Here is a 72,089-nt window from a genome sequence, read left to right as displayed (position 1 = left end):
CTGCGCCCTGCAACATAACTTTCCATGGAGGCAGATTCTCCTCAATTCTTTTTGTATACTTTACAAATTGCAAACAGCATTTAACCCTTAGAACCTCCTTCAGCTCACATGCATGTTAGTGGAGAAGCCAGGATTTGAACTCAGTCTGATTCCAGAGCTCATGCGTTATCCGCCTGACTGTGGTGGTGCCTCTTCATGTAGGCATTGTGGGTGACCATTTTTATAGTCCTTAAGGGACTCAGCACCATGGCACACCTCTGATGAGCACATGCAATGCATAGTAGGAGGTCTGAATTGGTTCAACTCAAGGTACCCACAGGCCACATTGGGCTCTGGTACCTTCAGAATCTTCTGGGAGCGCCAAAGAGCAGAAATTGTCAGAATCACCCCTCAGGCATCTCTCTGCTAAGTGAGCCATGCAGCAAACTCAGCAGCTGTGAGCTGTGGGTGCAGGACAGGAGATTTATCACAGGATTCACGTTGGGTGAAAAGTCTTACAACTCAAGGACACAGTATCTCTTGTAGTAATCCTATAGATTCACTTTAAGGATCATGATCAGAAGTGATAACTTACCAATATTAATTTTTCCACTCTACCAGACTGGTACATATTTTCTTTAGGTTTAGGACTTTTAAATTTTCTTTCAGAATGTTTTGTAGTAGTGGTTGACAAATTATAGCCCATGAGCCATATTCTATCCACAGCCTGTTTTTGTGGATGTAAAATGTGGATGTGGATGTGTAATGCCAGTGAGCTGAGAATAGTATTAACAGTTATTAATTTAAAAAAAAAAAAAAAAACAGAAGAAGATACAACAAGATGTAACCTGTAAAGCCTGTAATATTTACTATCTGGCCCTTTATAGAAAAATTTGCCAGCAACTCTTTTGTAGTTTCAGTGTATAGGTATTATACAACATTGGTTAATTTATTCCTAAATATTTTATAAGGTATCATAAATTTTATCTTTTAAATTTTAATTTTCAGTCATTCATTGGCGGAAAATACAATTGATTTTTGTGTATTTACCTTGTATGCGGAAACCTTACTAAATTTATTCTTTACTTCTAGTAGATTCTTTGCAGAGTCCTTAGGATTTTGTATTTACAGAATCATGTTGTCAGTGAATAAAGATAGTTCTATTTCCTCCTCTTTACTTTGTATGCCTTTATTTTTCTTACCGTCTTTATTTGCTACAACCTAAAATATTGAGAAAAGAGACATCATTTTCTTGGTCTTAGAGGAAAGTGTTCAGTATGCTATTAAATGAAGTTTGTTATATTAATAGAGGCATTTTATCACTGAAAGGAAACTTCCTCCAATTCCTATTTTGTCAAAAGATTTTCTGAAGAGGCCCTTACATTTTGTCAATTACCTTGCCCACAGTTTTAAGATAATCACATGACTTTCCTTCTTTATTTTCTTAATGTGATGAATTGCTTTGATTGGTTTTTGAGTGTTAAACCAACCTTGCACACCTGGGACAAATCCCACTGGTACCCCTAGATCAACCTTTGCTCTCTGGTTGGATTCGATTTCCTAAAATTTTGTTAAAGATTTTTAATATCTATGTTCATGAGGGATATTAAACTGTGAATTTCTTTACTGTTGGGCTTTGGTATTAGTGTCATGTTTGCCGTGTAGAATGAGTCAGAAAATGTTTACTCCTACACTCTGAGAGTTTATATAACACTGGTAAAGTATCATCCTTACATGTTTGATAAAATTCATCTGAATCTGCAATTTTCATCAACAAAAGAAGTTTATAGTCACTTATTATCCTTTTAATTATCTGTCAAAACCGTAGTGAAGCTCCCTTCTTTATTCCTCATACTGGCCATTTGATTTTTTCCCTTTTTATTTCTTGATCCAACTTGCTGGAGTTTTACCAATTTTATTAATATTTTTAAAATCCACTTTGTTAATTTTCTCTAAGGTATACTTTCTATTTCTACTCCTTTATTATTTATTTCTACTTTGTATTTAATTTGTTCTCCTTTTCTCTAATCTTAGAATTGAAAATTAAATCCTTGTTTTTAAAGCTCACTTCCTTTTTCATATGAGCAGTTAAATCAGTAACATTCCCTTAAGTACTGCCTGGGCTGCCTCCCACAAGTTTTAATTTGGTGTGCTTCAATTAAAAATGTTTTCCTGACATTGTCTGGAGTTCTTTCTCTCTTGTCATTGACCAAATAAATTGAGGCTCACAAAATTGAACTCTAAGCTTTAGTCTCAGTTCAGTTCAGTTGCTCAGTCGTGTCCGACTCTCTGCAACCCCATGGACTGCAGCACGCCAGGCTTCCCTGTCCATTACCAACTCCCAGAGCTTGCTCAAACTCTTGTCCATCAAGTCGGTGATGCCATCCAAATATCTCATCCTCATCCTTCCCCTCCTGCCTTCAATCTTTCCCAGCATCAGGGTCTTTTCACATGAGTCAGTTCTTCACGTCAGGTGGCCAAAGTATCGGAATTTCAGCTTCAGCATCAGTCCTTCCAATGAATATTCAGGACATTTCCTTTAGAATTGACTGGCTAGATCTCCTAGCAGTCCAAGGGACTCTCAAGAGTCCTCTCCAACACCACAGTTCAAAAGCATCAATTCTTCTGCGCTCAACTTTCTTTATAGTCCAGCTCTCATATCCATACATTACTACTGGAAAAACCATAGCTTTGACTAGGTGGACCTTTGTTGGCAAAGTAGTGTCTCTGCTTTTTAATATGCTGTCTAGGTTGGTTATAGCTTTCCTTCCAAGGAGCAAGCATCTTTTAATTTCATGGCTGCAGTTACCATCTCCAGTTATCTTGGAGTCCCAAAATATGAAGTCTGTCACTGTTTCCATTGCTTCCCCATCTACTTGCCATGAAGTGATGGGACTGGATGCCATGATCTTAGTTTTTTGACTGTTGAGTTTTAAGCCAGTTTTTTCACTCTCCTCTTTCACCTTTGTCAAAAGGTGCTTTAGTTGTTCTTCACTTTCTGCATAAGGGTGGTGTCATCTGCATATATGAAGTTATTGATATTTTCCCCAGCAATCTTGATTCCAGCTTGTGCTTCATCCAGTCCAGCATTTCTCTTGATGTACTAAAGCTCAACATTCAGAAAACTAAGATAATGGCATCCAGTCCCACCACTTCATGGCAAATAGATAGGGAAACAGTGGAAACAGGGGCTGACTTTACTTTAGGGGGCTCCAAAATCACTGCAGATGGTGATTGCAGCCATGAAATTAAAAGACTCTTACTCCTTGGAAGGAAAGTTATGACTAACCTAGACAGCATATTAAAAAACAGAGACATTACTTTGTCAACAAAGGTACATCTAGTCAAGGCTATGATTTTTCCAGTAGTCATGTATGAATGTGAGAGTTGGACTATAAAGAAAGTTGAGTGCAGAAGAATTGATGCTTTTGAACTGTGGTGTTGGAGAAGACTCTTGAGAGTCCCTTGGACTGCAAAGAGATCCAACCAGTCCATCCTAAGGGAGATCAGTCCTGGGTGTTCATTGGAAGGACTGATGCTGAAGCTGAAACTCCAGTATTTTGGCCACCTGATTCGAAGAGCGGACTCATGTGAAAAGACCCTGATGCTGGGAAAGATTGAGGGCAGGAGGAGAAGGGGACAACAGAGGATGAGATGGTTGGATGGCATCACCAACTCAATGGACATGAGTTTGAGTAAACTCCGGGAGTTGATGATGGACGGGGAGGCCTGGCGTGCTGTGCATGGGTTTACAAAGAGTCGAACACGGCTGAGAGACTGAACTGAACTGAACTCTGCACATAAGTTAAATAAGCAGGATGACAATATACAGCCTTGACGTACTGCTTTCTCAATTTGGAACCAGTCTGTTGTTCCATGTCCAGATCTAATTGTTGCTTCTTGACCTGCATGCCTTAGTCTGTGTATATTCAAAAGCAAACATATTAGTTCCCAGCTAATAGGAGGACACTTTATCAGACTGACACTGTAGTATTGTGCGTCTATTTGATTCTGCAGCTTTGGAGAACATTTAAGTAAGGTCACTAAAGATTTCTGTCATTTGCATACTACATTTCCTGGAAATTTGGGTGTGTACCTTTAAGAGAAATGAGAGCCCCTCCAGATCCCAATTTCTGACAATCATTTCCAGCACCCCGCCTTTCCCCTGGCGCATGCCCAGTAGCCTGTGGTGGGCGTGTCTCCCCAGGTCCGCGGCCTGCTGCGAACTACATTACCCAGAGGCCTGGGCACAGCGGGGCTGTGGCTCGGGACCAATGAAGGCCTTAGAGAGATGGCTTTCCATGCTCATAAAATATATCTGGAGGGGACTTCCAGCGTTTTTTTATCTGCGGTAGTTTTGGTTGATCTTCATTCTGTTCGCCTGATATGATTCTTGAGTATATGGTTACTGGTCAGTTCAGTCGCTCAGTCGTGTCCAACTCTTTGCAACCCCTCGAACCACAGCATGCCAGGCCTCCCTGTCCATCATCAACTTCTGGAGTCCACCCAAACTCATGTCCATTGAGTCGGTGATGCCATCCAACCATCTCATCCTCTGTCGTCCCCTTCTCCTTCTACCCTCAATCTTTCCTAACATCAGGGTCTTTTCAAATGAGTCAGTTCTTCGCATCAGGTGGCCAAAGTACTGGAGTTTCAGCTTCCACATCAGTCCTTCCAATGAGCACCCAGGACTGATCTGCCTTAGCATGGACTGGTTGGATCTCCTTGCAGTCCAAGGGACTCTCAAGAGTCTTCTCCAACACCACACTTCAAAAGCATCAATTCTTTGGCACTCCACAGTCGAACTCTCACATCCATACATGACCACTGGAAAAATCATAGCCTTGACTAGCTGGACTTTTGTTGGCAAAGTAATGTCTCTGCTTTTTAATATACTGTCTAGGTTAGTCATAACTTTCCTTCCAAGGAGTAAGCGTCTTTTAATTTCATGGCTGCAATCACCATCTGCAGTGATTTTGGAGCCCAAAAAAATAAAGTCTGACACTGTTTCCCCATCTATTTCCCATGAAGTGATGGGACCAGATGCCATGATCTTAGTTTTCTTAATGTTGAGCTTTAAGCCAACTTTTTCCCTCTGCTCTTTCACTTTCATCAAGAGGCTTTTTAGTTCCTCTTCACTTTCTGCCATAAGGGTGGTGTCATCTGCATATCTAAGGTTATTGATATTTCTCCTGGCAATCTTGATCCCAGCTTGTGCTTCCTCCAGCCCAGCATTTCTCATGATGTACTCTGCATATAAGTTAAATAAGCAGGGTGACAATATACAGCCTTGACGTACTCCTTTTTCTATTTGGAACCAGTCTGTTTTTCCATGTCCAGTTCTAACTTTTGCTTCCTGACCTGCATACAGGTTTCTCAAGAGGCAGGTCAAGTAGCCTGGTATTCCCATCTCTTGAAGAATTTTCCACAGTTTATTGTGATCCACACAGTCAAAGGCTTTGGCATAGTCAATAAAGCAGAAATAGATGTTTTTCTGGAACTCTCTTGCTTTTTTGATGATCCAGCGAATGTTGACAATTTAATCTCTGGTTCCTCTGCCTTTTCTAAAACCAGCTTGAACATCGCAAGTTCACAGTTCACGTATTGCTGAAGCCTGGCTTGGAGAATTTTGAGCATTACTTTACTAGAGTGTGAGATGAGTGCAATTGTGTGGTAGTTTGAGCATTCTTTGTGGGCCCAAGATAAGGTGAACTGGAGGCATGAAAGTGAATGTGTCCCTGCTGCTGGAGGTGGTTGGTGAGAGGCTTGGTGAGAGTGCCTCTTGTGGTGGCTGCTTGGCTGAGGCAGAAGGGGATGAGGGTCTGGCTGAGCACCCAGGCCTGGTGACCTGCCCCTCCCTGCTCAGCTCTGCCAATGGGCTTGGCTGGTGGTGGTTTCCCTGATGGAAATCGCATAAACTGCATTCTCCAAATCTTCACCCATGGGAACTGCCACCTCTGAATCCTAAAGACCCGAATGGGTGGTGCCTGCCCCTTCACTTTCAAGTCAGGCAGTTTCTGCAGGACTTGATACGTGGTGGGGGAGGGGGGGTCCCGGGGGCAGGGTTATCCCCCATTTCAGATACTTGGATGTGACTGAAGTGAAATAATGTTACAGGCAGAGGGACCATGGTGTGCAAAGGCTTGGAAGTGCATTTGAGTGAAGTATTTGGGAAACCTGGGGCCAGTCTCCTATCTAGTCTCCTGTCTACAGGAAATAGATTTGGAGTGGTTGGCAGGTTGAGCAGTTAGGGCTTTATCTGAATGGGATGGTAGACATTAGAAGCTTTTGAACCTAGAGCTAGGGCTTTAAAAGGTTCCCAGAGGTGGGAGGGAAGTCCAAAAGAGACGGGACATATGTATACATGTAGCTGATTCACTCCGGTGTACAGCAGAAACTAACACAACATTGTAATGCAATTATACACTAATTAAAAAAAAAAAAAAAAAAGGCTTCCCTGATGGCTTAGATGGTGAAGAGTCTGCCTGCAATGCAGGAGGCCTGGTTCGATCCCTGGGTCAAGATGGGTCAAGGAAATGGCAGCCCTCCCCAGTATTCTTGCCTGGAGATGCCCATGAACAGAGAAGCCTGGCAGGCTACAGTCCATGGGGTTACAAAGAGTTGAGCACCATTGAGCAACTTCACTTTCTTCTTTTTCTTTAAAAAAGAAAAGAAAATGCAACAAAGTACACAGCAAAAATCAGCTCTCATTATAAAAGAAATTAAAATATTTTGGGGGAACCCCATTAAAAAAAAGGTTCCCAAAGGCAGCTTAGGGTAGAGTGGACATGGGGGTGGTAATGAAAATGAAAGTGGGAGATCTTGAGAAAAAGTTGCTAGCCTGTATCCAAGAGTAACCATGAGGTCTGGACCAGAGCAGTAGCCAGAGAGGGGTGTCTGGAGCCCTATACAAAGGTCACAGGATAAAAATCTCTGGAACTGACCAAGCTCCATAGCAACCATTGCCATGAGCCTCTGTATCTAAACCAGCCAATTCCCTGACCCCATACTAGGTAAAATACCTACCCTATTACCCACCTTATAGCATCCTAATCAATCACCTAATGCCACCATTCCAATAGGAATTTTCTCTGTCTTGAGGCTATAAAAATTGGCTGCTAGCCTGCCAAAGGGTTTGGATCACCTTTGAGCTGGCCCACTTTTCTGTGTCTTCCACTCGAATAAACTTTATTCTCCTCTCATTCTGCCTCACATCTGGAAATCCTTTTCCAACTCCCACACAGACCACAAGACTCCTGTCTAGACACAAACAAGAGCCTTTGTGTCTAGGAGCATTTTTACTTGTCCTGGAAAAAAATCTCATCTCTGATCACTGAAACACCAGGGCAAGCTAAGACTCCCCACTCCCCCCGCCCCAGCCTCTGACCTCGGCCTCCTCCATCCTGAAGGGTGCCAGGAGCACATAGAAGCTAAAGGTGGTGCCAACTCAGGAAGTGTGCTTGAGTTCTGGAATCAGGCCAGCCTAAGGCGTGTGTTTGGTGTATGAAGAGTTGGGGAGAGAGGACAGGCCTGTCTGAATTTGCAGGAGATGGTGAGAGGCATTAGCAGTTTCTCTCAAAAAAAAAAAAGGGAAAAGGAAGTAGCTGCTGCTGCTAAGTCGCTTCAGTCGTGTCCGACTCTGTGCGACCCCATAGATGGCAGCCCACCAGGCTCCCCCATCCCTGGGATTCTCCAGGCAAGAACACTGGAGTGGGTTGCCATTTCCTTCTCCAATGCATGAAAGTGAAAAGTGAAAGTGAAGTGACTCAGTCGTGCCCGCCTCTTAGCGATCCCACGGAGTGCAGCCCACCAGGCTCCTTCATCCATGGGATTTTCCAGGCAAGAGTACTGGAGTGGGGTGCCATTGCCTTCTCCGAAAGGAAGTAGAGTTACACTCTTTCTTATAAAACTGGTTTTAATTTAATGTCTGGAGGAAGACGACTGCCTGGCCATCACCTCTCTCTGAGTCCTTTCTGGAAGCTTCCTTTGGTAATCCTGATTTTGTGGCAATTAGTTGACAGTTTTAAATCTAATCCTCTTTATGTTGTAAGGCACACCTGGACTTGCTCATCCCAGACACCCTTTGATTTCTATTCAGCCCACATGTACTCAGGGGAGAGGATCTTGGTGGGTTTGTGGTATAAAGCAGGTATTTGTTCAGGTGGCTCTCATCATTTCACGTGGCCTCGATGAGATTGGCCTGATCGATCACCATCATCTCATGGCAGGCCTTGGTGAGTTTGTAAACCTCTGGCACGGACCCCCCAAATAAGGCCCCTGTGTAATAAAAGTCTCCCTCATCTTCAGGAATATGGGCCTGTGACTGAGGCTGGCATTCAAGGGGGAAGTTTTCTCGACTAAGCTCATAGAAGTAAGAATGCAGGGTGCCAAACAAGGAGGAGAGGATCTCCATGCCCAAGTGATCACTAAACTTCATGTCCACATTTGCACATACAAGGTAATTCACCTCCTCGTAGAAGCGCTGCTCAGTAAAATTTCTGATCACCTCCATGCAGTGCATGGAGATCTCCTGCCAGTTGTCACAGCTCTGGACCTTGAGGATGACAATCTGCCGTCCTTTCTGAAGGGGAATGCGAGGAAAGTAGTCTGGCCAGTCAGTGAAGATATAGTAGTTCACCCTGTGTCCCACCATGAAGTACTTCTCTGCTGTCTTCAGGAATAGCTTCAGGTGGAAAATGTATTTTTTTACAACAAACACAGTTAATCCAATGGTGATATTCTGAAGCTGGAACTGTTCATTCAGGATGTCGGTGTTGAAAGTCCTGTCTCAGATGATGGGAGCCAGCCAGGGGGTCACAGGAAGGACATCTTTCCTAGGGGGTGTTAGTACATCTGGCTGGAGATTCAACATGCTTGATAATCTTGCACCTTGATCACCATGGGTTTTTCTAAGAACCTTGCTTCCCCAGGTTAGGATGCTTTCCAACTTCTGGCTTCTTGGATTCAGGTAACAATAGCCAAAGAAGGCCAAGGCAAGAGGTATTAAAAGAAGAAAGTTCATTCGATAAAGTAAGTAACATATTGGGTTCTTTAACAATGTCTTGACAAGCCAGGCCATACCTCCACTTCGGACTGTTAAAACCAGGATCACCTAGATGCTGCTAAGAACCTGCCCCTTCTCACTCTTCCACTCACAGCAGTCTCTCCTGGGCACAGGAAGGCAGGATGCATGGACCACAAGGTGCTTATGTTGCCTGGTCCTCTTGAGATTCTACCTGCCAGGGGCCCCTGGGAGTTGGGTGTTTAGGACCACCAAGCTGAGTAAGACTTCTGGATTGGCAGAATCTTGATAAATTCAAGTTTGATATAAGATCATGTCAAAGTAACCAGGTGGTAGGATTCGGTCAACTGTCTACTAGAACTTTCAGGCCAGCTTGTAGGAGAGAAGGCAGGGCTCCTGAAACAGGCTCAGGAGACTAGCCGAAGGGCAGCCACTGAGCAGGTCAAGAACAGAGATTGTGATGAAAGCAGGACAGAGCAGCAGCCACCAGAGGACCTGACCAGGACCTCAGAGGGCTTGTGTTCTGGCCTTCTCTTGATACTTACTGACTGTGAGAAATTTACATAAGCATTAATTTCCTGAAAAGTCAATAAAGTTGAGAACAGACTATCTTCAAGGTCACATGCATGCAGTCTGTTGTGGGCCATCATTCAGGAGGCCTCATTTGGTAATTGTAGTGGCACAGATAAAAGATCTTTAGATCAAGGATTGTTTTCCTGTATTACTCTTTATTGTTCTGTCTGTAAGTTGTGTCTGACTCTTTGCAACCCCATGGACTGAAGCACACCAGGCCTCCCTGCCCTTCACTATCTCTCAGAGTTTGCCCAAATTCATGTCCATTGAGCTGGTGATGCCATCCAACCATCTCATCCTCTGTCAACCCCTTCTCCTCCTGCCCTCAATCTTTCTCAGCATCAGGGTCTTTTCCAATGAGTCAACTCTTCATATCAGGTGGCCAAAGTATTGGAGCTTCAGCTTCAGCATCAGTCCTTCCAGTGAATATTCAGGACTGATTTCCTTTAGGATTGACTGGCTTGATCTCCTTGCAGTCCAAGGGACTCTCAAGAGTCTTTTTCAGCACCACAGTTAGAAAGCATCAATTCTTTGGCACTCAGCCTTCTTTATAGTCCAATTCTCACATCCATGCCTGACTACTGGAAAAACCAGAGCTTTGACTATATAGACCTTTGTCAGCAAAGTGATGTCTTTGCTTTTTAATATGCTGTTTAAGTTTGTCATGGCTTTTCTCCCAAGGAGCAAGTGTCTTTTAATTTAATGGCTACAGGCACTGTCCACAGTTATTTTGGAGGCTAAGAAAATAAAATCTGTCACCATTTCCACTTTTTCCCCTTCTATTTGCCATGAAATGATGGGACCAGATGCCATGATCTTAGTTTTTTGAATGCTGAGTCTTAAGCCAGCTTTTTAACTCTGCACTTTCACCCTCATATAGAGGCTCTTTAAGTTCCTCTTCACTTTCTGCCATTAGAGTGGTATCATCTACATATCTGAGGTTGTTGATACTTCTCCCAGCAATCTTGATTCCAAATTGTGATTCATCCAGCCTGGCGTTTTGCATGATGTACTCTGCACATAAGTTAAATAAGCAGGGTGACAATATACAGCCTTGATTTAATCTAATAATCACTCTAATAATCATTTAAAATTACAATGAACATTTACTATGGAGATGTTAGGTCTTGCATTGCAGTTAGGATTATGCTGCTGAAGTTTGTGTACATTATATTGCTGACTCCTTACAGCGATCCTGGGAGGTGGACGCTACATTATCCTCGTGGTCCCGATGGAAAGACAAGCTCAGAGAGGTGGGTGACTAGCCTATGACCACATGACCGGCTGCTAAGTGCTGAAGCCAGCTAAGGAGCCAGACTCCAGGATTGGGTTCTTGGCTACTCTGTGTTCTGATCCTTGGCTTCATTTGTGTATTCTTTGCAGTTTCCTTTTTCTGAGCTCTTGTCTCCATCAAGTGCCTTTGGGTCTCTCCCATATGCTTCCAATAGCAGTTGAGCCAGAGTCCCTAAGATGGTATGGGAACCTGATCCAGTGCCATTTTTGACTCAAGGCTTATCGTGTTGCCAACACACATACTTCGCTCTGCAGTCCTAGGCTGTTCCAAGCATATGTCTCCTCTGAAACATACTCCTGCCAGCCTGCTATGAGACTAACAGTGGGTGTGAAAGTCCCATGGTGGATAGGGATCACCTGCCGTCTGCACCCTGAAGCTGCCTGGTGCTCTTGGGCTATTCTGTGATACCTTGTTTCTGCCTTCCCATAGAAGTAGGCGGCTGGAGCCACGGTTTCTGAAACCTTCTCAGGGTTGTTCTTAGCACTCTAGGAGGAAAAGATGAGTGAATTTTAATAAGTGTCTTTTAAGGGACTGACACATTGCCTTTGTGGTCCAGACCATGACATTTGCCCAGCTGTGCGTAAGAATGTTAGCATAATCTTGAGTGCCATGCCTAGTCATAATGCTGATGTAGTGGCAGACCTGTAGACGACACTGTGATGTTGTGAATGCCAGAAAACTGAACAACGGCTTTGATGAGGAAATGACACTCTCTAGTATCTCTATGTCTGTCTAGTTATGACACTCTCTAGTCATAAGGAGCATGGGCTTCATGTGCTTGTGGGTCTAGCCCTATGTCTGTGGCTTTAGTGACTGTCTTGGAAATATGCTTATCCCAGGGCAGTAGAAGAGGGAATCCATGAGTTTGTTCATCATAGCACTTCCCTGGGAATCCTGGAGGTTAAAGAACATTACAGAATGAAGAGGTAGAGAGGATGGGGCAGTCACCAATGGTATAGAACCAGGGAGAGAGACGCAGTGTAGCTTTTGACCACTTGAGTAGGTCCTGACTGTTAGCAGATCTGCCAGGGCACTAGCCTGAGACCCTCCAGGCTTTCCTGACTCCATGGCCCCACTGGCCCATGTGTCAGGCCCTGGGCTGTAGCCTCCCTGACTCCAGCCTGCTCAACACAAGTACCTGGATCTTGTTCAAGCCATTACCACTGGCCACTTTCATTGTTCAAACACCTGTTTCTTTACCCTACTACCCTTTTTCATGGCTGAATAACACCCCATTTTGTGTGTGTGTATGTGTGTGTGTGTGTGTGTGTGTGACATCTTCTTTATCCATTCATACAGTAATGAGCAGTTTAGGCTGTTTTCATTTGTGGCTACTGTGAATAATGCTGCAACATGAGTAGAGGTTGCTCTTTGAGATCCTATTTTTATTTCCTTTGGATATATACCCAGAAGTAGGGCCTGTTGAAAATGTCCATGAACATCTCTGTTGTATACCAAATGGTCCTTGGTCCAAAATATCCATGCTTAAAAAACATTCCTGGATTCAAATAGCCTGTAATATTTACTCATACTTTTGGTTTACAGGATTAATGCATTAAAAGTTCTATCATGTGTTATTGGTCCAATAATTGTGTTATGGCTGCATTGCCAACCATAATGCTTTTTGCCTTGGTAGCCTAGTTGGTAATGGCACAGGGGAGTAGCTTGAGGGGTTGGGGCTTGAATCTTGCAGAAGAGCAGGATTTATATTAGCTCTGCATATCAAGGAAGGGTCCTAAAGGAAGGGTCCTAAAGTAAGAGAAATGCACAAAGGATGACGCCTCAAGGATGAGATCAACTAATAGAAATGTGAAGTATGTTAATCTGTCACTGAAAATTTGGTTCATGTGACTGGGGCATTCAGTAAGGGTGGAGTTTGAAAGGAAGAGCTTGGTCAAGCCACTGTGTTAAACAAGCAGTGAACACATTGCTGTAAACACGTTACTGAGCTTCTGTCTTAGTCAAGAGGAATGAGAAGAGGTGTGGCTGTACTACCATCTAGTGGTTGGGTGCAATATCTGCCATGAGGGAGATTGTTGTTCAGTTGTTAAGTCCAATGACAATAAACAGCCTTATCGTACTCCTTTCCCAATTTTGAACCAGTTGCCCCAGGTCTGGTTCTAACTGTTGCTTCTTAACCTGCATACAGGTTTCTCAGGAGACAGGTAAGGCGCTATGTATTCCCATCTCTAAGAATTTTCCAGAGTTTGTTGTGATCCACACAGTCAAAGACTTTAGCCTACTTAGTAATACAGAAGTAGATGTTTTTCTGGAACTCTCTTGCTTTTTCTATGATCCAGCAGATATTGGCAATTTGATCTGTGGTTCCTCTGCCTTTTCTAAACCCAGTTTCTACATCTGGAAGTTCTTGGTTCACATACTGCCGAAGCCTAGCCTGAAGGATTTTGAGCATAATGTTGCTAGCATGTGAAATGAGTGCGTTTGTTTGTTAGTTTATACATTCTTTGGTATTTCCTCTCTTTGGGATTGGAATGAAAACTGACCTTTTCCCATCCTGTGGCCACTGCTGGGTTTTCCAAATTTGCTGCCATATTGAGTGCAGCACAATAACAGCATCGTCTTTTAGGGATACTGGGCATCTAACCCTTTACAAATATCCCATCACCCAGAGTTAACAGGGATGTTTTCCTTGAATTGATAGACTAAAGAGGTATGATCTGGTAAACTACAAGAAGCATCTGCTGCTATTTGGAGCTGTTTTAATGAATGTGACTCCAATACTTACCTGCCAACATAGGCAGTATACTCTTTGACATAAGTCTTAGCAACATTTTTTTCTCAGATCTGTTTCCTCAGGCAAGGGAAACAAAAGCAAAAATAAACAAAGGGGACCTAATTAAATTAAAAGCTTTTGTACAGTGAAGGAAACAAAATTGGTGAGAATGTAAATTGGTACAGCCACTATGGAAAACAGTATGGATGTTCCTTTAAAAATAAAAACAGAACTATCATATGATCCAGCAATTCCACTCTTGAGTATATTCTAAGAAAATAAAAACAGCTATTCAAAATGATACATGCACCCCAACGGTCATAACATTATTTACAATAGCCAAGATATGGACAACCAGGCCCATCAGCAGATGAATAGATAAGAAAGACGTACCAATCACACATGACTGAATATCACTCAGCTATAAGGAAGAATAAAATTTTGTCGTTTGGAACATCATGGATGTACCTGAAGAGTATTATACTTAGTGACGTAAGTTAGAGAAAGCCAAACACTGTTTTTGCTAATATGTGGAATATAAAAAATAAAACAAATGAATATAACAAAACAGAAGTGACTTTATAGATTCAGAGAACAAAATAGCGGTTACTGATCTGGAGAGGTTTGTGGGGAGGGGCAAGATAGGGGAAGGGAAATTAAGAGGTACACACTACTAGGTATAAAATACATAGGATAGAATCAAGTTATGTTACAGCACAAGAAATATAACCAGTATTTCATAACTTTAAATGAAGCATGATCTATAAAAATATTGAATCACTCTTTTGTATACCTGAAATTAATATAACTTTGTAAATGAATTACACTTCAATAAATAAATAAATAAAGCTGGCATTATAATCTAGTATTTTAATAATACTGGCTTTTGTATTTGTCTATTCATCATTATAGAGGAACCTTATATTTTTATGTCTTCTAGGTAGTCTTACCTGCTTATGCTTCAGCTTTAAGGACCCCCTTTAGCATTACTCATCCAGCAGATCTAGTGGTAATGAACTTTTTCAGTTTCTCTTTATTTTGGAATGTGTTTACTTCTCATTTTTGAAGGACAGTCTTGCTGGATAGTTTTCTCCTGAGATATTCTCTTGTAATTTTATTAATGATCCCTTGTACAAGAAAATTTTCTTTTGTCTTGCTGCTTTCAAAATTCTGTGTCTTTTACCAACTTAATTATAATGTGTGATTGATTATAATATGCAACAATTGATTATAATGACAGTGTGATTCTCTTTGGGTTTATCCTACTTGGAATATGTTGAGCTTTTTGAATTTGTCCATTAGGATTTCCATCACATTTGGTAAGATTTTAGTCATTATTTCTTCAAATGGGCCCTCTGTCCTTTTCTCGTTTCCTCCTAAGACTTCCATAATGTGTACATGATTCCACTTGACAGTCACATAAGTCCTTAAGGCTCTGTTCACTTAAATTTTTTCTTTTAATTTCTTCTTAAAATTTTTTTAAATTTCTTTTTATAACTCAGACTTATTCATTCCAAATTATCTATCTTCACATTTGCTGATTCTTTATTTCCTTAGAAAGGAGTCTACTATTAAACCATTTGTGAGTTTTTTCAATGCCTTTATTTTTAACTCAAGATTTTGTTTGGGTCTTTTTTTATGCTTTCTTGGTATTCCAATTGTGTGTATATATCATTTAAAAATATATACTTTAGTTTTTTGTGTCTTTCTTTAGCTCTTTTGTTTATTTTTTTTAAATGGTTGTTATAAAGTCTTTTTTCTAGTTAGTCTGATGCCTGTGTTTCTTTAGGGACTGTTTATGGAGATTTAAATTGCTCCTTTGAATGAGCTGTGTTTCCTCATTTTTTTATATATGCCTTGTGATCTTTTGTTGAAAAATGTTAATTTGTAAAAATAGTCACCTCTCTTTGTGTTGGCAGTTTGTCAGGTGTTGAGTAAGACCTCCAATCAGCCTGGTATAAAAATTTAAGGTTTTCTCAGACCTTTTCAAAGCCTGCACCCTCTCTGGGCCTGGCTGCATGCTTTTTGTCTGATTGCTCCATACACATAGCTGCATCTCAATGTCTTAATTTCCCTGAGATTCTGACTCCTGCTTCTTCTTGGGTTCTTATCTATTCTACTGTATCCATCAATTAATAATCTCTTGCCCTAAGTGTTTGCAGGTCTGTGGTCTCTGTGGTTTTCACAAGCCATGTCCACTAATTCCCTATGCTTCCTCTAGCCTTAGGTATTAGCTATGCCATTTCTGACTATATGAGCTCTGAGTTAGGTGACCCAGAAAATAGTCTGTCAGGCAATTCCCAGACAGGTTCAAATGTTGCTTATTTGATCCACTCTACTCTCTGTGAATCACAGAAGGGAACTGGGAACTGACCATCACTTCCTCAAAGTGCATCATGATGTGCTGGGGAGGAGATGGTGTAAGAGTCAGAAGCAGATGGCACAAAACTTCCTACCCCGACCAGGAATCGAACTCTGTGCCCCCTGCAGTGGGAGCACAGAGTCCTAACCATTGAGCCACCAGGGAATTCCCAGAGAGTGACTTCTTCTTGATAGGGCATTCACTTTAGGGCACTAGATCTTTGATTAATATCCAGAGGTCCAAGCAAATTACTTTACCCAATCCCTAATGGTTGATTTGGGCTTCCCGGGTGCCTCAGTGTTAAAGAATCCTCCTGCCAATGCAGGAGACCCAGGAGATGCAGGTTCAATCCCTGGGTTAGGAAGGTGTCCTGGAGGAGGAAATAGCAACCCACTCCAGCATTCTTGCCTGGAGAATTCCATGGATAGAGGAGCCTGGTGGGCTACAACCCATGGGATTGCAAAGAGTCGGACACAACTGAGTGACTAACAGCTTCACTATGACTGCATTACTATTTCTCTCTTCAGTTCCATCTGTTGTCTCATGTTGGAGACCTCTTATATTAGATACATACATATTTATATTTGCTATATCTTCCTAGTAAGTTGACTTTCTAATTATTATGTTATTTTTTGTCTCCACTGCCTGTTACTCTTTCAGTTGTTTCCCCATCTATTTGCCATGAAGTGATGGAATTGGATGCCATGATCTTAGTTTTCTTTCTGAATGTTGAGTTTTAAGCCCACTTTTTCACTGTCCTCTTTCAACTTCATCAAAAGACTCTTTGGTTCTTCTTCACTTTCTGCCATAAGGGTGGTATCATCTGCATGTCTGATGTTATTGATATTTCTCCTGGCAAGCTTGATTCCATGTTGTGCTTCATCCAGTCCAGCATTTTGCATGATGTACTCTGCATGTAAGTTGAATAAGCAGGATGACAATATACAGCCTTGATGTACTCCTTTCCTGATTCGGAATCACTCTGTTGTTCCATGTCCAGTTCTAGCTGTTGCTTCCTGACATACATACAGAATTTTCAGGAGGCAGGCAAGGTGGTCTGGTATTCCCATCTCTTTAAGAATGTTACAGTTTGTTGTGATCCACACAGTTAAAGGCTTTGGCATAGTCAATAAAGCAGAAGTAGATGTTTTTCTGGCACTCTCTTGCTTTTTCTATGATCCAGAGGATGTTGGCAATTTGATCTCTGGTTCCTCTGCCTTTTCTAAATCCAGCTTGAACATCTGGAAGTTCATGGTTCACGTTAAGTTGAAGCCTGGCTTGAGAATTTTGAGCATTAATTTGCTAGCGTGTGAGATGAGTGCAATGGTGTGGTAGTTTGAACATTCTCTGGCATTGCCTTTCTTTGGGATTGGAATGAAAACTGACCTTTTCCAGTCCTGTGGCCACTGCTAAGTTTTCCAAATTTGCTGGCATATCGAGTGCAGCACTTTCACAGCATCATCTTTTAGGATTTGAAATATCTCAACTGGAATTCCATCGCCTCCACTAGCTTTGTTCGTAGTAATGCTTCCTAGGGCCCACTTGACTTCACATTCCAGGATGTCTGGCTCTAGGTGAGTGATCACACCATCATAGTTATCTGGGTCATAAAGATCATTTCTGTATAGTTTTTCTGAGTTTTCTTGCCACCTCTTCTTAATATCTTCTGCTTCTGTTAGGTCCATACCATTTCTTTCCTTTGTTGTGCCCATCTTTGCATGAAATGTTCACTTGATATCTCTAATTTTCTTGAAGAGATCTCTAGTCTTTCCCATTTTATTGTTTTCCTCTATTTCTTTGCATTGATCCCTGAGGAAGGCTTTCTTATCTCTCCTTGCTATTCTTTGGAATTCTGCATTCAAATGGGTATATCTTTCCTTTTCTCCTTTGCCTTTAACTTCTCTTTTTTTCACAGCTATTTGTAAGGCCTCCTCAGACAACCATTTTGCCTTTTTGCATTTCTTTTTCTTGGGAATGGTCTTGATCACTGCCTCCTATCCAATGTCACGAACCTCCATCCATAGTTCTTCAGACACTCTGTCTATCAGATCTAATCCCTAGAATCTATTTGTCGCTTCCACTGTATAATCATAAGGGATTTGATTTAGGTCATATCTGAATGGTCTAGTGGTTTTCCCTACTTTCTTCAATTTAAGTCTGAATTTGGCAACAAGGAGTTGATCTGAGCCACAGTCAGCTCCCAGTCTTGCTTTTGCTGACTGTATAGAGCTTCTCTATCTTTGGCTACAAAAATTATAATCAATCTGATTTCGGTATTGACTATCTGGTGATGTCCATGTGTAGAGTCTTCTCTTGTGTTGTTGGAAAAGGGTGTTTGCTATGACCAGAGCATTCTCTTGGAAAAACTCTATTAGCCTTTGCCCTGCTTCATTCTGTACTCCAAGGCCAAATTTGCCTGTTACTCCAAGTATCTCTTGACTTCCTACTTTTGCATTCCAGTCCCCTATAATGAAAAGGACATCTTTTTGGCTGTTAGTTCTAGAAGGTCTTGTAGGTCTTCATAGAACCGTTCAACTTCAGCTTCTTCAGCATTACTGGTCAGGGCAGTATCACAGTATATATACAGTATATAATGTGATGTAATATACAGTATACTGTGATATCACAGTATCACAGGCTTGGATCGCATAATGAATGGTTTGCCTTGGAAACGAACAGAGATCATTCTGTCGTTTTTGAGATCGCACCCAAGTACTACATTTTGGACTCTTTTGTTGACTATGAGGGCTACTCCATTTCTTCTAAGGGATTCTTGCCCATGGTAGTAGATACTATGGTCATCTGAGTTAAATTCATCCGTTCCAGTCCATTTATTTCAGGGATTCCTAAAATGTTGATGTTCACTCTTGCCATCTCCTGCTTGACTAGTTCCAATTTACCTTGATTCATGGACCTAACATTCCAGGTTCCTATGCAATATTGTCCTTTACAGCTTCGGACTTTACTTCCATCACCAATCACATCCACAACTGGTTGTTGTTTTTGCTTTGGCTCTGTCTCTTCATTCTTTCTGGAGTTATTTCTCCACTGTTCTCCTTGTTGTTATTACTTAAAACCTATTTTGTGTTGTGTAGTGTGGCCACCCTGCTTTCTATTGGTTACAAGGAATATATTTTTCCATTATTTCACTTTCAGTTTATATGTTTCCTTAGATCTAAAGAGAGTCTTGTAGGCAGCATATAGTTGGATTGTTTGTTTTATTTTTAAACTCATTCAGCCAATCTATATCTTCTGATTGGAGAGTTAGATCCATTTACACTTAGTTACTCATAGAGAATTTAATATTTCCATTTTGTTAATCTCCATCCATTTTTTCCCTGTGTTCTTCTCTTACTGTCTTCTTTTGTATTTCATTGATTTTTTTTTTTTGTAGTAACATGCTTTCATTCCTTTCTTGTTTCCTTTCAATTATCTTTTGTAGATAACTCTCTTTTTCGCTACCATAGGGATAAGATGAAGCATTTTAGTTATAACAATCTATTTTGAACTGATAACAATCTCAGTTGAACAGAAAAACTTCACTCCTTTGCTTCTCCACCCCCATTTTAGGTTATTGCTGTCACAATTATATATTTTTATAGTGTATATTTATTAATATAAGTTTATAGTTTTTATGCTTTTGTCCCTTAAATTCTGTACCAAAATTAAAAGTTGTTTACACATCATTAAAATACTAAAAGACTATATTTGTCTGATTTTTTCTTTATCAGAAGGCTTTATGTTTCCATATGGTTTTCTATTGCTGTGTCATCACCTTTCTTTTCAATTTAAAGACATCCCCTTTACTTTTCTTTAGTTCAGGTCAGTGTGATTAACTCCCTCAGCTTTAGTTTATCAATGACACCTAAGTCTCTCCTTCAGTTTTGAAGGACAGTTTTTCTGGATATAACTTTTGTGTTTGGCCGTTTTTTTCTCATTCAGCTCTTTGAATATATCACCCCACTTCCTTCTCATCTGAAAGATTTTTGCTGAGAATTTCACCAATAATCTTTTTCTAATTGATTTATTTATTTTAATTGGAAGCTAATTTCTTTAAAATATTGTGATGGTTTTTGCTATGTATCAACATGAATTATCCACGGGTGTACATGTGTCCCCCCATCCTGAATTCCCCCATCTCATCCCATCCCTCTGGGTTGTCCCAGTGCACTGGCTTTGAGTGCCCTGCTTCATGCATCAAACTTGCCCTGGTCATCTATTTCACATATGGTAATATATATATTTCAATGCTATTCTCTCAAATCATCCCACCCTCACCTTCTCCCACAGAGTCCAAAAGTCTGTTCTTTACATCTGTGTCTCTTTTGCTGTCCTGCATGTAGGGTCATCGTTACCATCTTTCTAAATTCCATATATATGCATTAATATACTGTATTGGTGTTTCTCTTTCTGACTTACTTCACTCTGTATAATAGGTTCCAGTTTCATCCACATCATTAGAACTGACTCAAATGCATTCTTTTTTATAGCTGAGTAATAGTCCATTGTGTATATGTACCACAGCTTTCTTATCCATTTGTCTGCCGATGGACATCTAAGTTGCTTCCATGTTCTAGCTATTGTAAACAGTGCTGCAGTGAACACTGGGGTACACTTGTCTCTTTCAATTCTGGTTTCCTTGGTGTGTGCACCCAGCAGTGGGATTGCTGGGTCGTATGGCAGTTCTATTTCCAGTTTTTTAAGGACTCTCCACACTGTTCTCCATAGTGACTGTACTAGTTTGCATTCCCACCAACAGTATAAGAGGGTTCCCTTTTCTCCACACCCTCTCCAGCATTTATTGTTTGTAGACTTTTTGACAGCAGCCATTCTGACCAGTGTAAGATGGTACCTCATTGTGGTTTTGATTTGTATTTCTATGATAATGAGTGATGTTGAGCATCTTTTCATGTGTTTGTTATCCATCTGTATGTCTTCTTTGGAAAAATGTCTGTTCAGTTCTTTGGCCCACTTTTTGATTGGGTTGTTTATTTTTCTGGTATTTAGCTGCATGAGCTGCTTGTAATTTTGGAGATTAACTCCTTATCAATTGTTTCATTTGCTATTATTTTCTCCCATTCTGAAACCAGCCTTTCACCTTGCTTATAGTTTCCTTCATTGTGCAAAACCTTTTAAGTTTAATTAGGTCCCATTTGTTTATTTTTGTTTTTATTTCCATTATTCTTAGAGGTGGCTCATAGAGGATCTTGCTGTTATTTATGTCAGAGTGTGTTCTGACTATGTTTTCCTCTAAGATTTTATATTTTCTGGTCTTATATTTAGATCTTTAATCCATTTTGAGTTTATTTTTGTGTATGCTGTTAGAAAGTGTTCTAGTTTCATTCTTTTATAGGTGATTGACCAGTTTTCCCAGCACCACTTGTTACAGATATTGTCTTTTCTCCATTGTATATTTTTGCCTCCTTTGTCAAAGATAAGGTGTCCATAGGTGCATGAATTTATCTCTGGGCTTTCTATTTTGTTCCATTGATCTATATTTCTGTCTTTGTGCCAGTACCATAGTATAGTATGGTCCGAAGTCAGGAAGATTGATTCCTCCAGTTCCAGGAATTGTTGTTCAATGGATAGAATTTTGGTTTTGTATGATGAAAAAGTTATAGAGATCTGTTTCACAATAGTTTGAACAGACTTAGCATTACCAAACAGTACACTTACAAGTAGTTAATATGGGAAATTTTACATTACATGTTTTTTACCACAAAAAATAAATTAAAAGCTATATCAGACATCATACTTGATCATAAAATGTTAGCAGTCCTTTTGAAATCAGAAACAAAGTAAGCTGTTGGCATCACTGTTTATAGTCAATATTATAATAGCTCAGTGAGATAAAAAATAAAATTACTCTGGGAAGAAAACTAGTGTTAGTCACAAAGTTATGCTTATCTACAGTGAAAACATAAAAGTATTGAATACTGAATTTGGATTTCAGCACTATGATTATCTGGTTACCTTGAATATCATTCCCATTGAAAACTATTAATTTAGTTTAACTATTAGTTTAGCTAATAATTTAGATTTTCCATGTTTTGAGTACATCACTGAGTTTGCAAAAAGATAAGATGTATAGGAAGGAAGCCAAAATCTAAAGAAAGCAGGAACTCACAGAGGTAAGATGACTTCTTCCAAGGAGGAATTTGTCAAGCTTCAGGGAAACTGACCTTTAGTTTGCATTGACTAATGGGGTATGGGCAACACCAGACATCTTAGGGCCTCATCAAGGTAGAGAATCCAACAACATAAAAATCTAATAAAATTCTAATCCCAGCATGCAATACCCTTAACCTAAGAATAAAATAAGAGACAAAAAACTCCCCAATCTTTTCTGTTTCACAAGTAATAATAAGTATAGTGAAAAACATTTCCCTTGAAATTCAATCGGTAGGACTTCAGATGAATTTGGAATCTGAATATAAATTAACTGAGAGGAATACCCCCCCCCCAAAAATAATAATAAAACCTCAAGCTAAGAATTTGTTTTAAGATGATGCTGGTTTTGGAAGCACCTGGCAGAAGCATATGTATAAAATCTGGAAGAAATCTCTCAATCCAGCCTCCAAAGAAATCTCCAAGAATTACCAAGGAATTCTCCAATGACAGGAGCTCAGAAAAACTTAAAACACAAAACACAGAATGAAATAAGGCACCATGAACAAGAATCAGCAGAAGAAAAGGGAAAAAATCAGGTCCCTAAATACTTCAGATATTGGCATTTTCATTTAAAATAATTATATTTAATGTGTAATGTGGCGGGGCATTGTTCCCATTCCTTAGATAGGATTCAGAGGGATTCAGAGGAAAGTGACTGTAATATGTACACAGGCACATGGTGAGTTAGCCAAGCCTGTCTCCCCAGCAATGGGCAGTGGGAGCAGATTCTGCTGACCAGCATCTGTATGACTTTAGCATACACTTTAACACACTGAACCTCAGTTTCCTTATCTATAACACTAGGGCTTACTCTCATCTCTCAAGGTTGCTAGGAGGCTGAAATATGGTAGATAATGCTTGTGACTGTAGATCGTGGTCTACAGAAATGCACAGACACTCAAACTGCTGAGTTGTCTTCCGCCCAATGCATAAGACCACCACCTAGTTCAGAGGTGAAACAGCATCCTGAGGGCATTCAAACCCGGTCCCTGTCAAAAATCACAGGAGGAGACTGTACCCCACTGTACCTCATACCCCTCCAGAATGCCAGATCTCCAGTTCAAGGAATAAGCTCTCTCCTAATGAACTGCAAGTCTGTATTGCTGGAATCCTCCAGTCAGATATGTGGACATGGCTAAGACTACTTCTTTTCAGTCAAGTGGTTTCCGTGGGATGCCTGCAAGTATGGCTCCATTAACACAAAAGCACTTGAGTACATTTTATTCTTCAGAAAGGAGGTTAGTAAACCTGGGAAACTGAGAGGGTAACAGGCAGGAAGGCCAGGGGTTTCCAAAGGAGGAAATAGTCTGCAAGTGCCAGACATTTTTTATCTCTCTCTTAAGCGGCAGGAGGAAACAAACTAGTGGGATATATATATATTTTCCCTTCTCTATACGAATTTAAAAAGAGATTTCTCTTAAAATTCTGTGTTGCCATAATGACACTTGGTTCCACCTGAACTTAACTATTCTCAAACCTTGAGCTAACCAATGCATTTTTCTTATGGAAATGTTTGTCTTAAGCTATGTTAATGTACTATGCATTTACCCCAGACTCTGTCTTCAAGTCAATTCACCTAAAGGCTCAGAACTGACTTGACAAACCAGTATGTTATACATTGTTCTCTTAATCTATGTTCAGTTCAGTTCAATTCAGTTCAGTTGCTCAGTCATGTCCAACTCTTTGCGACCCCATGAATCGCAGCACGCCATGCCTCCCTGTCCATCACAAACTCCCGGAGTTTACTCAAACTCATATCCATCGAGTCGGTGATGCCATCCAGCCATCTCATCCTCTGTCATCCCCTTCTCCTCCTGCCCCCAATCCCTCCCAGCATCAGGGTCTTTTCCAATGAGTCAACTCTTCGCATGAGGTAGCCAAAGTATTAGAGTTTCAGCTTCAACATCAGTCCTTCCAATGAACACCCAGGACTGATTTCCTTTAGGATGGACTGGTTGGATCTCCTTGCAGTCCAAGGGACTCTCAAGAGTCTTCTCAAACACCACACTTCAAAAGCATCAATTTTTCAGTGCTCAGCTTTCTTCACAGTCCAACTCTCACATCCATACATGACCACTGGAGAAACCATAACCTTGACTAGACGGACCTTTGTTGGCAAAGTAATGTCTCTGCTTTTTAATATGCTGTCTAGGTTGGTCATAGCTTTCCTTCCAAGGAGTAAGTGTCTTTTAATTTCATGGCTGCAATTACTATATATTTGTATGGGAATCTGCCTTTCTTCAAGATTCATGTCAATCATTTTATGGCCAGGATGACCCACCTGGTGCCAAGATTATCTCAAAATGCATCTTAATCTCAAGACGCACCAGGGTGAGGGGCCCGGTGCCATTCTCTGAGTTTTGAGACATTTCCTTCCTTTAATTAACTGCTAGTAGCTATATAACATCCAGCTAAAGACTAGTGGGGGCGGGGGGGGGTATTCTTTCTGCCCCCTTCTGATGTCTATGTCAGAAGCTTTATCTATCTCATTTGTACTTTAATAAAACTTTATTACACAAAAACTCTAAGCAATCAAGCCTCGTTTCTGCCCGCCCACTCCCCCCCTACCCCGGATTGAATTCTTCTCCTCCGGAGGCTAGGAATCCCAGCATCTTTTCGTGGTTCAACAACAACCTTTCAAAGCCTCAAGGGATAAAAGAAACAAGCCACACTGCACCCTCTTTGAAACTTCCTAGGGAGGGCCCTCCAGTCAGGAGTGCTCATCAGGAATCTGCTACATCTTTATGCACAGCAAAGCAAAAGTCACCATCTATATCATAAGGAGATGACTCCATTAAAAGACACTAATCAGAACACTCTTCCTCCCAACATGCTCAGAACTCTACTGAGAAGACTTCATAACCCCCGGGCAACTCCCATCTCCAGCCAGCTACTTCTCTTTTTAAATTTTATTAATTATTTATTTTTGGCTGCACTAAGTCTTCACTTGCTGAGCCTGGGCTTTCTCTAGTTGCATCAAGTGGGGGCTACTCTCTAGTTGGGGCACACAGGCTTCTCCTTGTGGTGGCATCTCTTGTTGTGGAGGACAGGCTCTAGGCAACGTGGGCTTCAATAGTTGAGGAGCTTGGGCTCAGTTGCCACGTGGCATGAGGAGTCTTCCTGGACCAGGGACTGAACCAATATCCTCTTCACTGGAAGGTGGATTGCTAACCACCGGACAACCAGGGAAGTCCCAGCCACCCACTTCTTCTTTTTTTTTTTTTAGATTTTGTTTGATTACTTTTTTTTTTTTTGCTTCTCAATTTTTTTTTCATTTATTTTTATTAGTTGGAGGCTAATTACTTCACAATATTTAAGTCGGTTTTGTCATACATTGACATGAATCAGCCATGGAGTTACATGTATTCCCCATCCCTATCCCCCTCCCACCTCCCTCTCCACCCGATCCTCTGGGTCTTCCCAGTGCACCAGGCCCGAGCACTTGTCTCATGCATCCAACCTGGGCTGGTGATCTGTTTCACCCTAGATAATATATATGTTTCAATGCTGTTCTCTCGAAACATCCCACCCTCGCCTTCTCCCACAGAGTCCAAAAGTCTGTTCTGGACATCTGTGTCTCTTTTTTTGTTTTGCATATAGGGTTAACATTACCATCTTTCTAAATTCCATATATATGTGTTAGTATGCTATAATGTTCTTTATCTTTCTGGCTTACTTCGCTCTGTATAATGGGCTCCAGTTTCATCCATCTCATTAGAACTGATTCAAATGTATTCTTTTTAACGGCTGAGTAATATTCCATGGTGTATATGTACCACAGCTTCCTTATCCATTCGTCTGCTGATGGGTATCTAGGTTGCTTCCATGTCCTGGCTATTATAAACAGTGCTGCGATGAACATTGGAGTGCACGTGTCTCTTTCAGTTCTAGTTTCCTCAGTGTGTATGCCCAGAAGTGGTATTGCTGGGTCATATGGCAGTTCTATTTCCAGTTTTTTAAGAAATCTCCACACTGTTCCCCATAGTGCCAGCCACCCACTTCTGAAGGAAGGTGGGAGCAAGGTATCACAGAACAATACAGGAGCACCAGCCCATTCCATGGTCAGGTGGCAGGTACTCCTCACTGGCCTTGAGACCATTTTTTTTTTTTTTAACCTGTGGTTGGTCCCACAGTGTGGTAAGAGGGGTCGTGTGTCTGAAGCTTCATTTTCTGGGAGGTACATATTTGGAGCTGCCTAGGATATCAGAGGGAGGAGGTGTGTGAAATGGTAATGTACAGAGCCCCGAGTTAGCATGGAGCACTGTCTCAGCCTCTCTTCACTGTCTTCAGGCCTTAGTCTGAGGGACAGCTGCATACAAAGCCTAAGGAAGAAAACCAAAAGAACTCGACAAAAACAAAACAGACAAAAACAAAGCAAACAAAAACTCCCTCAATAAAGGAAACCTCAGAGAAGGCACAAATGAGTCAGAGGGTAAGAATGTAGGATATTTTGGAGTCCAGCTGCTTTGTATTCATGGACCAAGACCCACCTCCCTGAGCCTATTTCTCCATCGGTACAATGAGGATAATGTAGCATCTATCCCCTAGACTTGAAAGGATTGAACAAGATAATGTGCATCAAGTTTAGTAGTCTAATCCTAACATGAGTGGAAGGTAGGTATAAAAAAAAAGGTAAATACTCAATGGATTTTAAGTAATTATAAAGGGGATAAAGGAAAACCATCCTTGATCTATAGGTCTTCTTTCCTCTCCACCTGAATCATGGGTTCTAAGTCAGGCCTCCCAAAGGCTGGCCCATGTTAGCCTGTGTAGATGTGATCATGAAGACAGTCTGATCTTGATTTAATAGACTTTAGGAAACCCGGTGATTAGCTCATGGACAGTAAGTGTCAATGGTAAGCCAGTGCACAAGACCTGACCCCCTGGCCAGGCACTCTGGTGGCTACTGTTCTGCCCCACTTTCATCACAATCTCTGTCCTTGACCTACTCAGTGAACTGCCTTGAGCCAGTGCCCCGAATCTGCTCCACATGCCCAGACTTCTCTCCTACACACAGGTTGTTAAGTTCCAGCAGTCTGTAGACTAATTCCTGCCACCTGGTTACTCTGACAGCACCTCAGACAGAAACTGAGTCTATAGAGGCCCTGCCAGGATCCCATCTTTCTCCACAGGGCACCCCCAAAAAATGCCCTTGGGTCAAGGTGTCCCCTTGCACTGGTGTCAGGCCTCAGGGGAGACTGCACTGCTGGAGTAGTGAGCAGGGAGTGGGGGCCGTTCAGTCTCACCCTGCCATGGGGAGAACGTTGAGGGTGGAAGGTCAGGAGAGATGAGTGCCCCCATATCATGGAGAAGACAAGAGGTGACATTCTTCTGTCATGCAGGCATGGCCCAGGTACTACAAATACTGGCTGGGACACAAAAATGCTGCTTGCTTCATCGAGTGAACTTTCTTCTAACAATTTTCATCATAGCCTTTCTTGGCTATTGTTACCTGAACCCCAGAAACCAGAAACTGGAAAACATCCCAACTGAGGCAAATGTAACTATTAAAGAACACTGCACCCCACAAAGTGTAAAATTATCAAGGATGGCATATCCCCCACCAGATGTGCTTGTACCACCTGAGAAAGATGTCCTTCTTGTGACCCCCTGGCTGACTCCCATCATCTGGAATGGGACTTTCAGCACTGACATCCTGAATGAGCAGTTCTGGCTTCAGAACATCACCATTGGATTAACTGTGTTTGTTGTAAAAAAATACATTTTCCACCTGAAGCTGTTCCTGGAGATGGCAGAGATGTACTTTATGGTGGGACACAGGGTGAACTACTATATCTTCACTGATCGACCAGACTATGTTCCTCGCATTCCCCTTCAGAAAGGACGGCAGATGGTCATATTCAAGGTCCGGAGGTATGCCCACTGGCAGATTTCCATTCACTGCATGGAGGTGATCAGCAATTTTATTGAGCAGCGCTTCCACCAGGAGGTGGATTACCTTGTGTGTGCAAATGTGGATATGAAGTTTAGTGATGATGTGGGTGTGGAGATCATCTCCTCCTTGTTCAGCACCCTCCATCCTGGCTTCTATGGATTGACTCAGAAATACTTTGAATATGAACACCAGCCTCAGTCACAGGCCCATATTCCTGAAGATAAGGGGGAATTTTATTATATAGGGGCCTTATTTGGGGGGTCCATGCCCAAGGTTTACAGACTTGCCAAGGCCTGCCATGAGGCGATGATGGTTGACCAGGCCAATCACATCGAGGCCACACAAAATGATGAGAGCCACCTGAACAAATACCTGCTTTACCACAAACCCACCAAGATCCTTTCCCCTGAGTACATGTGGGATAGTCAAATATTCAATTATTTGGAGCCAAATCAGGTACAGAATTTGGTCCATGCTGTACATCGGTATCAGAGAAGGCAATGGCAACCCACTCCAGTACTCTTGCCTGAAAATACCATGGACAGAGGAGCCTGGTAGGCTGCAGTCCATGGGATCGCTGAGTTGAGCACAACTGAGCGACTTCACTTTCACTTTTCACTTTCATGCATTGGAGAAGGAAATGGCAACCCATTCCAGTGTTCTTGCCTGGAGAATCCCAGGGACAGGGTAGCCTGGTGGGCTGCCGTCTATGGGGTCGCACAGAGTCCGACACGACTGAAGAGACTTAGCAGCAGCAGCTGCAGTATATCGGTATAGATTTAGGGTCATGAAGAAGAAAAACTGATGAGCAAAGCTTCCAGGAATGGCTCAGAGAGGGGCCACGCTCAGCTAGCCTGAGTCTTCCTCTTGGCATGCCATCCCTCGTTAAAACCAGTTTTAGCAGAAAAAAATGCTTCCTTTTACTGTCTGGTTGAAGCCTAGCACCACCTCCCCAAGTATATTCAGGCCCAGAGCCATCCCATCCCCCTCCCTCCCACCACCAATAACCATTTGGCTGGCATGGTTCCTGGGTTAAGGTAAGTTCCCAGAGCTGCCCCCACCTTTAGCTTCTCACAGTGTACTCCTAACACCCTTCAGAAAGGAGGAGGCAGGCAATCTCAGTCTATCCTGCCAAACAAGGGATCAGAGATGACATCTTCTCCAGAACAAGGAAGGTGGCCCCAGGCACACAGTCTGCTGTGACAGAGAGGCTCACAGGACTTGCCTCAGCCTCGGTCAAGCAGATGCAAAAAAGTCTTCAGCTTTAAGCCAAATTCCTTCCTCTTCTGGGCTTCCCTGTGACTCAGACAGTAAAGAATCTACCTGCATTGCAGGAGACCTGGGTTTGACCCCTAGGTTGGGAAGATCCCCTGGAGAAGGGAATGGCAACCCACTCCATATTTTTGCCTGGAGAATCCATGGACAGAGAAACCTGGGAGCCTACATTCCATGGGGTCGCAAAGAGTTGGATACAACTGAGCGACTAACACTTCTCAGAAGTCGAAAATAAGTTGTAGTGTGAGGTAGGAGGAGAACACAATGCAAAAATCAAGGTCCTCTTTCTTGGCACTTGGCAACCTATGTGTTTTACCACCAGAAAACTTTAATTCCAACAATCAGTGATTTCACAGTTTAGTCCAAATAATAAAATACCATCACAGTACTATCCTAAAGTAAAAGTGTTAGTCATTCATCATGCCCAGGCTCTGCTTTGGTGTGGATGTAGGCACTTGACATATATTTGATGACCAGATACCTCTGCCCCAGACTTGCCCCAGACCTTGCCCCAGAGAAGGACAGTAGAGACCCAATAAGTAGCTTTTTTAGCATGCTTTGGCTGCCTGACCTCCCTCATTCCTATTTGCTGAATTCAGTTCTCTAGCTTTCCAGGGATTCTGATAGGTTTTCAATAAGTTATCTTTCTACTTTAAATTGGCAGGCATATGTTTCTTTGCTTGCAATTCTAAATCTCAAATAACAGATGTAGAGAATATGCCTCAACAATAGCTAAGTAGAATAGGCCCAGTTTTGTCTGTCAGGAAGTGCTTGGCTTTTTTCACACTAAATAGGGCTACAAAATTTAAAATACATATTGTAAAGCAGTGAATTAATTTTCCATTTTAACAGTATAGCAATAGAAAAATAAATCCAAAGTAGACAGAACTGAAGAAATGATAAGAGAAAATATACAGTAGAGAAAAATTAACACCAAAAAAATTGACTTTTAAAAGATTAACAAAATTGACAAACTTCTAGAAAGACTGACCAGGAAATAAAAGGAGAAAACTGAAATTATCACTATCAGGTATAAGTGGAGGCATCACTATGGATTGGACAGTCACTCTAGGAATAACAAGTGACTATGAGCATTTTTCCATGAAGAAAATTTCACTTTTGTAGGGTTTTCCCATGAATTCTATTACAAAATTAAGATATTTTTCCAATGTTACACAAACTCTGAAAATGGAAGAGATTTCTCCTAACTTATTCAATGAAGACAGCATTACCATAAAACAAAAACATAATACAGAAATGTAAAAATTAATATTTCTCAGGAACATAGGCATAAAATCTTCAATGAAATTTAGGAAATCAAATCCAACCAAATACAAGAGGGTGATCTAACATGACCAGCCCTTTGGATGGGGTTTGTCTCAGGAATCAAGGTTGGTTTAACATTCAAAAACCAGTCAATGTAATTCACCATATTAGGAGAATAAAGGGGAAGAGGCCATATGATTATTTCAAATGTTTGTGCAGAGTAATACCAACCCCTATCAAAAAAATCTCTCAGCCAGACAGACATTGGAGGAATTTCCTTTATGTGATGAAGCAAATATACAAAGAACCCAGCTAACAGTGTATTGAACACTTTTCCCTTAAGATCTGGGACCTGGAAAGCATGTCCATTGTTCTCCATCAGTATTTGATATTTTACTAGATGTCAGAAAAAAAATAAAGGTAATAAAATACAGATAAAAAAGATTTTAAAAACTCTCTTTATTCACAGAAGTCATGAATGTGTATGTAGAAAATCATGAGAAATCTACAAAGATACTACCAGAAGTACAGAGTGATTTTAACAAGTTTCCAGCCTACAAAAATCAATATATAAACCAATTCTATATTCTCTATGCTACCAGTAAACAACTGAAAGCTAAAACTTAAAAGATACCATTTACAATAGCATTTTTAAGCCCTCATAAATAACTAAAGTACAAATTAGCAAACACTGTACAAGACCTAGGCACCCAAAACTATTAATACAAAACAGGGGTTAGCAAATTTTTGCTCTAAAGGACCAAACAGGAATCATTATAGGCTTTGCAGTTTATGTATGGTCTCTGTTGTATATTCCTCTGTTTTACTTTGTTTTCACAATGTTTTTAAAATGTTAATACCATTTTAAGCTCATTGGGACAATGAGCACTCCCTGCTCACTACTCATCCACATGCTGTGGATCAAATTTGACCAACAAGCTGGAATTTATGGAACCCTGCTACAAAATATTATGAGAGAAATTTTTTTCAAAAGACCTAAATATAGGGAGAGACTTCCCTGGTGGTCCAGTGGCTAAGATTCCATGCTCCCAATGCAGGGGGCCTGGTTTCCATCCCGGGTTGGGGAATTAAGGTCCCACATGCCACAACTAAGACCCTGTGCAGCAAAATAAGTATTTTAAAAGACCTAAGTATAGGGAAAGTTATACCATACTCTTGTGGACTAGAAAAGCTAGTTAAGTTGTTCATCTCAGTTCATCATACACTGAAAGCTAGTGTATGGAATCATAAATTATAACAGTGACTGGTTCCCTCGGGGCATGAAGGCTTGTAGGTGGCCAGGATGGATCCACCACCCACTTGGTGTGCCCGGGGTCCATGCACATGGGAGAAGATCTCTCACAGTTGTGGAGTTTGCTGCCAGGCTCATATAAAAGACAACTGCATCATGCGGATGTGTCGCCAACTGACAGTAACTATCCTACATCTCCTGGGAGACTGGAGCTCATTGTGGCCAATGGCTGACATATGAGGTGAGCCCAAGAAGACTTTGTCATAGGCAGTGACAGTGTTCATTACAGGGAAACCGTACATTAAGTATCAAAAATGGAAATATATGATGCGTTCCTGCAGAGGAGGTACCATAGGCTGGTGGTTAAGTTTGTGAGCTCTGGAATCAGCCTGAGCTCAAATTCTAGCTGAGCTACTAACTACCGTGTGACTTGCGAAACAGCCTAAGGCTTAAATGCTGTTTTACCAAATTTGTAAAACTAAGAGAAACTGCCTGCCAGGAGAGAATGTGTTGTGCAACAGCCACATCTCTGCGTGAGAAACCTTCACAGTCCAGCTGGTGAGGCGCATGGATCTTGCCTCTCCAGGGTGGCCACAGAAAAGGCACACCTGACTCCAGGAGCTGGAGTGGAGCTGGAGTGGCCTCTGGAGGAGGCAGTATTCGGAGCCTTGACCTACCATCACAGAGGGGGCAGGCGGGGTTGCAGGAGTTAACTGGGGGCATCCGAAAGGAAGAGGCTGGGGTAAATTCATCACCCCCCGCCCACCCCCCCACATGTCTCAGCATGTGCCCTGCTGTAGCCGTCCCACGATGTCTGGATTCACAGTAACCACATGAGACAAGGCTAGGGCTGAGCATCCCGCCCTCCCACCCCGCTCCCACCCCTCCCCCACCCCCATCTTCCCAACTTCAGTCTCTCTGCCCCAGCCTTCCACAGACAAGGCCCCCACACTGGTAGGATCTAGGCTCCTCTCCTGCTCTGGCTTTGAGCAGACTCTGCCCACTAGTGATGACAGAGAAAGGTCTGGTGGACCTTCAGGCACAGGCAGCCTCTGCTGCCCTCGAGTCAGGCACTGAAGTGCGCACAGACGTGGGGACACATACCTGGGGATGACAGGTATGCAGGCTCTTGGAAGTTATAGTACTGAACAACCTTGTCAAACCAAACACTTGTAACCAGCAGCAGAAAGTCAGAAAGCTCTAGAAGGTCCTGCTGGGGTTTGGCCTCTGGGCCTCATCCTTTGCCTTTGGCACTTTTTCCTTATGCCATTTGCTGGTGTGTGCCCAGCTGGTGCTCTTTCTCTCTCACATGTTCCTGTGTCTAAAGCATCAGATCGAACAGTGCATGCTTTACGTTGGAGGAGCAGGTCGCTAAAAGAACTCTCCCAAGTCGTGAACTCTATGCTCCCAGGATCAGACAGTGCACGAACTGCCCCTTGTGGGCAACCTGCTCAGCAAGCTTCACTCCGGCCCCTTCCCTACCCCTGGTTACACCTGTGTTTCCTTTCTGGCTGAGGGAATCCCACTGTCCTGTCTCTCTCCTGGCCCTTTTCTTAGGCAGTTCTATGTGAATCCAGTGCCTCTGCCCCTCCATGTTACTTAAGAGGCAGTATCAGATGAGACAGCCTCAGTGCTCCTCTCTGAGGGTCCTGAATTGGGTGGGAGGGGGCTCTCTGAAGAAGCCTCTGGTGTCTGCTTGTATCTCAAAAAGTCTAGCCACTGAGAAATGGTCAATATTTTCCCTCAGGGGTACAAACTGACTCTCCTTCTGGGCTATCCAATCACCCTCCAAAGCCTGACTTAGAGGAGACTGAGCTGAAGACACTGGGAATGTGAAAGAAGGGAATATCTAAGGAGGAAGGAATCAAAAAGTGTCCAAAACACAGGACTTTCAGAAAAGGGGTCCTTACAGCAATAAAAGTATACCACCAGCACCTCGGCTCCTGGTGACAAGTTGTCATGTATTTGGGAGCAGTCCTGAGCCTCTGAAGGGAAACCTCTATTTCAAGAAGAGAGCTTAGGTAAGATATCACCGGCATCTTTACGAGCTCATTTCCCAAAGGCCCTACCACACAGCCCCACTGGAGGCTTCTGGCCTCTTTGCAAGAGTGATCCAAGTGCAGCTGGCCTGTCTGGCCCAGCCACAGTCTGCTTCCTATGGCCAGAGTGGTTGAGAAAGCTTGATGAAGAGCACTGACTCAGTTCTTCAGCTTTACTGAAGTCAAAGAAGTAGACTCAGAGAGGAAGGCTTTCAGATACAGTGTCAAGGAGAAATTCTCAACCCACATCTGTCAGTTGTGGGCTCTGTAAACAGAGCACAGCAATGCCACTACTGCTGCCACCATTGCGGCTACTACCGCTGTCGTGGGATCGAGCGAGAGGCCCTGTGTCCCACCTTCCAGCGTACGGTCATTGCTGAAGACCTGGGCTTGGAGAAGAACACAGCACCACCAAAACCATAGGATAAAACTGAGGCCACCGCTGATAGCCTGCCACTCAACCTGCCTGTTCCCTTGCGCTGTTAGTTGCCAGGGACTGTAGTTCCATTGCCACTGGCCACTCTCCCCTTGCAGATTCCAGAGACCACCCCATTAGCAGCCACTGATTTGACTGACCTGTCACTAAGCCCCCACACCAGATATCAGTCATGAAATGAGATGCACAATTTCAAACTCTCCTTCTTTTGCTATTGCTGCTGTCCCTCACTCCAGATTCCAACCCATATGTGGGGTTCCAGGTACTAACGAGAAGGAACAGATGCTCTCAGCAATCTAGCCCCTCAGTCATAGTTTCGCAGGGTCTTCTGCTCTCACCATGCCTCCTGACACCTCCCTCCTCTCCTCAAAGCCTACCTTCTGTAGAACTGAATCACCTTCACCTAGGTGGGTGGATTCTCCTCCCTCTTTTTTTACAGACTTCTCTTCAAATCCCTTTCATGAGCATCCCAGACTTCGTCAACCAGTCCATCACTGCTTCTGCAATCACTTCCTCTGTGTGAGCTCCCTGGCATTTTACCAGGTCTATCCCAGTACAGAGCAGATATGCCCTGCAAAGGTCAGTCACCACTTGCCCACCTGCTTTTATGGTCCGCAGCCCTACCTGAATTTTCAAACTTCCCTTTGGGGCAGGAGCCATCGTTCAGCTGGGGATCTATATGGGCAGCAGAATAAGTCACTCTCCCCAGTGTCCCTTGTCTTTTCTGGCTCACCTACCACTGATTCTGCAGTCACCTCAATCCAATAACCAGCACCTCTTCGGACATGGCATCCAAGCCTGTCTTTGACTCTGATGAAATTGATGTGGATACCATAACCAACTCCCAGTCTATTATCTTCTTGCCTCCTCTTGACAGCTTTAAGAGCTCTGTCCCTTTGGGAAACCCGGCTGCCCCAGTTAATCCTCCCACTTAGTGTCTACTGCATCCCTGGAACCCCAAAGTAGCACAACTCAGCTTTAGGGAGTTTGACATCCCATGTTCTAACTCTGACATCCCTGTGGACAACAAACCAGCCTTTGGTGGCACTTCACCTCATTTCACTCTTTCTTGCTCTGGAACTGCCACCAGAATGCACAGTATTGAGGACTGCGGCTCACTTTTTGCCAACATCCCTTGAGAACCATTTGCATTTAAGGGATTTTCAGCACCTGTGGGTAGTGGCAGCTTTGGGGTCATTGTCTATGTCCAGGCCCCAGTTCCATGTCTGAAACACTCAGCTTTGGAGCAAGGCCAAGTGGGACACCCAGAACCACAGCTAATTTGGGGGAAGAAGGCCTAGACCTGAGCACCAGGGTCCTGTCAGCCTACTATACTCCTGTTACAATTGGAGAAGCCAGCGCTACTGAGAGCAAATCTGTCTTGGGAGATACTTTCCTTCCTGCCTATAATAAGAACACCTAGAGTCAGCCCAGCCACCTGCTACCACAGGATGAGAGCATCACTGAGAAGGAACATGCGCCAGAAGACACTTCTGTCCTTCCATGTGTTCAGATTGCCTGGGACCCATCCAGCCAGGGTACATCTGTTGCAGATAAGGATATAGAACCATAACTGTGCTGGAGACACTTCTTTTTGTGCCTATAGTCTATAGCCATCAAAAGGGTGAGCACTTCACCTATGCTTAGAGGTCTTTATGTCCCTACCTACAGTGAGAACTCCTGTGTCCCACCTGGACAGAGCATGTATTTTGCAACAGGAAGGGCCAACACCATCCCAGTGTTTAGCATCTTCTCTTTCTGCATCTGATCTGAATACTTGGGCCCACCCAGCCAAGAGCAAATCTGTTACTCCAGGAGAAGTCTGCACCACTGAGAAGAAACACATGCCAGAAGACATTGCTGTCCCTGCCTTCCACCAGACACCTCGTGCCCATCTGGACACAGCACATCTTTTGCTGTCTGATGGGCCAGCATCATATCTGTGATTGGAAGGGCAACCGTCAAGAGTACTTGGGGCACATAGTTCAGAGCACAGGTTATATGATGGGAAAAGGTAGCACCATACCTATGCTTCTAGATATTTATGTTCCCGCCACAATTCAGACTGGCTGGGTGCTCATGGTCAGACCACAATCTAATGGAACAACACCATACACTTTTAGGAAGCTATGTCTATTCTTACCGTCACTCAGAATACCTGGGCCCCACCCAGAACACTCCCTCTAATGTGGAGGCTATATACACAGTATACTGTATAATACTATATACACAGTAGTATTTAGGAATACTACTAAAAACACAAACGTGAGTAACTTTCCTGGTATCTTTCAGAGCAAACGAAGCTCTGAAATGGCCACGGCAATCAGCAATCTCACCTCGGGGCACTTTTATCACCCATCCACGTTTCTTTGGAGATAGAAGTATTGGATCACCAATCCACACATTTTCTTCTGCTGAAAGAAACAATGTCTCTGCAACTAGAAGCAAATGCTATCTAGAAAACGTAGTTGATAGTAGTTACCATGAATGGACTTTGCTCTTCTGGGAAGAGGCTCAGCCCCTTCTAGTTATGTCAAACAAACTTAATCTGGCCTCTGTCCTCCTAGAGTAAGCTGGAGGCCCAATACCTCAGAGTGCTTATGTATGTGCAAAAGGATGTGGTTTCAGATGAGACTGGTCAGAAGTCAACACACTGGCCTCGCAAAGTTCCACTGTAGAGAGAAGAAAGAGATCATAAGTATCAACCATGTCATTCATACCTGGTTTCAACTGTTAGCCTGGCCAGTTCAAGCTAAAGGCTAGTTTTCCTCTGGTCTTGGATGGACAGTATCCTCTTGCAGCTTAAAGCTGCCCCCACCTTTGCCTTACCCATTTGCCTCAAAATGCCCATTCTTTCTTAGATTATGTGTGTGTGTGTGTGTGTGTGTGTGTGTGTGTGTGTGTGTGTGTGTATATATATATAATAATCTTCCTGACCCAAGGATCAAACCCATGTCTCCTGTGGTCCTGCATTGCAGGTAGATTCTTCACCACTGAGCCACCAGGGAAGCCTATATACATATATATATGTGTGTATACATATATATATATATTACACTTGAAGTTGCTCAGTCGTGTCCGACTCTTTGCGACCCCATGGACTGTAGCCTACCAAGCTCCTCCGTCCATGGGATTTTCCAGGCAAGAGTACTGGAGTGGGTTGCCATTTCCTTCATATATATATATATATATAAATATATATAAAGTCAGTCATATATATTTTTTAAAGTTATACAAAACCAGTTATATATCTATATTATACACACAGGGATTAAACCCAGGTCTCCCTCATTGCAGGCCAATTCTTTACCAGCTGAGCCACAAGGGAAGCCCAAGAACACTGGAGTGGGTAGCCTATCCCTTCTCCAGTGAATCTTCCCGACCCAGGAATCAAACCAGGGTCTCCTGCATTGCAGGCTGATTCTTTACCAACTGAGCTATCAGGGAAGCCCCTATAAACACACATACACATATATATATGGTGTGGCTATACTGCATCCTATTTGCTGAACTACAGAACTCTGAAAAGTCAAATCAGGCTCAACACATCACCAGTCATGCAAGGGAATTTTTCCTCTGCAGTTGGGTAAAAGAGCAAAGATATATGAGCAAAGGCTCAATGAATAAGAACAAGACTATAATATAAAGTTTATACATGAAATATATATAAATAAATATATATATACTAAAAATAAGATGTGGTATAGCCATACTCTACAACTGCATATGCTGAATCTGAAATCTCCATATTTTATTGAAAAATTTAAAAAATTTGGCCGCTCTGTATGGCATGTGGAGTCTTAGTTCCCAGACCAGGGATCCAACCTGTGTCCCCTACACTGGCAGTGCCAAGTCTTAACCACTGGACTACCAGGGAAGTCCCTGAAATCTAAATATTCTAAATGTGAGGGATGGCAACCCATGAGGAACTGAAGCTCAGAGAAGAGAGTGGTGAGCCTCTCTTGCCTCTTCCCTCTATGCTCCTCTCCCATCCCTCTGATTTCACTGAAGTGTGAAATCACACTGAAGTGTGTTTCAGGGAAACACAGTTAACAATTCTGGGCTTTTAAAGATAATCAAATGTCTCATCTGTGTCTTTCTCTTTCATTTAGACTTAGGCAATTCATCCCCACATATTCATAACTCTACCAGAGAGGATGGATGTGGCATCTAGGCTCTCACAGCCACTCTGTAAGCACTACAGTTTTAGGTTTAAGATATCACATATTATACTGGAAATGTTTTCATGCTCCATAAAAATCAGAAAAGTTCCTTCTTTCAAGGAAATAACTGGAAAAGACCAATTTGGAAAAATAATTGGTTTCTGGCATTACTCTAAAGGCCTAAAACAGCAAATCCCAATAGTAATAATTTCACAGGGAAGCCTGACGTGCTGCAGTCCATGGGGTAACAAAGAGTCGGACACAACTGAGCAACTGAACAACAGCGACACCCAGATCTGGCTGACTATACAATCCTGCTGTCTCCACTAGACTTATTTCTTGAAAATATTTCTTGTCTAAGACAATTTGTCTGTTATAAGAACTATCTGAAGCTGGGAGAAAAAGAAAAACACCATTTTCCTCAGCTGTTATATGTTTTGTTATTTATCCAGTGATGATTCTGTACTAAACATTCTGCTGGGCCGAATAATACAGAGTTTAAAGACATCTCTTGCCCCAAAGGAATTTACAATACAGAAGGAAAGACAAAGACTATATGTTAAAGCTGAAGTGCTTATTAGGGATGTGGGAGCAAACAAGGACAGATAAAGAGCAGATAAAACTTAGAATTAATAAGCAATTCTTCAGAAACTCCTTCCAAAAATGAAGACGAGGAAATTCTGTCATGGTCGGTTGTTTGGGATTCTGCATTTTTACTGCTGAGGGCCCAGGTTTGATCTATGGTTGGGGAACTAAGATCCTACAAGCCATTTTGTGCAAGAAAATAAAATAAAATAACCATAGTCCATGCCTGGATGGCCAGACTATGGACTATTTTTTTAAAAAAAGAAGAAGACAAGGAGACTTCAAGTTTCACATTTAAGGAGCCTGGGTGTTGCCACTCTGTCCTAACAAGGAAAGAGCTCAGACTGAAAAATCAACAAATTTTCTTCGATCTGGGAAAGAGGTGAGCCCACAGGGCAAACCACTGTCCCTAAGACTGGAGAGACAGGTGAATCCGAGGAGGAGTCACAGCTTACTAGAACAAAGACTCGGGAGCAGAAACCACTGTGGGAACCAGTGCCAGAGAAGGAAAATCTGAACTGTCATTGACAAGCTTCTGGAAGCTCAGTGTGGACAAGTCTGAAAAGTTAACAATTCTATGGAGACCCATTCAGAAGGAGGCCTCCCCAGAGACATACCAGAAATGAAAGAGGAAACATTGTTAAGATTACATGGTCATTAAAAGGATAATAAAGGAATACCATAAACAAATCTATGCCCACAAATTTGATAAACTAGATGAAATGGACCAATTACTCAAGAGACACAATTTGCCAAAATTCACACAAGAAGAAACAGACCATTTGAATAAGCCTAAATCTCTTCAGGAAATGAATTCAATAGTTAGTTACTTTCCAAAACACAAAGCCTGAAGCCCAAATGGGTATTCTTGGAACTCTACCAGACATTTAAGAAAGAAATTATATCAACTCTCTACAATCTACTTTAGAGGACAGAAGCAGAGAAAAGACTTCCTCAACCCACTCTCTGATGCCAGCATCCCTAACACCAAAATCAGATACCTATGACAAGAAAATTTCAGAACAATGTCTCATGAACATAGACCTAAAAATTCTCAACAAACTATAAGCAAACCACATCCAACAATGTATATAAAGTATTGGACTTCCCAGATGGTGCTAGCGTAGAAGCACCTGCCAATGCAGAAGACACGAGATGCAGGTTCGATTCCTGGATCGGGAAAATCCCTTGGAGGAGGGCATGACAACCCACTCCAGTACTCTTTCTTGGAGAGTCCCATGGACAGAGGAGCCTGGAGGGCTACACTCCAAGCCGTCGCAAAGAGCTAGACAAGACTGAAGTGACTTAACAAGCATATAAAGTATTACACACCATGACCAAGTGGGATTTAGCCCAGTCATGGAAGGCTGGTTCAACATCTAAAGGAGTGACATCAGCATCATGATAGTGAGACCTGTTCTTTTTTTCTCTCCCCTTTGATTTACAACTCATCAGATCTCTAAAACTGAGGGGAAAAAATGCTTCTGCCCAGCATACCAGGACACCTGAGCGATCCATCCATCTGTGCACCCAAAAGTGGGTAGACTGGACCATGGAGCAGGCGACAGAGCACAGGAAGTGGCAGCAGAGGTCGTGACGGGAGAGATGGCAACAACCAGTCCAGCAGCAAGATGAAAATTAAGTAATACAATCCATCACATCATCAAGCTAAAAAAGAAAAATCAAATGGTCAGGTCCATAGATGCAGAAGCAGCACTGGACAAACTCTGACACCCATTTGAAATCAGAACTTTCAGCGAACTCGGGATTTCCTGGTGGCTCAGACGGTAAAGAATCTGCCTGCAATGCGGGAGACCCAAGTTTGATCCCTGGGTCCGGAAGATCCCCTGGAGAAGGAAGTGACGACCCACTCCAGGATTCTTGCCTGGGAAATCCCATGGATGGAGGAGCCCATAGGGTCGCAAAGAGTCGGACAAGACTGAGCAACTACACTTTCTTTTAGTAAACTAAGAATAGAAAGGACCTTCCTCAACCGGGTAAAGAATATCACAAAAACCTAAAGCTATCAGCATACCTAACAGTGAGAAACCTCAAGTTTTTTTCACTAAGATCAGAAACAAGGCAAAGATTTCCCTTCCCACCACTCCTTCTCAACACCATACTGAAATACTAGTTAATGCAGTAAGGCAACAAAATAAAATAAAAGGTATACAGATTAAGAAAAGAGATAAACTGGGTTTTTTTTGTTTGTTTGTTTGTTTGTTTTTTAGAGCCATGATCATCTGTATAGAAAAATCAAAGAATCATCATATAAAACTCCTGGAACAAACATGCAGTTATAGCCTAGTTGCAAATGATGATTAAATGCTTTTTAAAAGCATTTAAAAGTCAGAATGGTGTAACTGGTTCAGACATCCAAAATGGAGCTGGGTGGCCATTGTGAAAGTCAATTTAAACACATTCTTGCATCTCTGGGAATTTAAATGTTCTCTGAACTATATCAAACTCAGGGACACCACTAGACTTTTTCAAAACAATATCTACTAAAAGCTACTAGCTGCAACCTCATAGTTTCAAAGTCTCTTTCCATGCCAACCCCCCAACTTTTGCAGTTGGGTAATCATTTCAGACCTCAACCTATTCTTGCTTTACAAACACCCTTACTTTGTGCCAGCTCCAATCTTAATTCTTGGCACATAATTTACATAATCTTTTTTCTCTTTTTGCCTTTATAAACCTCCTCATGGGCTGCAGTCATAACAAACCACAAATAAAAGCTTATTATTTCAATTAAGTCTCCATTTCTGAATTTTTGGTTAACATTAGATAGATAGATTTAGATAGATAAATATATTTTCTCTGTACTACCAATGAACTATTTTAAAGACATTATTTAACATTTCTAAATCCCGGAAAACACTTAGGAATAAGTTAGCAAAAAGCTAAGTAAGACCTGTATACAGAAAACTATAGCACAGGCAAGCTTTCTATGAAATGGCCAGATAGCAAATAACATAAATTTTGTGGTGAACATTTTAATCTCAGGCTTCCTAGTGGCTCAGTGGTAAAGAATCCACCTGCCAACGCAGAAGAGCCAGGAGACATGGGTTCGATCCCTAGGTCAGGAAGATCTCCTAGAGGAGGAAATAACAACCAACTCCAAAAGTCTTTCCTGGAAATCCCATGGAAAGAGGAGCCTGGTGGGCTACAGTCCATGGGGTCACAAAGAGTTGGATGCAACTGAGCACGAACACATGCAAATATATGATCTCACATATTCTTCTTTTAGGTTGTAATTAGCTGATCTGTATTACAAACATTGCTGAGAGAAAAGTTTTGCTGTTGTTCAGTTGCTAAGTCAAGTCCAACTCTTTGCGACCCCATGGACTGCAGCACATCAGACTTCCCTGTCCTTCACTATCTCCCAGAGTTTGCTCAAACTCATGTCCATTGAGTCAAAGATGCTATCCAACCATCTCATACTCTGTTGCCCCCTTCTCCTCCTGCCCTCAATCTTTTCCAGCATAAGTCTTTTCCAATGAGATGGCTCTTTCCAGCAGGTTTGCCAAAATATTGGAGCTTCAGCTTCAGCATCAGTATTTCCAATGAATATTCAGGGTTGATTTCCTTTAGGATTGACTGGTTTGATCTCCTGGCTGTCCAAAGGACTCTCAAGAATCTTTCCCAGCACCACAATTCAAAAGCATCAATTCTTTGGTGCTAAGCCTTCTTTATGGTCCAACTCTCACATCTATACATGACTACCATAGCTTTGACTACACAGACATTTGTTGGCAAAATAATGTCTCTGCTTTTTAATATGCTGTCTAGGTTTGTCATAGCTTTTCTTCGAAGGAGCGTCTTTAAATTTCATGGCTTCAGTCACCATCTACAGTGATTTTGGAGCCCCAAAAAATAAAGTCTCTCACGGTTTCTATTTTTTCCCTATCTATTTGTCATGAAGTGATGAGACCAGATGCCATGATCTTGGTTTTTTGAATGTTGAGTTTTAAGCCAGCTTTTTCACTCTCCTCTTTCAACTTCATCAAGAGGCTCCTTAGTTCTTTTTTGATTTCTTCCATTAGAGTGGTGTCATCTGCGTATCTCAGGTTATTGATGTTTCTCCTGGGAATCTTGATTCCAACTTGAGCTTCATCCAACCCAGCATTTTGCATGGTGCTCTCTGCATATAAGTTAAATAAGTAGGGTGACAACATATAGCCTTGATGTACTCCTTTCCCAATTTTGAACCAGTCCATTGTTCCATGTCTGATTTTAACTGTTGTTCCTTGACCTGTTGTTAGGAGACAGGTAAGGTGGTCTGGCATTCTCATCTCTAAGAATTTTCCAGTTTGTTGTGATCCACACAATCAAAGGTTTTAGCATAGTCAATGAAGCAGGAGTAGATGTTTCCCTGAAATTCCCTTGCTTTTTCTATCATCCAGCGGATGTTGGTAATTTGATCTCTGGTTCCTCTGCCTTTTCTAAATCCAGCTTGGACATTTGGAAGTTCTAGGTTCACATACTTTAAAGCCTAGTTTGAAGGATTTTGAGCATTACCTTGCTAGCATGTAAAATGAGTGCAACTGTGCAATAGTTTGAACATTCTTTGGCATTGCCTTTCTTTGGAATTGGAATGAAAACTGACCTTTTCCAGCATTGAGGCCACTGCTGAGTTTTCCAAATTTGCTAGCATATTGAGTGCAGCACTTTAACAGCATCATCTTTTAGGATTTGAAATAGTTCAGCTGGAATTCCACCACCTCCACTAGCTTTGTTAGTAGTTAGTAATGCTTAAAGCTCATTTGACTTCACATTCCAAGATGTCTGGCTCTAGGTGAGACATCATACCATTGTGGTTATCTGGGTCATGAAGATATTGTTTGTATAGTTCTTCTGTGTATTCTTGACACCTCTTCTTAATCTCTTCTGCTTCTGTTAGGTCCTTGTGGTTTCTGTCCTTTATCATGCCCATATTTGCATGAAATGTTCCTTTGGTATCTCCAATTTTCCTGAAGAGATCTCTAGTCTTTCTCGTTTTACTCTTTTCCTCTATTTCTTTGCATTGTTTGCTTAAGAAGGCTTTCTTATCTCTCCTTGCTATTCTCTGGAACTCTGCATTAGTTGGGCATATTGCCCCCCTTTTCCTTTGCCCTTTGCGTCTCTTGTTTTCTCAGCTGTTTGTAAAGCCTCCTCAGACCATCATTTTGCCTTGCTGCATTTCTTTTTCTTTGGGATGATTTTGGTCACTGCCTCTTGTACAATGTTATGAACCTCTGTCTGGAGTTTTTCAGGCACTCTGTCTACCAGATCTAATCCCCTGAATCTATTTGTCACCTCCACTGTATAATCGTAAGGGATTTGATTTAGGTCATACCCGAATGGCCTAGTGGTTTTCCCTAGTGTTCTCAATTTAAGCCTGAATTTTGCAATAAGTACCATAAAGACTAATTTTTTTAATTATAAGTGATGCTGGCATGATGAGGTGCCACAGCCCAGGTGGTTAAATTCAGGAGCTCTAGAATCAGATCGACTGGGTTCAAATTCTGCGCTGCTGCTATCATCTATACCACCTTAAAAAAAAAAAAAGTATAAGGCTTATATGCTGTTTTATCAAATGTGAAGAAAGGAAAAGAGAACATGGTTACCAGGAAAAGATATTGTGGAAAGCAGCGTCCCAGGTTTCACCTCGGAAAGCTTCAGTGCCCAGATGGTAATGCTGCTGGTTCATACCTTTCCCTGGCACCACGGCATGGAGAGGGGCTGGAGACGACCAGCCAGGAGGTAGTGTCGGGAGCTCTGAACTACTGTATGAGGAGGAGAGGAAGGAAAAATGTGTCCTTTATAGCAGCTGCCTGAAAGGAAGAGGCTGAGGGGTCTTACGCCCCTGCTGCTCTGGTCTCTCCTCCCCACCTCAGCACACACACACCCGCCCCCCCCCCCCCGCCCCCACCGCGGCCTCCAGGGCTGCCTGGGCGGACGCCGGTTGCCCCAGGAGCTTCAGGGCTCTCGCCCTCCCTCTACCCGGGGCTCCCTGTGCTGGGAGGATCAGAGTGGCTCCAGCCTCCGCCTCCGGAGACAGGGACCGAGGGGGAAGGCGGGAGGCTCAAAGACGCTGGCTGCCAAGTGAGCCTCCGCTGTCCTGTCCAGGCAGTCTCCACACCTGGAGGGGCCCGTTTGGTAGTAAGCGCCTGTAACTTGGTCAGGAAAGGCCCAAAGCTCAGAGAGTTCAGCCGGGGATGGGCCGTTGGACCTCGCCCTTTGCCTTTTGTTGTCATATCCTCGCGCCCCTGTGCGCGCACTTTCTCTGTTTCCCGTTTTGCCCATTCCTATGATGGCACCCAACATCCGTTGAACAACGAGTGCTTCCGGAGGAGGGGCCGGCGGCTGGAACTTCTGAGGTTCCCCGCCCACTCCAAGGATCCCACGACGCGCAAACTGCGCTTCTCAGCAATCTTGGCACTCGGCCCTCCTGCCCCCAAGGCCTCTCCTCAGTCACAGATCATTAGCGTCTCCACAGTCTTGGATCACCCCCTGCCCCCACCAACCCACCCACCTTTCCTTGAGCCTGTACCCCACTTGCACTCCTGTTCAAATACAGTTCTGCAATTGCAGGTCGTGAAGACATTTGGTTTCCGGTTTTTCCTTCGCCCCAAGGGGCGGTTTCTGAGCCCAAACGCTCAGAACGCTTCCCCTTGGAGTCCTTTCCTCCCGGTCCAGGCAGGACTCTCAAATGAAGCCGGTGCTGTCTCCTGGCAGTTCCAAGGTGTTCAGCCACTCAGAAAAGTTAAGACCCGTTGTCCAGGGTGGAAATTGACTCTCTGATTGCCATCTGAGCAGGCAGTCTCCCGGATCAGACTGGGTGCCATCCAGACCCAAAGGAGGCTGAGCTGAGCACCCTAGAAAAGACTAGGAAGGGATAGTGAAGGTCAAGGAAGATTAAACAATGATTGAAGGTCACGACAACCCAGAAGGGGCCTCATCAGCAGTGGGAGTGTACCAGCGACATCTACCCTTGGACACAATGAAATCTTAACTTCTTTCCCATGCAGCCCTGGGCTTTCGGGTGGTGCTGGTAGTAAAGAACCCACCTGCCAATGCAGGAGACAGACACTGGTTCAATCCTTGAGTCAAAAAGATTTCCTGGAGGAGAACATGGCAACCTACTCTAGTATTCTTGCCTAGAGAACCCCATGGACAGAGGAGCCTGGAGGGCTGCAGTCCATAGGATCTTGTCAGGTTAGTTTATTTCTCTTCCTCAGTTGTTGTCTCCTAGGTACAAAAACTTGAAGTAATGGACCAAAAGATGTAGAACAATAGACAAGTTATAGCTGAGTTCAACTGAAACAGATTATTTTATTAGTCTGACATTGCCAAAGGAGTTCTTTTCATCCTTTGTATTGATCTTGCTTGGCTTCCTCCTTTTATACTTCCAGTCTCCTCCTTTTGGTTATGCCCAGTGCAAAGTAGGGCTTGCACCCACCACCAGTCAATGAAAGAGAATGCAAATAGGCATATGCTTAAGGCTGATTGACAATTATAAGTTATATAACAGTAAGTTGTGTTGTTTATGTCTTCCCATAATTCTGTCTGTTCTAATTAAATGTAGAATATTCATGAGCCCTTAGTGGACTCCTAACTGCCTAAGGTTACTTGTGGAAGTCCCTGTGGTCATTTTGTATCCACTGTGTACCTAGGGCACATGTGCAGGAGTTGAAAAGTCTCCGTGGTTATTTTGTGGCACATCTGTGAGCTCTCCTGGGTGTGTCTGGGATGGAGTTTAGAGATCTGCTTGCATCCCTTTCAGCCAGGCCTCCCCTCATTGCTTATGCCTAACTTCCTAACTAACAGTCTCAAAGAGACTCTACTGAAGTGGCTCTTTATGCATGCAGTCCTGGGCTTCTGAAGGGAAATTTCCATTCCAACCACCCAGAAGATGTCTTGAGTTATAAAGTGAAAGCATCTTACATGAGCTCATTAATTTCAGGCCTAGCCATCATGCTAGAGGATCCCTGTGTGGTAGGAAATAACCAATAAGCAATCTATAATAAAAACAGAGTTTTTTTTTTTAATTGGAGTATAGTTGTTTTAAAATGTTGTGTTAGTTTCTGCTATGTAGCAAAGTGAATCAACTATACATTTATTTCCTCTTTTTCAGATTTCATTTAGATTACCACAGAGCATTGAGTAGAGCTCCCTGTGCTCTGCAATAGGTTCTCATTAGTTATCTATTTTATACAAAGTAGTGTATATGTGTCTATTTCAATCTCCCACGCCCCAGTATCCATACATTTGTTCTCTGTGTCTGTGTCTCTATTTCTGCTTTGCAAGCACGTTCATCTAAACCATTTTTCTAGATTCCACATATATATGTTTGTTGTTCAGTTGTTCACTCATGTCCAACTCTTTGCGACCCCATGGACTGCAGCACACCAGGCTTTCCTGTCCTTCATCTCCTGGAGCTTGCTCAAACTCATGTCCATTGAGTCAGTGATGCCATCCAATCCAACCATTTGATCTCTGTCATCCCCTTCTCCTCCTGCCTTCTGTCTCTCCCAGCATCAGGGTCTTTTCCAATGAGTTGCCTCTTTGCATCAGTTAGCTAAAGTATTGGAGCTTCAGCATCAGTCCTTCCAGTAAGTATTCAGGGTTGATTTCCATAAGGTTTGATTTCCTTGCAATCCAAGGAATTCTCAAGAGTCTTCTCCAGCACCACAATTCGAAAGCATCAATTCTTTGCCACTCAGCCTTCTTTATGGTCCAACTCTCACATCTGTACATGGCCACTGGAAAAACCAAGCTTTGACTATATGGACCTTTGTCTGCAAAGTGATGTGTCTGCTTTTTAATACACTGTCTAGGTTTGGCATAGCTTTTCTTCCAAGGAGCAAGTGTCTTTTAATTTCATGGCTGCAGTCCCATCTGCAGTGATTTTGGAGCCCAAGAAAATAAAGTCCCTCACTGTTTCCATTGTTTCCCCATCTATTTGCCATGAAGTGATGGGACCAGATACCATGATCTTAGTTTTTTGAATGTTGAGTTTTAAGCCAGGTTTTTCACTCTCTTCTTTCACCTTCATCAAGAGGCTTTTTAGTTCCTCTTCACTTTCTGCCATAAGGGTGGTGTCATCTGCTTACCTGAGGTTATTGATATTTCTCCCAGCAATCTCGATTCCAGCTCATGCTTCATCCAGCCCTGCATTTTGCATGATGTACTCTGAATATAAATAAGCAGGGTGGCAGTATACAGCCTTGACATACCCCTTCCCCAATTTTGAACCAGTCCGTTGTTCCATGCACAGATATAATATTATTGCAGAATATTTGTTCTGCAAAAATAATAGCTAACCCATGTTAAGAAGTTATTCTGTCCTAGTGTTTTAACTGAATTTTCTTATTCTTCAAGGAAACCATATATAGTAGCTGATATTCTTAAAAATCCCTATTTTAATGATGAGAAAACTGAGCCACTGAGATGTTTGTAAATGCCAGATGAATATTGTTTATATTTTCCTTCTCCCATGGTTTAATTTTATCCTGAAGCCACAAAGCAAGTTCTGGTTTGGGTGACATGGTCTCTTTTTTCAATTAGAATGTAGGAATGGAGAAAGGAGAATCTGTTCACAGCAGAACTGTGCAGCCTAGTTTACATTCAGACAAGCAGGTTCAATCCAATGGAGTAGGAAATGGCAACCCACTCCAGAATTCTTGTCTGGGAAAACTTATAGCCAGAGGAGCCTGGTGGGCTATAGTCCATGGGGTCCCAAAGAGTCAGACATGACTGAGTGACTAACATATTACACTTATCCTTAAGGCTATTATTTAGTTTAATGAGATAACATATCTGGTCCAAGTTTCCAGTCAACTTTTGTGTACAAATTCACTGCTTATCTTTACTGGCCATCTGAGTGGCCTGATTTTGGTCAAAATGCCCTTATGGGCTTATCACATAGCATGACAATATTTTTTTAAATGTAAACTTAAAAAAAAGAACTTTTGTTTTACTTGAAGTATAGTTGATTTATAATGTTTCAGGTATACAGCAAAGTGTTTCAGTTATGCACATATATATCTAGTTGTTTTCCAGATTCTTTTCCATTATAGGTTATTAGAAGATATTGAATTTGGTTCTCTGTGCTATACTCCTTGTTGTTAAAGGTAAATGTTTCTGTCTGGAATACATAACAGGAGGTGATATGTATTTTTAAGAAGACATCTGGTTCTGTTCATTATTACAATTGACCACAGGAATAGAATGAAAACAGTCCATGCATGCATTATTTCAAATAATTTTTCTCCCTGTGACTAAAGAGTAATCTATGTTTTTACTTTGTTGTCAAGGAGTATTCATTTCTTTAGCAACTTGTCATAATGATTTTAACAATGACTGTTAATCCTCATCAGAAAAAATATCATTATTTATAGTAAGATATTCTGTTACTATTGTTTTTTCTATTCCTACTTCTTGGGCTTCCCTGGTGGCTCAGCAGTAAAGAATCCATCTGCAATGCAGGAGATGCAAGAGACATGGGTTCAATTGCTGGGTGGGGAAGATCCCCTAAAGAAGGGCATGGGAACCCACTCTAGTATTCTTGCCTGGAGAATCCCCACAGAGGAGCCTGGTGGGATACAGTCCACTCGGTTGCAAACAGTAAGACACCACTGAAGCAACTGAGAAAACACACACTTTCTGTTACAATTGTTTCTTCTGTAACTATTTCTTATCTCTTAAACTAGCACTTTTTGGTTATCTTGAAAATATGGGTACCAGTGAAAAGCAGAAGAGAAAGTATTTGATTCTTTACTAGTAGTTAAATACTAAGTACGAGGCTATTCAATAGTGAAAAGGATTAAAAATTACTTTTTCTATCCTTTTACAGAAGTTATCATGGATTCACCTTTTATTCTCATAGATTAAGAATGTATGATTCAAAATAATCATGTGTGCTCCTTTTGTTATTGTATTTGCCACACAGAGCTCTATGTTGTCTTCTCTAATTCTTGGCCAAAGCCATGAATCTTTGAAATTTTCCATACTTCCTCAGGCTCACCTTGTATTTTCCCTGCCTCATTCCAGAAACTGTTTATTTTTTCAAGGATTCCCTATTTCATATTAATGGATTATCAGTTAATTATTCTTTTTTTTTTAATTTATTTATTTATTCAGTGGGTTTTGTCATACATTGACATGAATCAGCAATAGATTTAATAGTGTGTTTTAATAATATCCTAATTCATTTCTTCAGTCTAGGTATTTGTTTTTGTTTTTGTAATCAGTTCCTACTTTGTGCTAGAGCGTTATCTGTCCACTCAGTGCTGAATGAAACAGGGGTTGGACTTGCTCTTGGGAAGTATATTAGCTGTCTACCACTATGTGAAAAACTACCAGAAACTAGTAGCCTAAAACTATACTTACTTATTACCACATAGTTCTGTAGGTCAGAAGTTCAGCATGCGATGGCTAAACAAAGTACCAGCTGTGGCTGCAGTTCCTTAGCACATGGAGTCCTCTTTCAACCTCTTTCTGGTTATTGGCAGAATTTCTTTTCTCATGCTTTCCATGTGGCCCCCTCTGTCTTCAAGCCAGCAGGTGGCAAAGTCTCATCCTCTCACTTTGAATGTCTTTGATTCCCTTTCTTTCCTGAGACAAGAGAAAGCTCTTTGAAGGGCTTTCCCAGAGAATCCAGGATAATCACCTTGTGATATATCAGCTAATGGGATAAACTTGATTATATACCTTTTTCCATGTGATGCAGTATCTCCATAGGCATGATGAAAGCAAAGGTCATGAAGGCCTTAATACTAGAGGGGGGCCTTAATCTACTAGAGGGAGGTTTGGGGGAAATAAAAATCATAACAAAGAGAAATAATTGTGCAATTGAAACAGGTAGGAATGACAAGAATGAAGCATTAGAACAGAAAAGAAAGGCATGGACATCCTTAGACAAGGTTAGCAGTTTTCAGTATTCCTGATGAAGTGATGCTTTACCTTGAAACCATCCCTGGGTCAGGAAGATCCCCTGAAGGAGGAAATGGCAACCCACTCCAGTATTCTTGTCTGGAGAATCCCATGGACAGAGGAGCCTGGCAGGCTACAGCCCATGGGATCATAAGAGTTGGACACAACTTAGCAACTAAACCACCACCACCATATATAGGATGAGAAAGATCCAGTCTGAAAACAACATGTGCCAAAGGATTTGGAGGAGTTGATGCCACCTGCAGATGGAACCAAAGATGAGAAAATTTGTGACACATTCCAGGTGCTGAAAGGGGCAAGTGAGGTAAATAGGGAACAAAGGGAATTATGACTTGATATGAGGCCTGATTAGGTAAGCAGGGACCATATTATTAATGGAAAGATATGCGCATTCTCTTCTAAGTGTAAAGTATAAAAGGAGGTGGGGAATGAAATTTCATCTATACCAGAAACATGTTTGAAATGTTAAAACAATATTAGTTCCCAGGAATGTCCCCTGTGTGTTTTGATTCATGGGATCTGCGATGGTGCTTGAGTATCAGTTTTTTAACAGGCTCTTCAGAGATTCTTATCCATATCTAAGTATCTGAAATGAAACCTTTGTTGCTAATCACCAGCCTTTCTAATTTACATACTCTCATTCTTCATTCCTCTTTGACCTTTTTTAAAATTTTCGTAACAGTATTTTAGTATTATCTAGGTTACTTATTCTTAATGGATACTCTTTTCAATTTGTTCCTTCCATTGAAATCCAATTTTTCTCCTATAGGAAAATATAATATTTGGGAATTTTTTGTTTTCTTTCAGATTTTTCCATTGAAGGATGAAATAATCAGCTATAAAGAAATTCTCACCTATGAAAAAAATGTGCATCTTTTGCTCTGCATCAGAGAAATTTTAATAGAGAGAAATGAAGTGAATGTCAGGAATATGGGGAGAGTTTTTGTCAAGTCTCAAAGCAAGTTCAACATGAGAGAACATGTTCTAGTGGAAAAACCTACCAGTGTAAAGAATGTGGAGAGAACTTTAGCAATGGACATCAGCTAACTGTACATCAGAGGTTGCATGTTGGTGAGAAATCTTAAAAATGTAAGGAATCTGGGAAAGCCTTTATTAGAGGCTCAGCCTTTGTTAAGCATGGAAGAACTCATACTGGTGAGAAACCAAATGCATGTAAGGAATGTGAGACGACCTTTAGCAGTTGCCATCAATTTACTGTGCATCAGAGTCTGTGTACTAGTGAGAAACCCTATGAATGTAGGGAATGTGGAAAAGCTTTTTATAGTAGCTCATACCTTGTTCAATATCAAAGAACCCATAACTGTGAGAAGCCCTATGAATGTAAAGAATGAAAGGAAAACTTTCATAGTGCATGGAAAGCTTATTTGGCATCAGAGTATTCAAACTGGTGAAAAACCTTTTGTCTGTAAAGAATGTGGAAAGGCCTTTAGTACCTTCTTATACCTTGTTCAACATCAGCGAATTCATATTGTGAAAAACCCTATAAATGTAAAGAATGTGGGAACACCTTTAGCACTAGCTCCCCCCCTTATTAAACATCGGAGAATTCATACAGGTGAGAAACCCTATGAGTGTAAGGAATGTGGGAGGGCCTTTACTGTGTATGGACAGCTTACTTGACATCAGAGTATTCACACTGGTGAGAAACCCTTTGAATGCAAGGAATGTGGAAAGGCCTTTAGACTTAGTTCATTTCTTAATGCACATCAGGGAATTCATGCAGGGGTTAAGCCCTATGAATGCAAAGAATGTGGAAAAGGCTTTAGTCAAGCCTCATACCTTGTTCAACATGAAAAGCTTTATACAGGTGAGAAACCCTTTGAGTGTAAGGAGGGTGGTAAGGACTTTGGTACTGGCTTATAGCTGGTTCAGCATCAGAGAATTCATACTGGTGAGAATCTCTATGAATGTCAGGTGTGTGGCAAGGTTTTTATTAGTTGCTATCAACTTACTGTACATCAGAGGGTTCATACTAGTGAGAAACCCTCTGAGTGTAAGGAATGTGGAAAGGCCTTTAGAGTACATGCACATCTTATACAACAACAGAAAATTCACACTGATGTGAAACCCTATGAATGTAAAACATGTGCAAAGCTTTTAGTCATGCCTCATACATTGTACAACATGGGAGAATCCATACTGGTGAGAAACCCTATGAGTATAAGGAATGTGGGAAGGCCTTTAGTTCTGGCTCTTACCTTGTTCAACATCAGAGAATTCATAGTAGTGAGAAATGTTATGAATGTAACAAATGTGACAAAGCCTTTACTGTACATGGAAAACTTATTGGACATCAGAGCGTTCATACAGGTGAGAAACCCTTTGAATTCGTAAGGAATGTGAAAACACCTTTAAACTTAATTCATTCCTTACTGAACATCAGAGGATACACACTGTTGAAAAACCTTTTAAATGTAAAAAATGCAGGAAGGCATTTAGACATAAAGGCCTTAAAGCACATCAGAGAAACCACATGGCTGTCAATCCCTAAGAATTTAAGGAATTTAGAAAGTTCTTTACTCAAATGTTGTTTAGCATCAGAGAATTTGTGCTAGTGAGAATCTTTTGAATATAAAATATGTTGGTAGGCTTTTAGAAAATATTCTTATCTTTTATTAGAGAATTCATGATATATAATTCAGAAAACATAAGAAAGCCTTCACTTGTCATTCCTGTGTTTAGATTATCAGAATATCATCATCATACTGGCGGCCAATTCAGAGAAAGTGGGAAACATTATTAATGCTCCTAATATTGACAGCATTTATGACATGTTCTAATATGATTGAATAAGTGAATTAAAAAGCCTTCCAGTTGCTTTTAAATCATTTGGAACATCAGATAATTCACCCTAATTTTTAAAAACCAGTTGGAGAAGACTCTTCAGAGTCCCTTGGACTGCAAGGAGATCCAACTAGTCCATCCTAAAGGAAATCAGTCCTGAATATTCATTGGAAGGACTGGTGCTGGAGCCGAAACTCCAATACTTTAGCCACCTGATGCAAAGAGCTGACTCACTGGAAAAGACCCTGATGCTGGGAAAGATTGAAGGCAGAAGAGGACAACAGAGGATGAGATGGTTGGATGGCATCACTGACTCTATGGACATGAATTTGAGTAATCTCGGGGAGCTGGTGATGGACAGAGAAGCCCGGCATGCTGCAGTCCTTGGGGTCACAAAGAGTTGGACACAACTGAGTGACTGAACTGAACTGAACTGAATATGATACATAATAGAAAGCCTTTAGCCATGTCACACATATTAACTCTCATCATTGTCATTCTACATCTAACAACCTATTTGATACCAGGCACCATATTTTTCATCTCAAGGCATTGTTTTAAGATGGTGATGATAATAGAATTTACATACTTGTAAAAACATATTTTCAATATTTATTAGTTTTATTATTATTGTAGTTTTTAACTGGTAGTGAAATTTTGAGAGTAAAACCCTACAGGTGTAATTAATTTAGAAATGCCTGTCCCTCCATGCATCCATTTCAGAATGTTAGGTAAATCTTCCTGGATAATACTTTGTAGAAAGAAAGAAACATGAGACGACATTAATTTAGAACTCACCTCTTAAGTTGAATCAAACAATTCATGAGAGACACCCAGCCTTTTAATGTGTGTAAAGTTGTTGAGAATAGCTTATGGTCTGCATTCTTTGTTCAAAACTTAGGATATGATGGAAATTAATAGTACAAAGGAAAACTAAACTGTCCACTTGGAAATTTCTTTTGCAACTTTTTTAAAATGAAAATTTCAACATAGAGAAAAGTAGAAGGAATAGTGAAATTGCTGACATCGTTGGTAACATTTTATTTTATTTCTATCTCCTTTTCTAATTGTATGTAGTTATTTGTGCATGTAAGAGGAAGCTGTAGACTTTGCCCCTGAATATTAATCTTTTGCACTTAAACCCCACCTTTTTCTTGAAGGAAGTTGTTTACCAAATGCCTCACTTTCTATATTTGCTTCCTCACACTGTCATTTAACTTGTTCCTCAACTCCAGGTTTTTTCTATATTGTAAGTTAAAAAGATTTCACTGGATTCTGAAGAACACTTCCAAGGTAATACTGCATATATTTGCAAACACCTAATATCAGAGTTTTCCATAATTAGTAATACTAATTGGAAGTGGTAGAGGTAATCACTGCTGGAGTTTTCTATCATACAGTTCCTGTTTTGTAACTAGTGATCTGAATAGGGATATTTTTAACATCTCCATTTGGGAAGGGATCACATGTATGTATGTATAAATTTGAAATTGTATTCATTGTATTACAATACAATAAATAGTATTGTAATACAATACAATAAATACAATATACAATAAATTTTGAAATTGTAGCCTATTCAGGAAAGAATAATAAAAAGATACCTATGTATCAGAACTTTTGCTATGAAGAAAGAACTGTAATTGGAACATTAATTTTAAAATAACAAAATTAATTAGAAAAATAATGCCTACAGGAAACCAGGATTAAAAGCCAGAATTTGATAGTTCACTTCTTTAACCCTACCACTTATGCAATAATTATCACAGTGTATGCAATCAATTTATCTGTTAAAATAAGGAATATTCATTTATTCTAGGGCCATTTCTTGAAGAGATTGCCTTTCTCCATTGAGTTGCTTTGTTCAAAATCAGCAAAATATATAAATATACTTGTATTTCTGAAAACTCCCCAATGCCATGGTACCATGTGTCTCTTGTTCTTCTAGTACCAAATTGCTGCTCATCTCAAATTGCTTTGTTGAAGGTCCTTTTCATTTACACATTTTTAAATCAGCTTGTCAATTTCTATAGGGCAAAATGGATTTGAGGATTATAATATGGAATGCACTGAATCTATAGATCAATATGGAGATTCATATGTTAACACTGTTGGGTCCACAAGTCCATAAACATATATATATATATCTCCTTTTATTTAGGCCTTTAATTTTTCTTAGCAATGTCTTATAATATTCAGTGTTCAGGTTTTCTACATATTTTGTTAAACTTAGACTTAAGTATGTCATAATTTTTAATATTATGATAAATTATATTGTTGAATAACTGGAAAATTATATATATAATTTTCCTGCATATTGACTTTCTTTCCTATGATATCATTAGAGTTCTAATAGGTTTTTTAGACTTCTTAGAATTTTATGCATACAAAACCATGTCATTTGTGAATAAAGATACTTTTACTACTTCCTGTCTAGTCTGAATTTCCTTCTCTTACTGCATTTCCTAGGACATTTAGTATAATGTAGAAAAGAAGGGATGAGAATGGACATCTTGGCTCTTGTCTAATCTTAGGAAGAAAACATATAGTTCTTTACCATTAAATATAATCTTAGCTTTTGATCTTTCATCTATGTCATTTACCAGGGTGAAAGATTGCCCTTTGATCACCAAAGTGAACTGCTTTCGGGAATTCCCTTGTGGTCGAGTGGTGAAGACGCCAAGCGTTCACCGCTGAGGGCTCGGATTCAATTCCCTAGTCAAGGAATTAAGATCCCACAAACCTCTGGACCAAAACCACTGAACCCACACCCTCTAGAGCCCATGCACTGCAAGAAGAGAAAGCCCTAGCACCACAACAAAGATGAGCGCAGCCAAAAAGAAAAAGAAATCACAGTCAAAACAGAGATGAAGAACCTTGAAAGAAATGATAGAGAAGTGACTTGTCACATTCAAAAGATACACAGTAAGATTATACACAAGAGTTTTTTCATTAGAAGACTTGGAAGCCTGAAGGCAATGGGCATGTTATGTTCAAATTGCTGAAGGAAAGAAACCTGTTAATCAAGAATCTTATATCTGGCAAAATTGTCTTTCAGAAGGGAGTGAAGATTAATAAATTCTTAAATTTAAAAAAGCTAAGGGAGTTTGTTACCACTAGACATGCCTAGCAAGAAATGCTGAAGGGAGTCCTTCAGATTGAAATAAAGGGACATTAGAATAACTCAAAGCTATATGAAGGAATACTGGTAAAGGTACATACCTTGGCAATTTTTTAAACTACTATTATTGTAACTTTGGTCTGTAACTCCAGTTAAAAATTTGTACATTTGTGAAACTAATACATTAAAAAGAACAATTATTAGTCTATGTTTTTGGATATACAAAATATAAAGATGTAATTTTGTGACATCGGTAATTGAAAAGGTTGGAGATGGAACTGTATAGAAGCAGAGTTCTTATATGTTATTGAAGTTAGGCTGGTATAAATTCAAATTATAGTGTTATAACTTTAGGATGGTAACCACACGATAACTACAAAGAAGATACCTATAGAATATATGTAAAAGGAAATGAGGGAATTAAAATAATTCACATTAAAATTTAAAATGATAGTCATATAAGAAATGGGGGACAAAAAAAGCTATATGGCATATAGAAAACTAACAGCAAATGACAGAAGTAAATCCTTCCTTATCAGTAATTACTTTAAATGTAAATGAATTAAACTATCAATCAAAAGATAGAGATTGACAGAATGGACTTTTTAAAAGTGAACCAACTATAGTACATTGAGAGTGAAAGAATGGAAAAACATATTCCAAGCAAATAATAACTAAAGAGAGTAAGAGTGGCTATATTAGTAGCAAACAAAACAGACTTTATAGGGGGAAAAAGGTTACAAAAGCCAAAGGAGATTTCACATGGCAATAAAAGGTTCTACACAGCAAGAAGATATAACAATTATAAACATTTAAGCACCTAATAACACATCAAGAAAATATACAAAGCAAAAAATGGCAGAATCAAAAGAGTTCGACAATAATACTTGGAGACTTGAATACCTACCCTCAGTAATGGATAGAACAACCAGACAAAAATAATCAATAAAGAAACAGAAGACTTGATGACACAATAAACCAATTAACTCTAATAGAAATGTACATAATGTTGTACTGAACAACAGCAGAAAACACATTCTTCTCAAGTGCACATAGGACAGCTCCATAATAGATCATGTTATGCCACAAATTAAGGCTTAAGTGATCTTCAAAGGTAGATATTACACAAAGTGTCTTCTCCAATCTCAACCAGATGATGGTAGAAATCGATAATAAAAGGCAAACTGAAAAATTCACAAATTTGTGGAAATTAAACAATACACTCTTAAACAATCAACGGAACAAAGAAGAAGTCACAGAGAATACTAGAAAATAGTCAGAGATGAAAGAAAACAAAAACATACCACACCAAAACATATGAGGTGCAGCAAAAGCAGTATTAAGAAGGAAGTTTACAGCTTTAAAGCATGTATTAAAAAAGAAGAAAGATCTCAAATCAATAACTCAACTGTACAACTTAAGGAACTAGAATAAAAAACAAACTAAACTAAAAGCTATAAGGAAAGAAATAGTAAGATTTAAAGATAAATCAAATAAAGAATAGAAAAACAATAGAGAAAAATCAATGAATCCAGAAGATGGTGTTTCAGAAAGATTAACAAAATTGACAAGCTGTTAGCTAAAATGACTAAAGACTCAAGTTACTAGAAACAAAAATAAAAGTGGAAACATTACAACTGATTCTACAGAAATAAAAGTGATTACAAGAGTACTATGAACAGATGTATGCAAAAACGTGAATAACTTAGATGGAATAGACAAATTCCTGGAAACACAAAATCTATCAAGACAGAGTCATGAAAAAAGAGAATATCTGAATAAAACTCTTAAGTACTAAGCAAAATGAATGAGTGATCAAAAATCTCCCAACAACACACAAAGCTGTGAACCTGAAGGCTTTATTAGTGAATTTTACCAAGCATTTAAGGAAAAATTAACACCAATCCTTGTCAAAAATTTCCAGAAGATTGAAAGAGAACACTAATTCATTTACCTTGATAGCAAAGCCAGAAAAAAATACTAGAGCAAAAGTACAGACCAATATTTCTTATGAACACCGATTCAAATATCCTTAACAAAAATACTAGCAGACAGAATTCAGGAACATACTAAAAGGACTAAACACCATGTTCAAGTGGGATTTATTCCTTGAATGCAAGGATCATTCAACATATGAAAATAATCTAACATCACATTAACAAAATAAAGGGGAAAAACAACATGATCATCTACTTGCCACAGAAAAAGTATTTGACAAAATTCAACAATATTTCACAATAAAAACACTCAACAAGTTAGGAATAGAAGAAAACTACCTCAACATAATAAAAGATATATATGTGAAACCCACAGCTAACATCATACTCAGCAGTGAAGAACTAACAGCTTTTCAAACAGAAATAAGGAAAGAATGGCCACTGTCACCACTTCTATTCAACATAGTATTGGAAGTTCTAGTCAGAGCAATCAGGCAAGAAAGAGAGATAAAAGGCATCCAAAGGGGAGAGGAATAAGTAAAATTATCTTTGTTCACAGATGAAATAATCTTAAATCTAGAAAACCCTCAAGACTCCACAAAATTAAGATTACAGTAAATTAAATCAACAAAGTAGGGTACAGAACCATTGCTGAAAACTCAGTTACATTTCTATATACTAACAATGAACAATCTGAGTAGAAAATGATGAAAAAAGTTTGTTTTACAATAGCATCAATAAGAATAAAACACTTAGAAATTAGCCAAGAAGTAAAAACTTTACTATAGAAACTATAAAACATTGTTGAAAAAAAAATTAAAGACATAAATATATAGAAACATCCCACCTTCAGGCTTCCTAGGTGGCGCTAGTGGTAAAGAACCTGCCTACCAATGCAGGAGACATAAGAGATGTGGATTCAATCCCTAGGTCAAGAAGATCCCCTTGAATCTTCTGGAGGGCATGGCAACACACTCCAGTATTCTTGTCTGGAGAATCCTGTGGACAGAAGGGCTACAGTCCATGGGGTTGCAGAGTCAGACACAACTTAAACAACTTAGCAGGCACACATAACCCATGTTCATGGATTGGATGACTGATTGTTTTTAAGATGTTGATTCTACCCAACGCAATCTAAAGACTTCATGAATCCCAATCAAAAACCCAGTAACCATTTTTTTTGGGGGGGAAACAAAAATATATACAAAAATTTATATGGATTCTCAAGGGACACTGAATAGCTAAAACATTCTTGATAAAGGAGATCAAAGGACTTGGTGGTCCAGTGGTTAAAAGTCGCCTGCCAATGCAGGGAACACAGATTCCTGTTCCTGGTCCAGGACGATCACACATGCCTCAGGGCAACTAACTCCCTGCGCCACAACTACTGAGCCTGCACTCTAGAACCCACAAGCTGCACTACTGAAGCCCATGCACCCTAGAGCCCATGCTCCACAACAAGAGAAACCACTGCAATGAGAATCCCATGTAACAAAATCAGAGCATAGCTCCCACTTGCCACAACTAGAGAAAACCCAGGTGTACCAATGAAAACCCAGCACTGCCAATTAGAAAAAATAATTGTTTTTTAAAGAAAGAGAATATCTATATTGGAGGACTCAACATTTTCCAATTTCAAAACTTACTGTAATACAAAGCCACATTAATGAAAATAGTGAGTTATTGGCATAAAGATAAAAGTACAGACTAATGGAATAGAATAGAGTCCAGAAATAAACCCTCCAATATGTGGTCAAATAATTTTTGACATGAAGATCAATCAATGGGAAAATTTGAATATCCACCTGCAAAAGAATGAAGCTGGACCCTTACCTAACACCTTACACAAAAATTAACTCAAAGTTGATCAAAGACCTGAATGTAGGTAAGACCCAAAGCTATAAAACTCTTGGAAGGAAACATGGGGCAAAAGTTTCATAACATTGAATTTGGCAATGATTTCCTGGATATGACACCAAAGGCACAGGCAACAACAAAATGACAACTGAATCTCATGAGAATTAAAAACTTTTGTGCATTAAAGGACACTATCAACTGAGTAATAAGGTAACCCACAGAATGGGAGAAATTATATGCAAATCACACACCTAATAAATTAATAGTCAACATCATAGAGACCTCCTAAAACTCAATAACAAAACACAAATGATCCTATTCAAAAAGTGGAAAGGACTTGAAATGACATTTTTCTAAAGAAGATATACAAATGACCGAGAAGCACATGAATCATTAACAGAAATACAAATCAAAATGACAATGAGATACCACCTCATTCTCATCAGGATAGATATTATTTAAAAAGAAAAAACAAAAACAGAAAAAACAAGTGTTAGTAGAGATGTGGAAAAGTTAGAACCCTTGTTGAAAATGTAAAATAGTATAGACACTGAGGGAAACATTATGGAGATTCCTCAAAAAATTAAAAATATAATTACTATATGATCCAGTAATTCCACTGTCAGGTATACAATAGAAAGCAGGTTTCAAAGAGATATTTGTACACCCACGTTCATAGCAGCATTAGTTGCAATAACCAAAAGGTGGAAACAAGTATCTATTAAAGGATGAATGAATAAGCAAAATATGACATATACATACAATGGTATATTATTCAGTTTAAAAGAAAAGTAATTCTGACACATGCTATAACATGGATGAACCTTGAGGACATTATGCTAAATGAAATAAGCCAGTCACAAAATGACAGATAATATATAGCTACATTTATATGAGGTAACTAGAGTAGTCAAATTCCATTACAGAAAGTTAGATATTGGTTTTTAGGGGTTTGGGGCGGAATAAGAAGTTATTGTTTAATGAATATAGTTTCAGTTTTGCAAAATGAAAAGAATTCTGGAGATGAATAGTAGTGACAGTTACACAACGTGACTATACTTGATACCATTAAACTGTACACCTAACAATGCTTAAGATAGGAAATTTTATGTTGTATATTTTATGAGATATTTTAAATTAAAAAACCAAAAGTTAAGGTATTCATTCATCAGAGAACTGTGTGTGTGTGTGTGTGTGTGTGTGTGTGTGTACTCAGTCATGTACAATTCTTTGTGACCCCATGGATTGCAGGCTGCCAGGCTCCACTATCCATTAATTTTCCAGGCAAGAATCTAGAGTGGGTTGCTTTTTCCTACTCTAGGGGATCTTCCTGACCCTGGGATCAAACCCACATCTCTTGCATTGGAGGTGGATTATTTACCAACTCTGCCATCTGGGAAGGTCCCAGGAGAGGATTACTCAGCAGTAAAAGGAATGAACTCTTCATATGCACAGAATGGATGATTCTCAAGATGATTATGCTGTATGAAAGAAAAACAGACCAAAAACAGAGTATAAATACTTTATGTTTCCCATTGTACAAAATTCTAGGAAAGGCAAACAAATTCACAGTGAATAAAAGGTAAATCAGTAGTTTCCTTGGGATGTAGCTAACAGTTCTCTGGGGAAGGCAAGGAGGGATTGTCAAGGGGCACGAGGTAGCTGTGTGGGTGATGGATAGGTTCATTATTATGGTTGTGGTGTTGGTTCCCTGAGTGTACACATATTTTAAAACTTATCAAAGTGTACACATTAAATATGTACAGCCAATTATTGCATGGAAATTATATCTCAACAAAGCATTAAAAGAAATTGTTGCAAGTAAAAATCTGCTCTCCCACTCATTTTAGAAAATTTAAGATTTACTCCCTCTCTACTCATGTGTTGGCACCAAAAATGGCTGGCTGTGTCACAAATGCCTCCTCCCTGACTTACAAGATCTACCTTCTCTTAGTCCCCATTTCTCTGCTAACACAACACTGGTTTTGACATGAATAATGCAGACAGCCTACAATAATCCACAAAACCATTAGCTGATTTCCTCTGCCAGTGGCCTTAGTATAGGACAGAGGTCTGGAGGTCTTGAGAATTTCTGCAAGTCCTGAATCCTGCATAGTTACATTTAAGGGAATTTTGGATGCACTTTTATAACAGATACATTCCCTCTAATCTGCCAATTGGACCCAGTAAGTCTTACAGTAGGTGACATACATTGGATTTTAGACATCAAAGGCATATGACTCCTTGGCAGAGACCAGGTAAACAATGTTTACTCGACAGTGCTAAGGAATAGGAGGCATCCTCAGGAAAAAAAAAAAATGGGCCTAAATCAGGCTGCTTCCAGATGCACGGGAGGTTGCACAATCTCCCCTTCCTCAAGGTAACCTCTGATCTACAAAAATTCATGCCCTTCAAGTCACAACATTAGGCCCACCAAGCCCTATAATCTTCCCTAGGAGACCTCAGGTAGCAACACAAATGAGGCCAACTCTGGACTGAGAATTGTTCTCTGCCATCCTGCTCTTCACTGAGGCAATAAATTTGGAGACCTGTTTGGTTTGGAAGACCTTCATTCTGTTCTCAACCCACTCCACACAGTTATCAGAATACAGGAGATTAAAGGTGACTTTATCAATAAGGCCCTTATCACCCAAACCAGAGCAATGTAAAGTCAAGGATGGATAATGTGGAAGCTGGATGAATCCATCATGAGCATCATACAAGATCAACAATGTCCTTGGAAAAGGGAAACCTCTGCAAGCTGCCAGTAGGACCCAGATCAGGTCTTCATGGCAAAGATGGGTCATGATCACAGCTAAAGCAGTCACAGCGGGAGGGAAGACATCTTCCAATGGTCTCAAGCTACTCACAATTCCCTCTTGAAAGAGGAAACAGAGGCCTGTCTTCCCTGAGAACAGGAAGTGGCTGGCACACACTCTGGAGACCTGCCAGTGGGTAGAACTGAGATGACTTCTACCACAGACACTAGCAGTGACAAAAACTCTGACAAAGTTTGGGATCAGAAAATGTAGCCTTGCTCCAGAAAGCTTCCTATTTATTTAGCATCCATTGGGAATCTCTCCAGCATAGATATTTGGATGAACAATGTTCAACTTCTGACTGACAGCTCCTTCATAAAGACCACTCTCAGGGTTCATCTGTAGGAGGTGCTGTTGTGCTGAAGAAGAAGGGAGAACACCCTCTGTACTCTTTTCTCTAGTGTGAATTTTCTGATGCCGGATGAGAGTAGACTTTTGGCTGAAGGCTTTTCCACATTCATTGCATTTATATGGCTTATCTGGTTTGTGAACTTTCTGATGCTGCCTCAGATTAGAACTTTGTCTGAAGGTTTTCCCACATTCAAGGCACTCATAAGGACGCTCACCAGTGTGAAGTCTTCGATGGTTATTAAAGCTGGAGCGTTGGCTAAAGAATTTCCCACATTCAGAGCACTGATAAGGCCGTTCACCCGTGTGAAGTCTCCGATGGCTATTGAGGCTGGAGCTTTGGCTAAATAATTTCCCACATTCACTGCACTCATAAGGCCTTTCACCAGTGTGGACTCGCTGATGTTTCATGAGGTCAGAGCTTCGGCTGAAGGCTTTCCCACATACGCTGCATCCGTACGGTCGTTCACCTGTATGAACTATCTGATGTTGAACAAGTCCATCAAAATGGCTAAAGAATTTCCCACATTCATTGCATTTGTAAGGTTTTTCTCCAGTGTGAACTCTCCAGTGTTTAATTAGGCTGGAGTTGCAGTTGAAAGATTTCCCACACTCACTGCATTCATGAGCACTTTTACCAGTATGAACCCTCTTATGATGAATGAGGTTGGAGCGTTGGCTGAAGAACTTCCCACACTCACTGCACTCATAAGGCTTTTCTCCAGTGTGAACCCTCTTATGTTGAATAAGATTAGAACTTCGACTAAAGAATTTGCCACACTCGCTGCACACGTGAGGGCTTTCACCAGTGTGAACTCTCTGATGTTTGATGAGACTGGAGCGCTGGCTGAAGAATTTCCCACATTCACCACACTCATAAGGCTTTCCTCGATTATGATCTCTCTGGTGTTGAAAGAGGCCAGCAGCATAGCTGAAGAATATCCCACATTTGTTGCACTCATAAGGCCTTTCTCCAGTGTGGGTTCTCTGCTGAACAAGCGAAAGTTTGTCATTGAGAGCATTCTCAAATTCACTGTACTTCTTACGGAGTTGCACAGTGGAAAAATCCACCACACTTTCAGAGCTCTTCTCTGGCTCCCCCACACTGGTAGTGACCTGATGCTGGAGAAAACCACATCTGGCCACAAAGGCCTTCCCATCCTCCCTGAATGCAAAAGATTTCTTTGATGTGTCATATCTGCAGCTCTTCACAAGCAAGGCCCTGCCTTCATTCCTTCCAATAGACTTGTACACGTTCTGCTGCATCTGTGACTGGTGAAAGTAGGCGTTGAACTTGAACTCTTTCCTATGTGCCTCATGCATGTGTGGTTTCTGCTTGGAATGTGTTGCCTGATGTTCAGCCAGATGCAGAATGTTTTTCAAGTGTAGGCCACACAGGTTACAGGGGTAGCCCTTCTGGGTGGATGGAACTGCCTTGGGGTTCATGTTCTGTGACACTTCTACAGAAACACTGAGTCCAGCAGGTGATTTCTCACCCTCTGTTCCACAGTAAAAATCTGAAAGTAGAGAAATGCTGGTGATATTCATGTTAATTTTCATGGAAGGAAACAATCCAATCACAAATGCAAGTCTGACCCAGGAATGAGTCCATGGGACTGTTGGCAAGATGAGAGGCCTAAGGTCAAGATAAGGAATGGTCTTCCCAGGAGTCCTGTGCCTGGTAAGGTCATGAAATAAGGGAGGCCATACCAGGAGCCAGGACACAAAGATGGGCACAGTATCAGATGGAAAGGCAAGTCTTCAGCTCCGTTCTCAACAAAGCTTTTCTTGGGGACTCCAGCTGCTGATAACCTGTGAGAGCTGTGCAGAAGGGTATGTCCAGATCTGGGAAAACCTGGTTGCAACTGTTTAACTGGTGTTCAAGGACTATCAGAGGAAATGTGCACATCTCATGACACATGAAGTGCAGGCCCATGCTGAAGAGTGCTGCAGAGGGAGCTGTGGAAACAGTGAGGGGCACAGACAGAGGCCCCAATCAGAGAAGAAATGACCAGTGGTCAACATACCAAAAATAGGAAAGGAAAGGTAGAAGAGATATAAGTCCATTGGCTTGGCACCAAAAGAATGATGAACACAAGAAAAGTGGCAGGCATGATTTGAAGACAGTAGTGATGTCACATGCTCCCCCACCCACCACTTACCTGAGTCAGGCCCTCTATACACCCCTCTTGCCATGGCTGAAGTCATGTCCACTTGGTCAGGCACCCAGGGCTCTGCCCCCATCTCCAGCTGGGCAACTATGTGAGACCTGAAAGATGTAAGTCCTAAGGGGAAGATGGGGCAGGTAAGGGACCAGCACTTGCCCAGGTGAATTATCCCACAATAGGACACAGGAAAGGAAACATAATTACAAAAGGAACACACAAGGGAGATCTGGCAGGAACATCCCAGTGGTCATGGCAAACAGTGACCACATCAGTGCCTAGAATTCCTGGCGGTCAGGCCTTAGGGAATGTTAGCTAAAGCAAAGGAGCCAAACAAACTGTCAGAGATCTGAACAATCACCCAGGAGATCAGTGGCTGAGTCAGACGGGATCTGCTGGGCTGACTGCAAGACTCCTCTTTCTGGGACCCTTCCCCACAAGGCTTTGAGACAGTAGATGTTGAGGCTGCTTGGGGAGAGCACACAGCTCTTGGGACCCTGCACACAGCTCAGCTCTGGACCCACAGCACATATACCTGAAGAGGTGGGAGGACTTCCCTGGTGGTCCAGTGGTTAAGAATCTACCTCCCAATGCAGGGGACTTGGGTTCAATCCTTGGTCAGGGAACTAAGATCCCACATGCTGCAGGGCAACTAAACCTGTACACCACAACTAGAGAAACCCACTCACTGCAACTAGAGAAGCCTGCACATTTCAACGAAGACCCAGCACAGCCCAAAAAACAGACAGAGGGGAGGGGAGGAAGCAGTGCCCACAGCCCAGCTGTGGGAAGGAAAGAACCACCTCTTGGGAAAAGGGAATGGGCAGAGATGAGCTCAGGACACCTGGGTGGGTGTAAAAGCCTTACCAAGTGAGGCAATCAGTGCAAAGTTCTCCAGCATCACATCACAGTACAGGAGTCTCTGAGCCTTATCAAGGAGTCCCCACTCCTCCTGGGAGAAGTAAATGGTCACATCCTCAAAGGTCACACAGCCCTGTCATGATGATGGGGACAGTTCATTCCATGATCAGCTTCTTTCCTCAGGACTCCCTCTCTGTTCACTGTTCACCCTCCTCCCCAGCTCCCCAACACAGGGGAGATCTCAGACCCCGGTTCCACGCCTTCTATGACTACTGTGTCAGCCCACAGAAATCCCCACAGGCAGGTAGGCAGACAGATACCAGTTGAGTTCTGTGTCTGAAATGCAGGGCCCCTAATAATTACCCTAAAGCATATGATAAGAGACAAAGATACTCCAAAACTCCTAGGAGAAAGCATATTTTCTTTTTCTGTTTCTTCAAGTTATAAACCTTATCATGTTTTTGAATGTAAACACAGCCCACTGAGCCTGAGCCTGGATTAGCTCAATCAGTAGAACCTGAAATTGAAAAGAGAGAGAGAGAGAGAGAGAGAGAGACTTTTTAAAACATCAACTGCTAAAAAGCCTCTCTGGCTGAAACTCTAAGTCACAGCCTCCTTAAAATAGTTTGCCAAGGGCAAATACATATCTTATTTGTCTTCTCCTCAAAGAACAAAATCCGAGCAAATAATCTAACTTATTCCAACTGTTACTTATAAACTAGTAAATTTTATATACTTCCCCGGTGGCGCAGTGGTAAAGAATTCACCTGCCAAAGCAGGAGACTCAAGAGTCTCTTGGGTTCAATCCCTGGATCAAGACGATCCCCTGGAGTAAGAAATGGTAACCCTTTTCAGTATTCTTGCCTGGAAAATTCCATGGACAGAGGAACCTGGTAGGCCCCAGTCTGTGGAGTTGCAAAGAGTCAGACACGAATGATAGGCTGAGCACACATGCTCAGTAAGTTTTATGTTGTACTTGATTCATGATTAAAGTTTTAAAATGAGGACTATAAGATCTCTGGTTGTGTCTGTCTGTAAGTCCATATGTGTATGCTACCTCCAGATGGCACTGCCAAAATTAATTTGTAAAAGACCTCTATAATAAAAAATAAAAAAAATAGAAAAAAAAAAAAGACCTTTAACCTCCAAAAAAAAAAAAAAGACCTCTATTTAATCAGCTTATAAACATAAGCACTTATATAAAAATTCTCAAATATGTAATAAAAAAACAACCCAAATATTTTTCAAGTTCATATATCTAGGATAATCTTTAGTAAATAAGAGCTACTTTTAAACTTGTTGGTTAAATTAATACAGGTATATCTCAGATTTAACATTAAAAATAATGTATATAAACAACTTTTGTTCTACCTGGGTTTATTAGCCAAATGGGCTCGTTTTGTCTCTGTTGCAAAGTTTGTCACCAAACAAACAAACTTAGGATAGTGATTATTTTAAAGTCTCATGAGATTTTTATGAGTATTCTAAGTATGATTGTTAAAAACAAATAAATTAGGGAATTCCCTGGTGGTCCAGTCATTAGGATTTGTTGCTTTCACTGCCATGGCCCCAGCTCAATCCTTGATCAGGGAACTAAGATCCTATAAACCATGCAACTTTGGAGGAAAAATAAATAAAAATAAATATATTAAATAGATGTAAATGTGATGAGTTTTTAGGTAGATTTTAAAACAATAATTGTGTTACGGTATGTCCACTTAAATAACTTCATAAATCCATTTGGTAAGTCATACCCTATGTTTTGCTATGTTAAATTAAATGATGGGAATTTGTTGGATGCCTAGATCATTTTCAAGTAAGATAAAGTACTGAAACATTAATTGCTAAAGTCTAAGTTTATATGTACTTTTGGCCTCTTATTACAGAAAGATTAAGTATGTTTGGCTCTAGTGAATATATTTTGTGCTTCATTGAAAGACTATACTATGAAATAGCATATGTTTCTAGAAATTATACAATGTACTTATAAATTTGCCAAGCCACAAAATGTTAATAAAGTTTACAACTGTTTACTTCTTTATTTTCACTAAAAAATTAAGATTTCAAAGGATTAAGGATTCCAATTAATATATGCGGTTAAAGCTGCCAGATACAATAATAGAAATAGAATTGTTTTGGGATGAGAAAAAATAAGGTGTGGAGATGTTTTTGTTAAGGAAAATGAAAGTAATTTTGTCCTAAACCTAGTTAGTTCTAAATGGGAAAGAAAACAAGGGATAAACTAAAATGAAATTCTGTAAGATTGTGAATAAAAGAGTCTTTAGCCAGGAATTTTATATGTGGTCATGACTGAATAAGATTGGAATGGATTTAGTTAAGCAAATAAGTTTTAATATCAAAGTAAAGTAGTAAAAATTGGAATTTGGTTTTCTCTCTATTAAAAGAACAAAATTTTGTTTTCCTATTGGTCTGCTCTTGATAACAAGAGATTATGAAAGTCTTTTCTTTACCTTTAAATAATATACTTAGGAAAAAAAAAAGATCTTCTATCTTGTCAAAATAATTACTTACATTCTGTTGTCTTTATCAGTTCTTTGATTCATTAAGTAAATCTAGTCCTATTGCTGTTAAAAGAGCTAAATTTTGCTCAGAACTACATAACTTTCCATATTTGCCTAAGGTTTTAATTGTTAGTTTCGTTGAATGCATAACGAAACATTGCTGTGAAGATCTATTTGACTAAATTGAATTTTTTTAAATATTTTTGACAAACTTTCCTCAAATCAAATTGTAAATGAAATCTTTTCGATTTAGAACTTCGAGAGATGAGATGGTTCGGGGGCCCTCTAAAATGCCTCAAAGATTTATTCTTTCTCCTTATAAAAAGATACTAAACTAATCAGCCATATTTGATATGTTAAATTATGTGGAAACTGTTGTCACCTTCTTTATGTTGTGTCTATATAGGTATGTGTTCTAAGTGTTCCAGAAATTAGGTGAAATTCCTGAAGTCATATATGTCCTGGCATAAAATGTTATCTGTCATCAAAATGGAGGCTCAGACTAAAGGAATTGAACTCAAGTATCAGAGAAATGACCTAACTGACCTTCAAGCAAAGGTAGTAGCAACAGAATTTATAAAGACTGTGGCACATGTGAACAAAATCCATTCTGCTTCTGCAAAAATCCTGACTCCTTCTTGCCGGACTTTTGCCACCTTGATATCCTTGTACCAAGGCAACAGTATGCTACTGAATAACAGAAATTAAAATAGGTAAACAATAGTTGCAAACTAAACAAACAGTCAGGGCTATGGGAAAACCAAGATGGCTACTTAGTTCTCCCCAGCTCCCTGGCAAATCTCATCTTCCCCCACTGCATTCCTTCACTCACCATCGTGCATTTAACGTGCATTTATATAGACATTGGCAGGGAGATCTCTATAAAACAGAAAAAAACAGCCTATCAGTGATGTCTGACCTTTCAGGTCCATAACCCTGGGAAAAACTATTCTTGCCCCAAATGACTCAGACCTCTTCTCTCTGGACCCTTTGAGCACCTGCAGCTGGACATCATTCAACTGCCACTAAGTATGGTTTATCAGAATGTTCTTATTATTACATGTATGCTTTCCAGATGGGTTGAAGCCTTCCCTTGCTACAAGACTGATGACATCACAGGGGCAAAGAAACGATTTTTTTAAAGTGTTTTCTATTTGGGATATATCTACCATAATCTCCAGTGATCAAGGCACCCACCTCACTGGGCAAATCATTCAAGCCTTAACAAAAATTTCACAAACTCCTTGGAATATCACTGTTACCCTCATGCTTAATCATCAGGCAAAGTCAACAGAACTAATGGAAGAACTGGACTCAAAGAATTAGTTACATGTAATTGAATGAACTGATGAATACGATTATAGTTTTTATGACTTTTTGTTTAAAATACAATATTACTGATTTTTTAATCTTTTGTTTTCCAAATGCAAGGAATTGGTGAATTGGACTTCCTTGGTAGCTCAGCTGGTAAAGAATCCACCTGCAATGCAGGAGATCCTGGTTCTATTCCTGGGTCTGAAAGTTCCCCTGGAGAAGGGATAGGCTACCCACTCCAGTATTCTTGGGCTTCCTAGTGGTTCAGATGGTAAAGAATCCTCCTGCAAGGTGGGAGACCAGGGTTCAATCCCTGGGTTGGGAAGATCCCCTGAAAAAGGAAATGGCAACCCACTCCAGTATTCTTTCCAGGAGAATACCCATAGAAAGAGAAGCCTGGCTGGCTATAGTCCACAGGGTCGCAAAGAGTCAGACACAACTAAGTGACTAAACACGGCACGGCATACCTTTCTAAGCAAAAATGAAACGTTCATTTTTTCTTCCCACCTGATTGCTCCATAATTCAGAAACTCTCATGAGTATTCTTAACAATATGTTATTTTCTTAACAATATAGTTACATTTGGAAAAGTTCAATAAGAATCTGTTCTCCTTAAAATAGAACACAAGTAGAAATATTGGTTATCTTATCCAGGCTTTTGACTGGAAAGTCATATTTGAGAGAGACACACACAGACTCAGGTACGACCAAACAATTTGAAAGAACTTGTCATTTCATTATTTTTCTTTTTAGCTGCACCATAGCTTGCAGGATCTTAGTTCCCTGACCAGGGATTAAACCCTGATTCTAAACTGAACCCTTGTATGTATGCTTCTAGTACTGTTAGTTTCACTGAGGTTTTGTTGTTTACCTGAAATCTGGACTAGATCCTGAAGTGTTCTAATTTCCTCCAATATCTAGCTACAACTCTTTAATGTTTCCAATTTTCTCCCACCCTTTTGACTTGGAATCAGTGAGAACTAAAATTGCCCTTTTCCTGATGCCTTGAAAATTGAAGCTAGACGACTTGATACAAATTTCAGAGAAACTGCCACAACAGCTCATATTTAAACAATCCTCATGCTTGCTGCTGTATGAGCCACTTAGAAAGTTTTCTTGAACACCTGGTGACATCAGAGACATTTCAAACTGCAAAAGATGCTTCGACCCTGACACCTTGAAATCTTCTTGACTGCATCCTAATGTCAGAAACTGGTTTATGACTGGCTCCAAACATTAACCCTTTGTTTTCTTTTGTTTTCCTAGAAATGTCTCATTAACTACCTGATTGCTTGTACCATAGGCCTAGCTTCTGGAGCCCATCTGCATCACTGCCTCCTGAAATGAGGTATA

General features: G+C 40.8%; 2 protein-coding genes, 1 long non-coding RNA gene and 1 pseudogene across 11 annotated transcripts in view; 1 reads left to right on the top strand and 3 right to left on the bottom strand.

The window, feature by feature from the left end:
* Positions 1 to 8,069: 8,069 nt before the first annotated feature.
* LOC122421290 lies at positions 8,070 to 8,851 on the bottom strand (annotated as a pseudogene).
* Positions 8,852 to 24,237: 15,386 nt separating this feature from the next.
* Positions 24,238 to 29,119, top strand: LOC122421289 (histo-blood group ABO system transferase 1-like). The gene is made up of 3 exons (XM_043437154.1): positions 24,238 to 24,268; positions 27,679 to 28,487; positions 29,099 to 29,119. Exons 1-3 carry the CDS (start codon positions 24,259 to 24,261, stop codon positions 29,117 to 29,119), a joined length of 840 nt encoding a protein of 279 aa, XP_043293089.1. The 5' UTR covers positions 24,238 to 24,258.
* A 1,892-nt stretch (positions 29,120 to 31,011) lies between these two features.
* On the bottom strand, positions 31,012 to 45,906 carry LOC122421482. 2 transcript variants are annotated; one of them, XR_006263496.1, is made up of 4 exons: positions 45,565 to 45,906; positions 44,657 to 44,815; positions 40,545 to 40,715; positions 31,012 to 36,971 (listed from the first exon to the last, which is right to left on the bottom strand). It is a non-coding gene; the product is annotated as an uncharacterized LOC122421482 (long non-coding RNA). The 2 variants fall into 2 exon arrangements; XR_006263495.1 differs by lacking the exon at positions 45,565 to 45,906 and adding an exon at positions 45,172 to 45,537.
* Positions 45,907 to 62,215: 16,309 nt separating this feature from the next.
* The window catches only part of ZNF792 (zinc finger protein 792), a 14,104-nt gene continuing 4,230 nt past the window's right edge, over positions 62,216 to 72,089 (bottom strand). The window contains exons 2-6 of one of the 8 annotated variants that reach the window (XM_043437300.1): positions 70,255 to 70,301; positions 67,264 to 67,417; positions 66,907 to 67,033; positions 66,037 to 66,159; positions 62,216 to 65,391 (exon numbers count right to left, since the gene is read on the bottom strand). In XM_043437300.1, coding sequence (XP_043293235.1) covers positions 63,767 to 65,391; positions 66,037 to 66,159; positions 66,907 to 67,033; positions 67,264 to 67,317 — 1,929 coding nt within the window. In that variant the 5' untranslated portion in view covers positions 67,318 to 67,417; positions 70,255 to 70,301 and the 3' untranslated portion in view covers positions 62,216 to 63,766. Of the gene's footprint in view, positions 65,834 to 66,036; positions 66,160 to 66,906; positions 67,034 to 67,263; positions 67,418 to 70,254; positions 70,302 to 72,089 lie in introns of all 8 variants that reach the window. The other 7 variants (XM_043437301.1, XM_043437303.1, XM_043437306.1 and 4 more) reach the window with 7 other exon arrangements.

Source organism: Cervus canadensis, chromosome 18, assembly GCF_019320065.1.
Source record: "Cervus canadensis isolate Bull #8, Minnesota chromosome 18, ASM1932006v1, whole genome shotgun sequence".
Lineage (NCBI taxonomy): Eukaryota > Metazoa > Chordata > Mammalia > Artiodactyla > Cervidae > Cervus > Cervus canadensis.
The sequence above is the reverse complement of the archived record's forward strand: the minus strand, read 5'-3'. Positions and strand labels throughout refer to the sequence as shown.

Excerpts from the sequence above, each read along its gene's own strand:
- LOC122421289 (XM_043437154.1), top strand. Across the intron at positions 28,488-29,098 it reads ATTATTTGGAGCCAAATCAG|CTTCTCACAGTGTACTCCTA; the intron begins GTACAGAATTTG and ends CCCCACCTTTAG.